This window comes from Trachemys scripta, chromosome 9 (assembly GCF_013100865.1).
Source record: "Trachemys scripta elegans isolate TJP31775 chromosome 9, CAS_Tse_1.0, whole genome shotgun sequence".
NCBI lineage: Eukaryota > Metazoa > Chordata > Testudines > Emydidae > Trachemys > Trachemys scripta.
Genome location: NC_048306.1, coordinates 76,972,909 through 77,044,997, shown reverse-complemented (window position 1 = coordinate 77,044,997; position 72,089 = coordinate 76,972,909). Strand labels below are relative to the sequence as shown.

At 42.1% G+C, this 72,089-nt stretch overlaps 1 protein-coding gene and 1 long non-coding RNA gene across 3 annotated transcripts; one reads left to right on the top strand and one right to left on the bottom strand.

Annotated features, from left to right (window-relative positions):
- Positions 1 to 12,197: 12,197 nt before the first annotated feature.
- On the bottom strand, positions 12,198 to 52,140 carry TSC22D2 (TSC22 domain family member 2). 2 transcript variants are annotated; one of them, XM_034781560.1, is made up of 3 exons: positions 50,162 to 52,140; positions 15,264 to 15,315; positions 12,198 to 13,905 (listed from the first exon to the last, which is right to left on the bottom strand). In XM_034781560.1, exons 1-3 carry the CDS (start codon positions 52,114 to 52,116, stop codon positions 13,645 to 13,647), a joined length of 2,268 nt encoding a protein of 755 aa, XP_034637451.1. In that variant the 5' UTR covers positions 52,117 to 52,140; the 3' UTR covers positions 12,198 to 13,644. The 2 variants fall into 2 exon arrangements, with proteins under 2 accessions (XP_034637451.1, XP_034637450.1); XM_034781559.1 differs by lacking the exon at positions 15,264 to 15,315 and adding an exon at positions 15,135 to 15,186.
- An 892-nt stretch (positions 52,141 to 53,032) lies between these two features.
- On the top strand, positions 53,033 to 61,715 carry LOC117882780. Its single transcript, XR_004647102.1, has 3 exons — positions 53,033 to 53,224; positions 61,262 to 61,378; positions 61,656 to 61,715. It is a non-coding gene; the product is annotated as an uncharacterized LOC117882780 (long non-coding RNA).
- Positions 61,716 to 72,089: the final 10,374 nt, after the last annotated feature.

Below are 72,089 nucleotides of genomic sequence, written 5' to 3'. Positions count from 1 at the left end.
AACAGATGGCTGCTTGTGCATTTGATGGAGTTGCAAACTTCTCTGGAAGACAAGGTGGAGTACAAGCTTGCTCAGAGAAAAGTGTAACCCTAATCTCTCCTATACACACTGCAGAGGCCATCTACTCCAACTAGTTTCTTAAATGTCCTAGGCTAATCTGATGCATTCTGTTTTAAGCTTTCTGCCAGCAGGTGGAGACAAATTACTAGCAAGTCACTTCCTCACCCTATCAGCAAAAGTCTAAATAGCATATCTCTGTGAGAAAGGAAAGGGATACAGAAAGGGACTGACTAACCCAGTTCAGATGTGGACTCCCTCTAGTCCCATTGTTGAGTCACACAGACAATTTTTAAAATCAGGAGTATCTAAAATTATATAGACCTTAATCCAGAGGTACTAGTCATAGACAGTTTCTCTGAAAAGCAGGCCATTTTATCTAGATCCCTCAAAATGGATTTATTCTTATTATTTATGTGTATTATCATCGCACCTAGGAGACCTAGGGTACATCTATACTTACCTCTGGGTCCGGTGGTAAGCAATCGATCTTCTGGGATCGATCCCGGAAGTGCTCGCCGTCGACGCCGGTACTCCTGCTCGGCGAGAGGAGTACGCGGAGTCGACGGGGGAGCCTGCCTGCCGTGTGTGGACCCGCAGTAAGTTCCAATTAAGATAGTTCGACTTCAGCTACATGAATAACATAGCTGAAGTTGCGTATCTTAGTTTGAAGTGGGGGGTTAGTGTGGACCAGCCCTAAGTCATGGACCAGGACCTCATGATACCCAATTTTATACATCCAACTTTGCATCATTTGTTCTTAACCTTTCAGTTTATATATCTGTCTGACCTAGGGGTTCTGTACTGGTTCTCTTCACTGTGATATCTGAGCATCACCCAGATCAGGAAAATGGCATAGCAAAGTCCTTACAGCTATACACCGGGGATAATAATACTGACCAACCTTGGAAGTAGTTAATGCTTTAAAAGTTCTACTTAAGTACTACAGTTTACCAGAATGCTCATCAAATTTTCTAGTTTCTAGGGAAATAGAGGTTACTTACCTGTAACTGGAGGTTCTTCAAGATGTGTGATCTCTATCTGTGTTCCACATAATGGTACACATGTGCACTATGCAGGGCTGGATTAACTTGTTGTGGGCACGGCGTCAAACATATTTGTGGGCCCCCATGGGGAATGAAGGGGCCAGGGGCAAGAGCACAGCGGGCAGAGTGGATTTGATTTAAATCATGATTTAAATCACTAGTCAGGAAGACTCAATTTAATCATGGATTTCTACATAAAAGTGCGTTCTTGTTGGTTCTTATAACCTTAATACATATTCTTCACAAGTCAGAGATAGATGTAGGTTTCATTTTTAGAAGGTACACAATATACATTTTTAAACAGTGATTTATTTTGAAAACTTTTCAGATGAGTTTTACAGTAATATCAGAAAATGAATGATTGTTTCGTTATTTCATTTACCAAAGATAATTGAAGCAGTATGTTACCTCTGGAGACACAAATCCACAGTTTGAGAACTGCAAAACTAAGCATCGCTGATGGTATCTTCTAGACTGAGCACTGAGTCCCATTGGGTAGATAGAAAGATTAACCTAAATTAGGGTTACCATATTTCCATAAGCAAAAAAGAGGACACTGGGGGGGGGGAGGAGCCCTGCTCTAGCCCCTCCCCTGCCCCACCCCCATCCACTCCCTCCCACTTCCCCCTGATTGCCTCCCTCAGAACCCCCAACACCCCCTGCTCCTTGTCCCCTGACTGCCCCCTCCTGGGACCCCTGCCACTAACTGCCCCCTAGGACTTCACCGCTTATCTAAGCCGCCCTGCTTCTTGTCCCCTGACTGCCCCCTCCTGAGAACGCCCTATGACCCTACCTGTCCCCTGACTGCCCTGACCCTTATCCACACCCCCACCCCATATTCACACCCCCGCCCCCAGACAGACCCCTGGGGACTCCCATGCCCTATCCAACTGCTCCCCGCCCCCGACAGGACCCCCAGAACTCCTGACCCATCCAACCCCTCTGCTACCTGCCTGCCTCGACCCCTCTCCACACCCCTGCCCCCTGACAGCCCCCCCAGAACCCCAGACCCATCTAACCCCCCCCACTCCCTGTCCCTGACTGTCCCAACCCCTCTCCACACCCTTGCCCCCCTGACAGCCCCCCCCCCAAACTCCCGACCCATCCAACCCCCCCCTCCCTGTCCCCTGACCAGGGCCAGCTTTAAAGAGCCCAGGAATCGGGCTGCGCTCCGGCCGGGGTTGCGGGGCTTGGGGCCGGGCTGGAGGTGCTTGGCTGGTGCTGTTGGGGCCCGAGCCGGGCCGGGGGTGCTGGGGCCCGAGCCAGGCCGGGTCCGGGCTGGGGGTGCTGGGGCCCGAGCCAGGCCGGGTCTGGGCTGGGGGTGCTGGGGCCCGAGCCGGGCCGGCCCTGCTGGGGCCCGAGCTGAGCCGAGCCGGGCCGGGTCCGGGCTGGGGGTGCTGGGGCCCGAGCTGGGCCGGAGCCGCTGGGGCAGCCGGGCGCCGCTCGGCCTGGGCCAGAGGGAGCCGCTCAGCCAAGGCTGCGCCTCCCCGGAGCTCTCCTCCTCGCGCCCCCCCCCCCCGCCCCAGCTTACCTGCTGCTGCCTCCCGCTTGCCCCTGCTTCTTTTCAGACTTTCCGTGAAGATCTGATTGGCGGGAAGCAGGGGAGGGGGAGGAGCAGGGGGCGGAGTGTTCAGGGGAAGGGAGGAGGGGGAAGACAGCTGCGGGCCGAACAGCTTGGTAAGGCTGCAGGGGATGGGGGGAGAAGGGGTTTTGGGTGCCCAGCGGCGCTTGGCCGCCGCTTTTCTATCTATAAATAGCCGACCGGGGGAAAATCCCGGACATTTTTAGATTTTTAAAAATCCCCCCCGGACGGCTATTTATAGACCGAAAAGCCGGACATGTCCGGGGAAATCCGAACATATGGTAGCCCTACCTAAATAATCTATACAGAAGCCTGTGGAACCCCATAAGATTGGGTCCCTAATCCATGAACTATTAGAACTCATTTACAAAACTTTTCTTAAACGTTACATGAATATATTGCCTCATACTATAGAATTAGAATTTATAATCCCTATTCCATGATGAGATAATGTATCTTAATTAAAACTGTGTTTAGATAGGTTTTTTTCCTCAAAAATCTGATTTAAATAAAAAAATCTGATTTTTTAATTATTTTTAAAAGTCATTGATTTTTATCCACCCTGATAGTGGGGCATGGTGGAGGGGAAGGATTGATCCCCAGCTGGAGCAAGGCAGGGGCTAGGGGCAAGATAAGCACAGTGAGGAATGGGGGGAGGATTAGTCCCTGCTGACTGGAGCAAGGCAGGGCTGGAGGCAAAAGCACAGTGGTGTGGGAGCTAGGGTTGGTCCCTGGAGCAAGGGAGGAGCCAGGGGTAAACTGCAAGCACAGCAGGGCTGGGGAGGGGGTAAACAGGATCCCCACTGCCCCTGCCCACATAGAGTGGGTACCTACCTTCTCCCTGGTTCTAGCCCATTCTCTTCGTCTCTCTCTTCACTGAGCTGAGGGTGCACTGAGCACAGGGCTGGGGGTGCAGGGTCTGGGAGGGAGTTAGGGTGTAGGAGCAGGCTGGGGGTTGGGATGCAGAGTCGTCTGGCCAGGAGCTAAAGGGAGGGTGGGGGCTCAGGGTTGGGCCAGGAGGTTGGGGTGTGGAGCGCTTACCTGGGGCAGCTCCTGTTTGGTGCGAGGAGTGCATTTGGGAATGTGGGGGGTGGGGGTGCAGGAGCTCCCTTTTGGTGCTCAGGGTGGGGGTGCTATGGTAGCAAAAAGTCTAGGTGTCTTGCTAATTGCTTTTGTTCTTTGCAGATAAAAGTCCAGAGAATGAAGACTTCTCTCCTCATCAGAAGCATGTGGTTTTGGAAAAATATTGGTAAGTGAATGGTTTGACTCAGGTGAAACTCTGAAATTACTTTTGGGATGAATTCTGGGTGGGAATTCAGTTGTTGTGGGATGAATGAAGATAGTGTGGTTGTCGATAGGGAGATGGAAAGCTCTGATTGTTGCTAAGTGAACCCATAGGGAACTAACAGAGAGACCAGATGTTTTAAGGGTAACTAGATATTCTAGAATAGCAGGGATCCCACTGAACTCTGGCGATGTCATGCCCAAGAGGAGAAACACTTCTGGCAGTGGTCCCAGGTTGGGGTGCCTGAAGGTGCCATTGGGGAACTCTTTCTATGGCTCTGTGGTGGAGAAGGGAATCCACTTTTTGATGCAGAATTTCCCTGAGAGATTGGTCCCTGAAAAGGAAGAGGGAAGGGGGTTTGTGGGTAGGGATTGACAGAAACTCAATCAGATAGATATAAGGAATAATTTTCAGTTCCCATTTGTCTGTTGTTAAAACCCTCCAGTGGAGCCGAAGCAACCTTCAAAAAACTGAAGGGCAGGATCATGTGGCATCAGTAAACAGACGCCGTGGAAGATCTTCTTCCATAGGAGGTTGAGCTGTTTGGCACCCTTGTCTGAAGGTGTAGTTTTGGGGTACTGAAGACTGGAGTGCTTTTAGTGGCTGCTTGATCCACCAGAGAGTTGGGTGGTGGGTGAGAGAATAGAAACTCTGCTCCTTTAGATGGAACAAGCTAGCACGTCTCGGCCCTCTTTGTGATGGGGGCACAAGAAGTAGGAGTGTGCGAGACTGTGTCCTCATTGATCAGGAGGGCCACTCACCTGGGACCCTAGGGTTGCAAGATGTCCAGCAAACTATGTTAAGACTCCTGATCCTCTTCAAGTTGTATCTGCTGACTGGGACATTAAAAGTGAAGTTGGCGGCGCAGCAGGGGCCTGGGACTAAGGCAGGCTTCCTGCCTGCCCTAGCTCCACATGGCTCCCGGAAGCAGCTGCCAGGTCCTTGTGGCCCGTAGGCGCATTAGTGGCCAGGGAGGCTCCGCGCACTGCCCCTGCCCCTAGTGCCAGTTCCACAGCTCCCATTGGCTGGGAACTGTGACCAATGGGAGCTGTGGGGGCGGCACCTGCAGCTGTGAGGGCAGCATGCGGAGACTCCCTGGCTGCCCATGCACCTAGGGGCTGCAGGGACCTGGCGGCCACTTCCCGAGAGCCGTGGTAAGCATCGCTGGGACCCCAACCCCCTCCTGCATCCCAACCCCTTGCCCTGCCCAGAGTCCCCTCCTGCACCCAAACTCCTTCATAGAGCCCACACACCCCTAACAGCCTGCCACAGCCCTAAGCCCCCTCCTTCACGCCAAACCCCTCATCCCTGGCTCTACCCCAGAATCCTCACTCCCAGCCCCCCCCGCACCCTAACCCCCCACCTGGAGGCCCCTTCACCCCAAATCCCTCATCCACAGCCCCACCCCAGAGCCTACACCCCCAGCTGGAGCCCACACCCCCTCCTGCACTCTGAACTCCTCTCCTTCACTCCAAACCCTTAATCCCCGGCCCCATCCCGGAGCCCGCACCCCAAGCTGGAGCCCTCATGTCCCCCCTGCACCTCAACCCCCTCCCCAGCCTAGAGCTCCCTCCTGCACCACAAACCCCTCATCCCCAGGCCCACCCCATAGCCCACAACCCCAGCCGGAGCCCACACACCCTCACGCATTCTGAACCCCTCAACCCCAGCCCAGAGCCCTCTCCCACACCCCCGGCCCTACCCCGGAGCCCTCACCCCCATCCAGAGCCCTCATCCACCCACAGCCCCCTCCCACACCCCAACCCTTTGCCCCAGCCCGGTGAAAGTGAAGGAGGGAGAGGGGATGGAGCGAGCAGCGGTGGGGCCTCGGAGAAGGGGCGTGACAGTGGTGTTCGGTTTTGTGTGATTAGAAAGTTGGCAACCCTATCACTGATTAGGATAGTCCAGTGTCCAGGACCATTAAATCCATGGTTTTTCAGATGACATTGCCAAGAAGCTTGCCAATTATTGTCAGTTTTCTAATGTTGGACTAAATCCACCAGAATAAGTTCGTATCGGTCAATGAAATGCTAACTACTAGTTACAGCATTTAGTCACTCCTAACCTAGGCCGGATGACCCAGTGTTGTAGGGTTCCCTTTCCTACTAGTATTCGCCTGAACCATCTAGTCTCTCTTACTTCAAGGACATTAGCTGGAACATTATTTTCTGAGTAATCACTTTGAAACACTCAGGCTAAACTCACGGGTCTGCCAACAAACATGGCTGGGCTGATGGCCAAAAGGAGGAATTACAAACCAGAAAACTCTTAAAGCCTTCTTGTTATCCATACACAGAATAAGGAATCTCCCCCTCCCGCATGAGAAGCACAACTGAGAAGCGGACTAAATTAACATTACTTTAAATAACAGTTCTAAACAGAGAAGCAACTGTGCAAAAATGGTGCTTTCTTATTGAACAGATCTGCTTCCTGTGTGTGTTTTCAAGGTCAGGTCTGATGGCTTTAATGACTAACAAGTTTTCACAGCTCTTTACTCCTGTTAGCCCAGCAGAATCAATACAGCTGAGACAGAGAAACAGAAGCTAATCCAGCTCTTGCATCATCAACAAAATTGTTAACAAAGTTCCAATTGCAGGGCCAAATGCTGCCCTCAGTTACACCTGTGCAACCCCATTGACTTTGGCATATAGAATCTTTCTTACAGGTGATGATGCCTGAACCAGAAAGTTCCCTGTTTGACTTTCAGATCCCAATTGCAGGGCTGGCAATTAGGGGACAAAATACAAAACGCCCTATGTTTTTATTAGAAAACTACTCGAAGCTATGAAATACAATAAATATAGGCTTCCATAATGTCATTTTTATAACAAATTTTCAGAAAAGACCCACACTTACTATTTTAATTTTGTTTAGTACAAAATTAGTATAGCAAATATTAACTACAAAGTAGACTCCTCACACAGTGGGTCAGAGTACAACTACATTGCCCTATACTCCTAAACAAAAACAAACAAACAAACAAACAGAGATGAGCTCTGCACTATCCCCGGAAGGCTGACAAATTTGGGCTTAGTTAGACTAGTGGGAAATGAGTTCTACAGTCCAAAGCCTTCCATTCAAGATGCCTGGACATTCAAATCTTAGGACTATGAGCTAGAGCGTATCAGGGGACATGCATTGACACAGTACTGACTTAAAGAGAGCTCAGGTAGCTAGGACTCAAACCACATAGGATTTCAAAGATCAATATGAATGCCTTTCATTGCACCCTGAAACAAATGAAAGTCACATATTCTATGGAGCCACTAGTGTAATGTGCTCCCTGACAGGGCCAATCGGGGGGTGGGGAAGGGCAGGAGGGCCATTTGGCCTGGGCCTCAAGCTCAAAAGGGGCCTCAAATTTAGACACTTGTTAATTTGTTGGCATTTTATAAGTTTCGCAACTTGTTTTTATGCGCATCCCTATCGGACCAAAATGTGACACACACTCTCAGCTTAGAGCTGCAAATTTAAGCAAATAAGAAATGTGATTTGGTAAAAAGACATAATTTGTTTGTTAACTGATATAGATGTTGTCATATTAAAGAGTTAAAAATGTTCATAAACATTAATAAAAATATATCGGTTGTGATGGCACAAGGTTAGACTGTGATGAATGTGTCCTCTCAGATCAGCTGATTATAAAACAAACCACTACTAGTGGCTGGTGCTGGATCAAGTGTGTGTTGAAAGGTAGAGAATTGTTACATTTTAGTGCCTCATTTTGTTTTCATGTGTTGTCATTTTTTAATTTTTATTATGGCTACGGGCCTCAAAAGCTGGAAGTGGCCTGGGCCTATCTGGCCCTCTGAGAGGGCCTGCTCTCTGTGACTAAATCTACTAAGATGGGGCCATCTCTACCCACAGCAGCTGAATCTTCCAAGCTGTCTTCAAGGGTTGAATGTATTAGAGTAATCCAACCTGGAGACCTCAGTTACAGAAATAACTGCAGGGAGTTCTGGATCTCAGAGAAATGGTCACCATTATGCCAAGAATCAATGGAAAAAGGCACTTTTGGCTACTGACCCAACTGAGTCTCCAAGACCAATCAGGAATCCCCAAAACACATTGTCCTGGGGGCTGGCCCTTTCAGGGGAGTCAGGCAGCAGACTACCTGTGACGTGCTCCTTTAAGGGAGAACAAGCCAACTCAGACCCATTTGGAAGTAATTAAATCCCTTGCTGGCTGGTTAGCTTCTGATTAACTAATAAGCCTGGAACAGCTGGGGTGGGTCAGAGAGAGGAAACTCCTGAGATAAGGCCCCAGGAGAGCTCACCAGAGCAAGGGACTTGGAAGGTATGTTTTGAAAGACAGGAAACACCCAAATGGAGGCAGGAAGCACCTACTGTGACACACTTGGCCAGAAGAGGATGATATAGGGCAGCTACACCCTATGACATCCATAAACTGCCAGCTTCACTGGAAAAGGGTGAGTACACCCTCTCAGTCAAAACAGTAGCCAGCATCTGCCAACCAACCACTACACCAGACTGAGCCAAAGCAAGTTCACTTTCATCCAAATCTGTATTTTGAAGACTACTGCCCTCAACACACAATATTTCATTTTGATCGAGGTAGTTTTGCTTGGGCCAAGTTGGAGCAATGCACACTGGGATTTACAATCTCCATGGCTTGTACCTACTTGATGATCCAGATGTCTTGCTACTTAGATGAAATATTTGACACATGCAAATGAAACCTGCTCAAAGTAAAATTCAAACAACTGTTTGCTTGTTTTTTGCTAGACTCAAGGATTAGCAGAATTTCAGACCATGGAAGGTTTTGAAAATTTTTAGTTGTACCAAAAGTGTTCAGCACAATGACTGGAACAAAAGACAAGGAAAGCTACTTGATGATCTTTTTTTCCTTATTCACCAATGTCCAAACATTTTGTATAGCACTGAGATTCAATACTCACCCTCAGTATATTTTGCTATTTATTTTCTCATATAATTTAAATCCAACCCCAAAGCACATACATCTGTATAGCCAAGATGTTGCTCTTTTTATTATAAGCAGTCTTTTTTTCTTGGGGAAAAAATGCTGGTATGGAAGAATTTTATTTCGATAAAAGAATCATTGGAAGACTTCAGCTGACAGAAAAAGAAATGACCAGAACATAAAGGGCCCATTTACAATTCCCATGTTTTCCTAGTCTCATCTCAAACTTCAGCCTTGTGCTTTCTGCCATGAGTTGGCCCTTTTCTTGAACACACAATCTTTTTTGGGGAAAAAAAAAGTGTCAAAAACCAAATTGGCTGACCTAGCCACTAGCAGGGAGCAGCTGGCATTGCTGTCCTGTGCGTATTTACAGTGCCAGCCAGACCCCTGATGTTCTAGGGGTTTTGTTTTCTTTGTTATACACTATAATGCGATACAAACAGTCTGCAGTAGTTGACTGCCTTAACTGGTGCTTTTGCATATAAAACAACAAAGAAGAGGCTTTGGAACAGTGGGGAGCTGGCTGACAGTGACTACATAAAGAATAACAGCCCCAGCTACAACCTGACAGTGACAAGATCAGTTAATCAACCAGTAGAGCTTGCTTTATTTATTTTAAAAAGGCTCCCACTCAAATCTTCTTTAAAAATCATTTGTGGATTTTTCAGGTTGAAGTATCATCCTTGGGAGAGTTTCATGCCTATTCTCTCATTGTCTGTCTCCTTCTATCCCACATCACTGTCTTCAGCACCAGCAGAGGGCCATGTTTGTGACCACATAGCATAGTGCCTCCTCCAGGAAGCAGCAGCAATTTGGAAAATTATGACTACTTGGTCTTCCTGTTTCACTAACTTCTTGGGCTCCTGCCAGTTCAAGGAAGTGCTGATGTTGGTGAAGAGGCAGAACCCAATATTGAAAGCATTTAAAAAAAATAATAATCCAGAGGTGGAGGGGAAAAAAAAGCATTCCCTGAACACCGTAGGACCTGACTTATTCTCCCTTCTCATAATTGCTTTCATATACAAATCAATGTGTAGAAGGGCGGTATCCATTCAATAAGTTTTAAAAAGCTCAATCCAGTCACTGAATGGAAATGGAAAGATTGAATAGATGGACAGGAAATGTTCCCTCAACCTATCAGAATGTAATTACACTTTGTAGAGAAGATTGTCATCACATTATAGTTTGGATTAGAAAATGAACAAAGTTGTTACTTTGGGTAAAAGTAATAAAAAAAACGTTTGTGTATGGTGGTAGTGTAACTCAGGCCTGTTTGATGTGGCACTTTGTCCCCCATAGCGGCGGCTAGACCAGCAAGATATTGATGACCCTGCTACAGCTTTGGTTAAGACAGATGTGTCTTTTAGCTCATGCAGTAGCAGCTCAGGCATTAAGCTCCAGAAGTCTGAGGTTTGATCCTGGCCAATAATGACCAGAATCTGTCAGTATTACAGTAGCACCAATATATATTTAAGGTTAAGACGAGTAAGAAATTCATGTATGAAAAAGTATAAGTGCCCTAAAATCCACAAGTTTACTTAAATTGTGTTGAAAATCGCTGTATCTCAAGGGGATCAAGGTGGGGTTAGTGCTTAAAATGTAAGGACACTTGATGAGGGGATTCCCATATTCAAACAAAAAAAGTTTCATAACATTTTATGCACATACCTGGGGCTCAAACTATGAGGAACCAAGTCAAACTGGTATCTCCCACTTGGGATTGGTCTCAGCCAGTGTCTGGCATCCACAGCAATTTGAGGAACCATTAAAAATGTTATTTGAGGTGGATCTACTATATAGCACAAAGCCAGTTGTGTGTGGCTCAAAAGCGTGTCTCTCTAACCAACAGAAGTTGGTTCAATAAAAAGGTATTACCTCACCCACCTTGTTAAGCCAAAGAGAAAGGCATTTGCACATGCACAGCAGGACTGGGTGTCTTTCTAGTCAGAACATTTTCAGGCAGCCCAAGTGGGTGGCTTAAAATAAAAAGTGGTTATTGAATGTGAATTGCACCTAAATACTGTGAATTAGGAGTCGCGCCCCTGCCCTTGACAACTGAAGAAATGTATGTTGTGCATATTAGTTGCTCTGCGTGGGTATACTCAGGCGCTCCTGAAGGTTTTGTCCTCAAAGAAGTTTCTGGTTTAAGAGTTGACATTTCAAAGTGCTCTAAAATTCACATGCATACTCAGATTTTATTTTAATGAAGTATGTCAAGGAAAGTGCATTAAATAGAGGGAATATGAAAGACTCCAAGTAAACAGCATGCAATGTGTTTAGTTTTAATCACATAGCATGCTCCTCACCCTTTTCCTTAACAATCAGCACAATAAAAGAAAGGCCAACTGCTGCAACTCTCACCAGCAGCATGATCAAAAAGGGTTGCTGGGCATTAAAATACACTCATCACAGAGAGCCCTATTCTACGGACTGGCTTAAGGCCCACATTGACTATATATTGTGCCAGTATACAGTAACTTGTTTGTAATGAAAAACTTTCAGCTTTCTACAATTCATTGCAGTGTACACTTAGTTTCACCTCTCAGAGTGCTAAAGCTTCTGTAAAAAGGAAGTCCAAATCAAGTGTCAGACAATAGAAAAGTATTAGTCAGATGGTCCTTTTTAAAAGTTGCAAACCTCAGTGATATTCCTCCTCGAAACTGTTACAGAAGATAATCAAGCACTGAAAACATAATTAAGAACACTCATCCCTGTTAAAATGGAAATCCCGGTGTAACTTTAATCATGGTGGCATTACTACCTCATTGTAACATTGCTGTGCCACATATGGGGCTGGGGTCGAGTTAATGATACACGTTGGGGTCATTTTGGTCAAGGTGTTCCTCAGATACAATCAGAGAGAGAGAGAGAGAGAGAGAGAGAGAGAGAGAGAGAGAGAGAGAGTTTGTCTCTCTCTCTCTCTCTCTCTCTCTAAACAAATACATATTCTGTATCATCTGAAATGATGGAGTGCTAGGATGTCAGAGAGAGGCATCCCTCAAAGAGGGCAGAATTAAGATTGTGAGGCAGGGCTAGCATGTACCATAGCTATTTCCTTATTTACCAAGGTTTAAGTATAGGTGCACTCAACCTTCTGGAAGGATACAAGATGCTGTCAACTGTAACTAGGGCAAATATTAAGTTACTATTTAAATTTTAAGAATAGTATCTAAGTCTATTACTAGTTATTGCTTACTAACAACAAGGTGTAACTTCAATTATGTTAAGAAAAACTGTTATTCATTCAATCTAAGATTACATTTTGAACACATCTACAATCAAAGAGTTCAACAAAACTGCAGTTTAATTTCAGAAAATGTGTTAAAATATATATATTTATACATCAATTTCTGACACACTATGTGTTAGTATACACAAATGATGGTCTCTCTTGAAACTATTTATGAAATGTACATTTTTTTAATTTAAATACTCAATATACACTGCACTTAATCTGCATGTTGCATTTATTAAATACATTAAAATCTGCAATGTAACAAAACGTTTTCTCATACGAAATTCAAAACACCATTTTAAATGAACAAAAGATGGCTCACTTCATTTTTTTAAACAACTAGTGCATAGTACACTAGCGCAGCTCCACCAACACCAGCTGTTCGTTCTTTTTTTATTTGACATTGTTCACAGACTATTACATATTACAATAAGAGTGCTGGATAAAAACATGAGGTACGAAAGTGGTTCAAAGATTATAGGTCATGCAGATCATGCTAGACAGCAAAGAAAATTGTGAATGAGAAAAAACACTAAATAAAAATACATAAAGAATGTGCATTATAAAATAAAAAAACTCAATTACACAGCTTTGCTTCTTTGGTTACAAAGTAGGTTGAACAATTTCACAGCTTTTTATTCCCACCCCAAAAAAAAAAAAATCATACGAAATGTCAAAAAGCAGAGGAATCATGGCAATTTCTCTCTATTAGAAAGTAGAAACAGAAATGAGCAAAGTTTTCTTCATCAAAATAGCCCATCAATTATTTATTATATCACAATAACTGGTGACTACCTGTACAGATGCACTATGGTCTTCATACTTACACTCTATACAAAATGTACATTCAAGCTGGGTCTTGACTACCGTCAATAAATACCAAAGGTAAATTGCCATTAGTGTTAGAAATATGCCAGGATTCTTTTGTTCAATTATTGCCTAAACATTTTATCTATTAAACGCAATCCCGTCTATCAATTTTTACTGATACTTACATTTATTAAAAAAAAATTAAAAAAAAAGTTCTGTGACATTGTTCATGTACATTATGAAAATAGCAGCCCTGTAATAAATAAAACAAATAAATGAAACTAATATAGGCAAATGTTACTTATACTGAAAGAACAGTGGCTCTTAAGATGAATTGTTACTTCTTACATGAGATAGCAAGGCTCAAAGTAATCCATGGGTAATGGAAACCTTGGAGAGCCATCAAAGCTCTTAAAGACCCCACTCATGCGCACCAAATAAATGCATACTCTTTGCATTAACTCCTTCTACCATTTCCCTTGTGCACTGATGACATAACTGGACACCAACTGCGCTGTATGACATCTCAAAGTGAGGGAAAGCTCTTGTAGAATGATTGTCTAATACTGAAAAGGCCAAAACACACAACTGAAGCATGGCTACTTGCTTTCATATAAAGTGGAAAGAACACCAGTGGCACACAAGGACAGATTGCTTTCAGTTTTTTCTTAATGAGGAAAGAAAAGCTTTACGCTGAGGAAACATTCGGCTGCTGTGGAGGTTGCGTTGGCTGAGGAGGCTGTGCTATCACTGTTTGCAGTTGTGAAGTGCTACTAGGATTGGCCTGTTGAGTTGAGAGTTGGGATAACTGATCATTGTTTGAAAGAGATTTTAACAGTGCATTTTCTCGTTCAAGTAAAGAGTTTCTTTCAATTAATTCTTTTATTTGTTCCTTCAGGACTTCCACTTCTTCTCTGACTGCATACATCAAATGGCTTTTCACCAGATCCTGTGAACAGTAAGTCAGTAGTTACACAAACTGAAACAGCAGAGTTTACAATACAACTCCGTCCTGCTCGGTCTTAAAAGGTTAGTATGATTTCACTTATTCCATTAAAGTTCATCTGGTGCCCAGTAACACTTAAAAAAAAAAAAAATCACATGAACAAGTTAATGTTTAAGAGCAAATAATCTAGCACCTGAGGAAGTTGCTGCAAAACGTCTCCAATCTGAAAGGCCCTAAAACACTGCATGCTAAATAGCTTCTACTGCACAATGGAGTAGGCATAGGCACTTCCATTTGCATTAAAACTAAGATCTTTTCTACTCCACAGGAATTATGAAAATTTTACAGTAATCTGAATATAAATGGAGCTTTTTGAATGGCCTTCTATTTACGTATGTATTTTAATGCCCCCCCCCAAAAAACAAACAAACAAAAAAAACCCCACTTCATAATAAAAACAGGCAGCAGGCGGTGTTCTAGGTTTTGGCCTCATGAGAGGCACACATTAACTGCACAGAATATAGCTTTTTGCAACTAGCATCTTGTAGATTATTTTCAACTTGAAAGTCTGAACATGAATACTATAAATACACATGCATTTAGTTTTGCAGGATGGCATGTACTGGGGAGCCAAGTAGTCCAGTGATGAGGCAACTGGTCTTATTGCTAGGAATACATACAAGGGGGACAATGTGATTAGACGATAATTGAAAAATGGTGTTCTGGGAGTGGATGATAGGATCCTGCTGCACAGCATACAAGAACCAGAAAAACTCAGACTGGGAGGAGGTGGCAGAGTTGGATTTCAATTTTGTTTAATTAAATATTAAGTAACAAATTTTTTTTAAAAGTGTGCTATGTCTTCTGTGTCTTACATGTAATCCAAGTTTTTATGTTAAATCCTTTCAAAATGTTTAAAAAAACTCTTGTGTACCAACACCAAGGGTAGGAAGCTCTTTGGATCTAACATAAAACTAATCCTGATCTGTTGCCATTCCATAATCTAGGAAAATCCACTCTTCATATGATGGAATGGAAGAATCAGACCTAATCGAGGGGAGGAGAACAGACATTACATCTGCAATTCTGGCTAATGATATTCAATTTTATTCTAGCTATCTTCCAGATAATGCAGATTACATGTTTGAATAAAAATGAACATAGCTTGAAAGATTTCATCTAATTCATTAACTGCTTGTCCTATTCGAGATAGGAATCTGTTTTCTACTTACCATTGCCTGTTCTATTTTGTTGTCAATGGCTACAACACTTGCACCAGACGCACTGTAAAAAAAAAAAAAAAAAAAAAAAAAAAAAAAAAAAAAAAAAAANTCTCGAATAGGAATCTGTTTTCTACTTACCATTGCCTGTTCTATTTTGTTGTCAATGGCTACAACACTTGCACTAGACGCACTGTAAAAAAAAAAAAAAAAAAAAAAAAAAAAAAAAAAAAAAAAAAAAAAAAAGAAAGAAAATTCAGTGGATATTAGATTACTCTTACTTGACTAAACATTGAACCCATTTGTACATACAAATCTTGCAAGTAATAGATTGCTGAGAGACTGACCTTTAACAAAGGTACATGTGTCATAAGATAAACTCTTAAGAGGCTTTAAAAATTCCATAATACATCACATCCTCTGTGAAAGTTCTCCTTAACTGTCTGGAACAATTAGAGCTCTGAAATATATATATATTGCCACTCCCCATTCAAGCTTCTTCAGTTTACCAACTACAGTAATGGCTATGTTAACTGGCTCTGTACCAACCTGAAAGTTCTATAAACTGGCATTTCTAATCTTCGTAGAAAGTCCAGTTTATAGTCCGGTTGGCACGGGGCCGGCAGACTCTCTATCTGGCTCTGCCTGGCTCCCCGGAAGCAGTGACATGTCCCTGCTGCTCCTAGGCGGAGGAATAGCCACATGGGGTTTGGGAGGGGCTTTGGAGTGCCGGATCTGGGCGGTGCTCACCTCGGGCAGCTCCCCGCAAGCAGCGACCTGTCCCTACTGTTTCTAGGCAGAGGCGCGGCTAGGCTGCTCTGCATGCTGCCTCCACCTGCAGGTGCTGCCCCCGCAGCTCCCGCTGACCGTGGTTCTCGGCCAATGGGAGCTGTGGAGCCAGCGCTTGGGGTGGGGCAGGGGCAGTGTGCAGAGTTGCCTAGCCGCACCTCCGCCTGGGAACAGCAGGGACAGGTCACTGCTTGCGGGGAGCCGCCTGAGGCGAGTGCCCCCTGGATCCGGCACCTCGAAACCCCTCCCGCGCCCAACCCCCTGCCCCCTCCCACACCCAAACTCCTTCCCAGAGCCTGTGCCCCACATACCCTCCCATGCCTAAACTCCCTCCCTCTTAGTTAACTGGAATTTTTCCCCATACACCCCCCCCCATATACCAGATAAAGTTTTTACTGTATAAAACATAACCCCCATAATCCATGCCTTTGGACACCTAAAATTACCAGCCATTATATACCTTAATCTAGTTCAGTTAAGGTTTAATTTCCCTTCCTCATTATCCACACTCTCACTTAGAGAAACAAAAGGTTATGTAATATGTTAGCAAATATGCAGACTTGCTACATCATACACCAATATGAAATGTTTTGACACACACAAAACCAACAACCTTGTAGTAGTATTTGTCCTCAGCATTTACTTACTAATTATATAGCTCCTCTACTGGCAGCTAATCAGGAGTGTTCCTATGGCTTTGCAGTAGTGCGCCAGTAATCAATGAGAGCATTAAAAAAAAAAAAAAATACACTCAAAATTCAGGAATCCCACAACTGTGTTCATTTGCTCCCAGGAAACTCTGGATGCCCCATCCAATAAGGTAACTAGAATCCTATTGTAGGCCATTAAATTAGTCCCATTTAGGTGCTTACTGGTATGGGACATGTTTCTCCAATGCCAAGTGCTAATGCAGAGTGTTTTAGCAAATCAGGTTTCAGACCATCAGCACAAGATGGCAAAATGCCTCAATGCATTTTAGGAACAGAGTTTTGCAGACTTTTAAGATGACAATATTTATGCTTTCAGACAGTCTAATAAAAAAAACAACCCATTTTAATATGAATTTAACAACAAAATTTTTTCAGTGTCTTGCTAACTTTCAAGCTTCCTCGAGTTATAAGGGTACTGTAAATTTCCTTCCTCAAAATGGTCACCAAAGCTAGCTTCCTTTTTCTTCTAGCATTCCGATTCAGATATATATCCCTATTCTGTAACTAGCTAAGATAGTTTAACATGTTAGCCTACCACAAAAATCATTTTAAAAAAGTGACAGCCCTTCAAGTGTCATCATTAATCTCAAATAATGAACTAGTACGCATCCAAAATGCAACTTCTTAAGGAGAGAAAAACCATAACCAATAAACTTATTTTAAAAGGTGGGGGTTTTTTTGGGGGGGGGGGAGGAAGAAGTAGAAAGTAAACAGTTTATTTTTATGTTTTGCTTTCACAGAGGAAACAGTTTGTAGCATGATTATATGCATTTTGAACATAATATTAAGTGTAATTCTAAACAGTAAGAATGAAATCTTCATTTTGGATTTGAAGTTTAAACAGTCCTGTAGTATTAATCTGTTTCAGTAAGACAGCTTTAACTATCAGGGTGCAGGGTCTGCCTGTGCAGTCATTTGCAGAATTAGGACCCTTGAAATTAGAATTTAACCTCAACAGCCAGGACTAGGACTGAACCAGTATGCTGTGCGGTAAAGTACAGCAGCACATCTCTGAAGCAACTATCTTGAAATGAAAACCTCAGTTTTCATTTAAAAATTAGATTAAGCCACTAGATGTTATGGCTGAGAAGAAACTCCCCAAACGTGAACTGAGTACAAGTAACAAGGATGACTAGAGCACCACCTTTTCTGTCCTCACATTGACGTCTATCAGTATTTAATATATTAATTTTGGAGAATATCTCTGGGCAGTCTACCATTTAGAATGAGTAGATCTGCCTGCTTTTTTAATTACATCAATATTCTGGTTAGAAGATTCTGTGAATGAAGGTTTGCTAAACCCACGTGAAGTACACTGAACTCACTTGAGCAACACAGTTAAATGTCATTTCATTGCCTAAAGTTTTTAGAAGTGACAAATCAGATTGGCAAAGAGTTTTTATTTTAGAGGGGAGTGTGGAGGACAGAAGAATGTCAGGGTTAGAAGATTACAGAAAACACAACAAACTTTAGATAGGACTCCAGCACCGAGTGTAATGGTTCAAGCATAGCAATATTTCTTTTGTCCATTTAAAAAAAAGAAATAAAGCTGTCTTAGAGGCTAATAGAATTCTGATTAAAAATATATCAAGTCTCTAAGTTGTTAATAAAAGATTTATTTATTTTAAAAGACAGGTAGATTCTTTACAACTAAAGACACTTGATCCAGCTCTTACTGAATCCAATAGGAAAATTCCCACTGGACTTCAACAGAATCAAGATTGCCGCCCCCCCCCCCCCATCCTTTAGGGCCATCTGACAACCTACAACCGCTTTCCCTATATTTCCACTCTCCCTTGTTGCCACCCTTCAAAATGGAAAGGATTCCAGTCTGAGTCAGTTAGCTGGGACTCCATTCTTCCCTCTAAAAAGCCACAGCAAGACAGGCACATATATACATTTAGTTCCCTCTCATTTTTAGTCCGTTACTAGAAAAAGAGGAAAAACCCCATTGAACTGAGAATCCCTTAGAGGCTGGGAGTTACAGCTATTCCAACAGCTATCTGTGATGCTGTTAAAAGCACAACAAGCCAGAAGTGAATCATTACAGAAAAGAGGATTTTTTTAAAAAGGTAACTGGAGTTTGCTTATTTTTCTAATGTCAATTTACAGGGAGAATTATAATGCAACACTCCTCCCCCCCCTTAAATTATTCTTAGGCTATGTCTACACTATGTGCCCTGTAGTGACACAGCTGTGCTGCTACAGCTATGCCGCTAAAAGGTGCGCAGTGTAGCTGCTCTTTGATGGCAGGAGAGAGCTGTGCTGCCGAGTTCGCCACGCTGACCAAACAGGAAATGAAATTCAAAAGTTCCCGGGGCTTTTCCTGTGAACCTGGCTAGTGCATGGGAGTTCAAAGTGCTGTCCTGAGTGGTCACAATGGAGCACTCTGGGATAGCTACCGGAGGCCAATACCATCGATTTGCATCTGCACTACCCCAAATTCAACCCAGCAAGGTCGATTTTAGCACTACTCCCCTCGTCCGCAAATGGAGTAGCCTCCGGGAGCCATCAGCAAATGGAGTAGCCTCTGGGAGCTATCCCAGAATGCTTCCTTGTGACCGCTCTGGACAACACTCAACTCTGATGCACTTGCCAGGTAGGCAGTAAAAGCCCCGGGAACTTTTGAATTTCATTTCCTGTTTGGCCACTGTGACGAACTCATCAGCACAGGTGACCATCAGGACAGTCCACCATCACAGGCGACCATGCAGAATCCAAAGGCACAAAATGAGCTCCGACTAGCTACAGGAATAAAGGGAAACAAGAAGACTTTTTAATCAATACATTAGAAGCAAGAGGAAGACCAAGGACAGGGTAGGCCCACTGCTCAGTGAGGAGGAAGAAACAGTAACAGAAAACTTGGAAATGGCAGAGATGCTTAACGACTTCTTTGTTTTGGTCTTCACCGAGAAGTCTGAAGGAATGCCTAACATAGTGCATGCTAATGGGAAGGGGGTGGGTTTGGAAGATAAAATAAAAAAAGGAACAAGTTAAAAATCACTTTGTAATGTTAGATGCCTGCAAGTCACCAGGGCATGATGAAATGCATCCTAGAATACTCAAGGAGCTAATAGAGGAGGTATCTGAGCCTCTAGCTATTATCTTTGGAAAATCATGGGAGACGGGAGAGATTCCAAAAGACTGGAAAAGGGCAAATATAGTGCCCATCTATAAAAAGGGAAATAAAAACAACCCAGGAAACTACAGACCAGTTAGTTTAACTTCTGTGCCAGGGAAGATAATGGAGCAAGTAATTAAGGAAATCATCTGCAAACCCTTGGAAGGTGGTAAGGTGATAGGGAATAGCCAGTATGGATTTGTAAAGAACAAATCGTGTCAAACCAATCTGATAGCTTTCTTTGATAGGATAACGAGTCTTGTGGATAAGGGAGAAGCTGTGGATGTGGTATACCTAGACTTTAGTAAGGCATTTGATAAGTCTTGCATGATATTCTTATAGATAAACTAAGCAAATACAACTTAGATGGGGCTACTATAAGGTGGGTGCATAACTGGCTGGATAACCATACTCAGAGAGTAGTTATTAATGGTTCCCAATCCTGCTGGAAAGGTATAACAAGTGGGGTTCCGCAGGGGTCTGTTTTGGGACCGGCTCTGTTCAATATCTTCAATACTGGCATAGAAAGTACGCTTATTAAGTTTGCAGATTATACCAAACTGGGAGGGATTGCAACTGCTTTGGAGGATAGGGTCATAATTCAAAATGATCTGGACAAATTGGAGAAATGGTCTGATGTAAACAGGATGAAGTTTAACAAAGACAAATGTCAAGTGCTCCACTTAGGAAGGAACAATCAGTTTCACAATACAGAATGGGAAGAGACTGTCTAGGAAGGAGTACGGCAGAAAGGGATCTAGGGGTTATAGTGGACCACAAGCTAAATATGAGTCAGTGTGATGCTGTTGCAAAAAAAAGCAAACGTGATTCTGGGATGCATTAACAGGTGTGTTGTGAGCAAGACATGAGAAGTCATTTTTCCGCTCTACTCTGCGCTGGTTAGGCCTCAACTGGAGTATTGTGTCCAGTTCTGGGTACCACATTTCAAGAAAGATATGGAGAAATTGGAGACGGTCCAGAGAAGAGCAACAAGAATGATTAAAGGTCTTGAGAACATGACCTATGAAGGAAGGCTGAAAGACTTGGGTTTGTTTAGTTTGGAAAAGAGAAGACTGAGAGGGGACATGATAGCAGTTTTCAGGTATCTAAAAGGGTGTCATAAGGAGGAGGGAGAAAACTTGTTCACCTTAGCCTCTAAGGATAGAACAAGCAGCAATGGGCTTAAACTGCAGCAAGGGAGTTAGGAACTTTTTCCTAATGTTCAACCTAACTGTCAGGGTGGTTAAACACTGGAATAAATTGCCTAGGGAAGTTGTAGAATCTTCATCTCTGGAGATATTTAAGAGTAGGTTAGATAAAAGTCTATCAAGGATGGCCTAGACCGGGGTCGGCAACCTGCGGCATATGTACCAAAGACGGCACGTGAGCAGATTTTTAATGGCACGCTGCTGCCTGCCGCCTGCCAGGGTCCCGGCCCCACTCAGTGCCCCCGCCCACCGCTCTCTCCTGCGGGGGCAGGAGGCAGAAGCTTGGTCCTGCGTGCCGGCAGTCAAGCTCCCCCCTCCCCCGAGCGTGGTGCCTTTCTGAGCCTCCTCCTCCCCCGATCAGCTGATGGCCCTTGTGAGGGGGAGGGGGAGCAGAGCTGCAGCGTGCTCGCTGCTCCAGGGAGGAGGCAGAGAAGAGGTGGGGACGGATGGACGGGGCCCTGGAGAAAGGTGTGTGTGTGGGGGGGGGGGGGGGGGGGGAAATGGGGGCATGGGCCCTGGAAAAAGGTGTGTGGGGGGAAATCGGGGCATAATCCCTTCAGCCCCCTGCCGTGAGCTGCTCATGGCAGGGAGCCCCCCACACCCCCAACCCTCTGCCCTGACCCCTGCACCCCCCCAGCCCTCTGCCCTGACCCCTGCACCCCCCAAACATACCCAGCCATCCCACATCCTGACTCCTGCACCCCCTCACACACCTCCAGCCCCCGTTCTGACTCCTGCACCCCCCACCCCATGCCCTGACTCGTGCCCCCTCACATCCCCACCCTAAGCACCAAACGGGAGCTCCTGCACCCCCCCACATTCCCACCTGCACCCCCAGTCTGGGGTCCCGGCCGCTGGCCCTGCTCAGCCCGCTGCCAGTCTGGGGTCCCGGCTGCCAGCCCCTTGCCAGCCGGGGTCCCGCAGGCCCCGCTCAGCCTGCTGCCGAACTAGGTGAATGGAACCCCAGGCTGGCAGCAGGCTGAGTGGGCCGGCGGCGTAAGATCAGCATTTTAATTTAATTAAGCTTCTTAAATATTTTGAAAACTTTGTTTACTTTACATACAACAATAGTTTAGTTATATAATATAGACTTCTAGAGAGAGACCTAAAAAATGCATTACTGGCACGCGAAACCTTAAGTTAAAGTGAATAAGTGAAGACTCGGCACACCACTTCGGAAAGGTTGCCGACCCCTGGTCTAGACAGTATTTGGTCCTGCCATGAGGCTGGGGACTGGACTCAATGACCTCTCGAGGTCCCTTCCAATCCTAGAATCTATGAAGTTTCCAAGCTCTTAAGTAGACACAAGACTGTATGTGCGTGCGCAAACACTGCACAAACTGTAGTTGTACCTCTGCCCAATCTATTAATCCAAATACTATTTGGATTTTTTTTCCCTGGGAAGAGTTCACACTTAAATGCCTTAGTAACCACAAACCCTATCCACATTACAATGCATAACTGATACATTTAGAAAAATCCTAGTTTCATTGCTGCAATTATTTGTTTTCTCTGTTTTAAAAAGCATGGGGTTAGATGGAAGTATGACACAGGTAAGTTAATATACGGCATAAAATATCAACAAGCTTCTACAATATTGTCAAAAGGTACACTCTGATGGACAAAGTAGTACTATACCCAATGCATGCTATGCTTTTATTTGGAAAGGAAAGTCACAGAACTAGCATCTTTGAGAGCATAATGACTACCAGCAAGTGTTATCTGTAGTAAAGTACTTTAAGTGCATGTTTACAGTTAATGAAATAGCATATCTTACTAGAGATTAAATAGTTAAAAGATATTGTTCAAATGAATAAGAAGTTGAAGTAAAGATGATAAGTAAGAAAGTGTCAAAAAAAAAAAAAAGCAGGCGTTGAGAGAATGGAATTGGAGTGGATGGTTAAAGGCATTCTACCTTCAGCAGCATCCTGAAAGATGTTTAGGTATCCATTATAATATCAGAGACTTCCTGCTTATTTAAATTTAACCTTGTCAAAGTGGATTAAATCATCACCATAATGAAAGTACCAATTAATCATAAATGAACTGCGATATTTTTAGAAACATTCCACACTTGTTACCCTCTGGACTGAATTTTTTTATGATTATTGTTCTCAGTGAAAAGTGATACTCTGGGAAAGTTTGTTAGCAATCAGTAGTTTGAAGTTTGGACATAAAAATGGTTCATGGTTTAAGAAATTCAGTTTTATGTTCATAAAGTAGTGTTTAGTTTTAAAAGGTTACATAATGCTCAATAAAGTACATACACTAAGCCAAGTTGAAAGTTATGAATTGCTTCACTTCCAAGGATTTAAATCTCAGCCATATTGCTATGTATCAATTTTCTTTCACATTTAAATAAGGTTGCAAATCTCAGTGATTTGATGAAGTAAACCAACTTCAAGCTTCACTTTTTAAAGTAAGTTTAAGTTACAGAAGACATGCCCTACATAAGAGGTATTGATTAGCTATAAAGTCTATTTCCTCAGGAACTAGATGACAACTGCAAATCAGTGGCCAAGGGGAAAAAATCCCCACCACATGGATTTAAGTATTTTCTTACCCCTTTCTTGGTATTTCTTGTGAAATAACATCTGTGAAAGTGAGAATAATGTTCACATGTCTTTGGGCTTGTTAACCCTCCCACCACTACCACAGCTTTGCCTGTCCCTAGAAGATAAAGCAAGATTTCCTTATGGAAGAGAAGATAAGAAAAGCTGCTCTGAGGTTAGTAGGGAATATTGTTGGATTTACTGTAATGGATGGTTCCTTTAGAACCAGTGTCAAGGTGCCAGTAGCTCTCCAGAGGAAGGTGGAGACCTGTCACCAAAACAGTGTAGATAAACAACTCTCTGACCTCACCCAAACACACAGTGCATTTAGGCAACTGTGCAACGTTGGGTGAAATGGAGGGATCTTAAAAAAAAAAAAAAAAAAAAAAGTTAAGTTATTCAGCTCTTCTGAAGTCAAATCACTGTTTTGATTACAGTTTACAGGAGTAGCTAGGCCTATCTGTGTGAAGTTACCACTTTCCTTTGGGATCCACAATAGATTCTAGATCTGATCCTGACCTTAAGGTCTTGTATACACAGAAAATTGACCGGCATAGCCACAGTGGAATAATTATTCCACTACAGCTATGGCTATCAGTTTCCCCATGAAGACAAATCCTTGGTCATTAAGGACACTTCTGTGGTGCCATTTAATCATAGAAATCAAGATAAGTTTCTATTGGGGTAACACTCCACAACAACAGTAGACCAATACCAAAAAGTTATGGTTTTGGAGGGGTAGCATACTTAAATTATCTTAATAGCTAAACTAACAAGATGTACTGATAGCTCACTAGGAAATAGTAAGTTTTAGTTAGAGCTATTGAAAATCAACTATGTTTATGTTTTGGGAACCTTCTGGTAAACAACATAAGAGGAAGGATGATCCAGTGGTTAAGGTATTAGCCTGGGACTCAAGAGAGACAGGTTCAATTCCCTGTTCTGCAATAGACTTCCAATATAACCTAGGGCAAGTCACTTAGGGGCAGATTTTGAGAAGAATTTAGCACCCGGTAATTCCATTGAGAATAAGTGAATGCAAAACTGGCCATTAGTCTCTTTGGGCAACAAAATGGCAGATGAAATTCAATGTTGATAAATGCAAAGTAATGCACACTGGAAAACATAATCCCAACTATACATATAAAATGAGGGGGTCTAAATTAGCAGTTACCACTCAAGAAAGATCTTGAGTCATTGTGGATAGTTCTCTGAAAACATCCAGTCAATGTGCAGCGGCAGTCAAAGAAGCAAACAGAATTGTTAGGAATCATTAAGAAAGGGATAGATAAGACAGAAAATGTATTGCCTCTATATAAATCCATGGTACGCCCACATCTTAAAATACTGCGTGTAGATGTGGTTGCCCCATCTCAAAAACAAAAAACAAACAAACAAACAAAAACATTGGAATTAGAAAATATTCAGAAAAAGGACAACAAAAATGTCTAGGGGTATGGAATGGCTTCAGTATGAGGAGAGATTAATAAGACTGGGACTTTTCAACTTGGAAAAGACAACTAAGGGGGGGGGATATGATATGATTGAGGTCTACTCCTTCTCATAACAGAAGAACTAGGGGTCACCAAATGAAATTAATAGGCAGCAGGTTTAAAAACAACAAAAGGAAGTATTTCTTCACACAATGCACAGTCAACCTGTGGAACTCCTTGCCAGAGGATGTTGTGAAGGCCAAGTCTATAACAGGGTTCAAAAAAGAATTAGATAAATTCATGGCGTATAGGTCCATCAATGGCTATTAGCCAGGATGGGCAAGGATGATGTCTCTAACCTCTGTTTGCCAGAGGCTGTGAATGAGTGACAGGGAATGGATCACTTGATGATTACTTATATTCATTCCCTCTGAGACACCTGGCATTGGCCATTGTTGGAAGACAGGATTGAGGGCTAGATGGACCTTTGGTCTGACCCAGTACGGGCATTATGTTCTTAGGTTCACAAAGAAACTTGGGCATAGTAATGCTAAGCATCACCATGCCGGACTTTTTAGGTGCCTAGAAAATTATTGGAATTCACAAAGCCAGAATTAGGTACCTAAGCTCCCTATGCTATAAGTGGGGAGAGAGGGGCACCTCAGAATGGGATTCACAAAAGCCAGCACACGAGACCAGTCCTTGCCTAAGCTAGCCAACGGAAGATGCTAAACAGAGGCCTGTGTGCTAAGCCCTGTCTCTCGCTCTCAGAGATACAGTAGAACCTCAGAGTTATGAACACCTCGGGAATGGAGATTGTTCGTATCGCTGAACAAAACGTTATTTTTTTCAAAAGTTTACAACTGAACATTGACTTAATACAGCTTTGAAACTTTACTAAGCCACATTTTTCTTCTGCACTTTTTTTTTTTTTTTTTAAATATCAGGGGGTAGCCGTGTTAGTCTGTATCTACAAAAATAACAAGGAGTTTGGTGGTACCTTAAAGACTAACAGATTTATTTGGGCATAAGCTTTCATGGGTAAAAACCTCACTTTTTAGTAGTTTATGTTTAACACAGTACCATAGTCTATTTGCTCAACCCCCCCACCCCGTCTCTTCTGCTGCCTGATTGCGTACTTCTGGTTCTAAATGAGGTGTGCGGTTGACTGGTCAGTTCGAAACTCTGAGGTTCTATTTTAAGTGCTTAAATCTGGGCTGCAGGGAGGCACCTCTCTCTGTTTGGGATTCTCAGATGCAAACCTCTTCTGGCATAGGCACCTAAGCTGTTTTAGCAAGAAGCTGGTGGGAGGTGAGCAGTGGCTTTATGATTAAATAGAGACTGATTCTGGGATTTAGGCTTCTAAAGTGGCAGTTAGAGGGCCTAAGACATTTTGTGAATCTAGCCCTTTGTGCCTCACTTTCCCCATCTGTGAAATGCGGATAACTGTACTTCATCTCAGAGGAGTTGTTAGGATAAATACTTTTTAAGCTTTGGAGGTGTGCAAATAGAAGAAGCCATATAAGTACCCGAGAGTCCTGTGGCACCTTCTAGACTGAGATGTATTGGAGCATAAGCTTTCGTGGGTTTGTCAGTTTACATGCGTCTGATGAAGTGGGTATTCACCCACGAAAGCTTATGCTGCAATACATCTGTTAGTCTAGAAGGTGCCACAGGACTCTGTTGCTTTTTAAAGATCCAGACTAACACGGCTACCCCTCTGATACATAAGTACCTGAGACAGCTTAAACAAAAAAATCCCTAGATTTGTTCTAAGATCATTTACAATGTCAGGCTCACTTTCCCCAATAGGCAACTGCTATTTAGGATGCAGATGCTCTCCTTTCTATTACACCGGAGAGGGAGCCTTGTTACAGGAAGTGGAGGCAACCCGCTCAACAGGAAGATACAGGAGTCTTTTCTTCCATTTCCCCACCTCTTTCACATAGTCATAGCTAGTTCACATAAAGCACTTTGAAAATGCCGATTTTCAAAGCACCATACTAGCAATTATCATAATAGTCAGGGGAGAGTAGGGTGACCAGACAGCAAGTGTGAAAAATCAGGACAGGGGATGGGAGTAATAGGACCCTATATAAGAAAAAGACCCAAAAATCGGGACTGTCCCTATAAAAATCAGGACATCTGGTCACCCTATGGGAGAGATTTCTCTTCATTTTATAGATGGGGAAGCTGAGAAAGAGGTTGAGACTGGGCCCCCAAAAGGGAGACACACTGCAAATCAACAGCAGAGCTCAGATTTAACACCAAGTTCTTGACTCCCATTGTAATGCTCAAATTACCAGACCAGTATATTGTTTAAGTATAAGACCCAGTTAGAATCAAAATGAATTTGGACAAAATATCTGCTGCTCCAATCACTACATTAACAACATCAAGTGAAAGTATGGAATATTTACATCCAATTATTTATCTGTTTTATGGTATTGCCTAAGAGCCACTTGTGCTAGATGCTGTACAACCGTGAACAAAGATTGTAAGCTCTTTGGGGGAGGGACAATCAAAGTATAGGACACGATAACGGGGAATACAGGCAGAAACGAAGAGCACAAGAGAACAGTGACCTGATATTGATCAGCACACCAGCTGCCTACCAGTTGCCAAGTTTGTTTTTTTAAATAGATATCATGGCAAAAGAGAATTTAAGAAAGGACCTGAAGGAGAACGAGATTCAGCCACAAGAGTAATAGTCTACACATTCTTTAAAGGCTTATAAACTATTTTAGAAGGACCTCCAAAATGTGGTTTTATGTTGCGCTAGAGTTGTATGCAAAAGAAAAATGTGGGTTATGTGTGGCCTACAGTCTATTTTAAGGCTTACTGAATTTTTATTTTTTGCACTCTCTAGGAGCTAACTCTCTCTCAGTTTTAGTGAAGCATTTAATTTGAAGAAGTCACATCATATCCCCCTACTGTGCAGTACATGTGTGGGGCAAGAATGTCATTATGTGTACTTTACATGAGAGAAGAAACCACATCTCAGGCAGTAGTTTATTTAACTCAGCAGTCACCAGGCTGCTTTGTTGTAAGAACAAGCTATTCCCAGGTAGATTTCTTGGAATTGCTACAGAATCCTCACGTAACTTCAATTCCAAGACAGTTAAACCCGAGTTTGAAAAGAATCCCCCAATTATTGATAATGACAAGAGGGATGCGGAGAAGAGGACACACTATTTTCTGGTCCTCTTCCCCCCCCCCCCCCCCCACAAAAGTGTCTGATTCTCCCAGTCCCATAAGGGAAGTTTGTCCTTTTCCTAGATGTCATCTGGTAGTCAAGAGTCTCAGAGTGGAATACATAGTTTGTTTAGATTAATCCCTCACATGTATCAGTCCACTAGATTTACAGAGAAAGGGGTGAAGAGAGACATTCAGAGACATCACATGGGATGAAGTTTAGGAGCTCTTTGTCGGTATAAACAAATCCTAACCTGTTTTATTTGTACTGTGATGCTTTGACACATGAAACTTGACCGAAATTCATGATGGAAACACTGCCAGTCTCTCTCCAATGCCTTTCCTCCATCTACGGTCCAGCAAAGCTCAGGACACATCTAGACTGGTTTTGGCACTATCCCTGCTCTCCTCCCTCTAGGATTTTTTGACCAGTTCCTGGCCCATCCTAAGTCTCCTTTGTTCTGCTTTGACTGCACAAAGGGAGGTGAGGATGCACATGGGAACCTGGCTAGTTTTCAGCCAGGGTAGCAATAATGTAAACAATAACTGTTTCAGAGCAATAAATCCAGCTAGGATCTTATGGCTATCACCATTAATACTTAAAGAAAAGCCACTATTCAAGTCAGAGGCATTTGTTCCCCTTTACGTCTTTTAAATAATCTTGTATTATTAAAGAGGAAAAACTCATGGGGCCAGTAGTGCACCTAGCAACACCTGTTTCAATGGTAAGCAGGAAAAACAACATTTGCAGACTTCCCCAGGGAAGCCTCAATAATGACTCATTGCTTTCAAGCAACCAAGTACAAAAAAAAAAGTCACTTATAGCCAGCCTCCTGCCATGCAAGGTTAGGTTGTGATGAAAGTCTAGGTTTCTTCTAATCTTTTATTTTAGTCTCTTTGCATTTGAATATCACCTCACTATATTTTGTTAGCTCTTGCAGCAATTTATGTTCAGCTTTATTGATTCAATATTCCCAAGAGATGGTTAGCTACAGGAGAATATAAATCCTATTAATTAGTGGTGGAGGGGGGAGTTGTAAGGCAAGATTAAACAATGTTCTGACAACACTGAAGAAATTCTCACATTAAAGAAAGAGTTAAGAAAGCCACAGGTGGCTCCCTATCATGGCTAGACCAAGGTTGCAAAATTGATTTCTTCTTCCACAAATTAAGTTTCTTAAAAGGAAAAGAAACATTTAATTTTTTTGTACAGTGATCAGATCATTGAAGTCTGATAAAGTCAGCTATTTAGGGCTTGAATTTCCCCCGCATCAGAGTTCCACTTTATATAAGGGAGATGGACCATCAGGGAGCTGATTATGGGTCCCTGATTCTGTGCCTGCCAGCCCCAGCATAATTTACTTCTGGGAGAATTCTACACCAAAAAGTTAAAAATTCTGTGAATATTTTAAAAATATGCAAAATTCTGCATATTTTCAAAACACAATATAATCACATCAGTCTCATTTTGGTGATTCATTTCAAAATACCTGCCAGTGCCAGCAAGTATGTCTGTAACAATACAGACACTGCCCCCTCCGAAAAAAAGATTCAGGATTTTTTTTTTTTTTTTTTGGACAGATTCCTTACTAGGCATACTAATACAGAACTTTTGAGTAATTCATTTCAACTACAATACAGAAATGTATTTCCTGCACCCCAAAGAAGCAGTGCAAAGGCTTGGGGGAGTCAGGGATAATGGAAGAGCTGAGGGAGCAGGAAGGAGCCTGGGAGTGAAGCTGGATGTTTGTTGGGTGTGAGTGGGAGAAGTTTCTTTGGGGTTGGGGGGGACTGTTAGAGAGTTGGTGAGCCTCCCCCATGCAGACCCTGGCTGATCCCGAGCCTCTCCCATTCAATCAGGCACATCTGCCCCCCTCCCACATATGGCCTTGGAGCCTCCCTCCCCCCATATTGCCCTGGCTCAATGCTGTCACCCCACTAGCTCGAGTATGTGCTTGTGTGTCCCCCGCCTCCATTAACCCTTCTGAACCCAGTCTGACACACAGCCCCAGCTGCCTCATGTGCCCCACTCTGCCTCCTAACCTGGCTCCATGGGCAGGCTGCTGTGATGAACACAGCAGGCTGCTAGCTGTTATTGCCTGTCAGCTAGCTGTTCTGGTGTCACAGTAGCCTCTGGTGGGCCAAAGGTGGAACTGCAGCACTTCTTGGGCAGAAAGTATTTGCTGCAGGGCAGGACAGGGGAGAGAAGGGGAATTCTGCACCAGACATGAATTCTGCTCATGCGCAGTGGTGCAGAATTCCCCCAGGAGTAATAACTTATGTCTCCAAGACAATATGCTTAAGGGACATTACACCAATCAGAATACTGGGCACGAGAGTTGTCGCCACTAGCTTCACAGAAGCGCTAAGTTCTCTGTCCACCAAGGGAATTCTTTGTTGCCCACCTAAGGTCAGAATCCAACCACTTTGCATGTTAAACAGAACTAAGAACATGACCCTTAAAGAAAGAAAGAAAAAAAAAATCATCAGTGGAGATTCAAGCCAATAAGTTCGGAAGTTGAACTTCTGACAGGTTAGTGACTTTTGGCATTCAGGGTTGGCAAACTGCTACTGTGCATGTGCTCTTGCCATTACTTTCAGCAGTAGTATTAAAATCTAAAACCTCCATAAAACCTACACACCAAGGTAACAAATCAAGATAAAATGCCTGCTACATTTCATTTTAAATCGTTTGCTTGTACTAGAAAAAAGCAACACACAAAATCAGCGAAGACATCCTTACCAAAAAAAAAAAAAAAAAAAAAAAAAAAAGTTTGCACAGCTGTGTCTTCAGGACTGAAAACAGGAATTTATAAAGGAAACCATTTACATTTTCCCAGCATTAAAGTAGTAGTAACAGTATAGTTTTACCTTTTCTTGGTATAGTCATTTATGTTTCCAGGATGCAGGTTTTGAACATCCATGGTAAGACTTTGTACATTGACATTTGCAATACCCATACTACTTAGCTTAATGACTAAATATAAAATCCAAAACTAGAAGATTATAAATTTATAATCTACCAGTATTTATATATAATATCTTACTCATAAGAGTGACAAATAATAAAGTAACTGAAAGCTAGAAAAAATATTTCAACTGGACTAATGGTCTGTGCACAATATGTATGTGAGAGGATAACCTTTTCAGGCCCCAAAACCCATTTTTTGATATGTTTAAATAAAGGAAGTATTTTGGACCTAAACATTGCCACTTTTTTACAAATGCAAGAAAGGGATTTGTACCTAAAAGTGTCACATTAAATAAAAATACAGAGTTACAGTAGAAGTACTGAAGTTTGAAATAAGACTATTCATGTTAATAAAATTGTGTAATGAAATAGTAACAGGCATTTTGGCCAATGTGATTTTAGCCCTAGAAACCACACACACTTAGAGTAGCCAGACCGCACACTAGTCAACCCTAACTTCAAAGCCCTCATCAACAGGACACATGAGTTAAGTGCCATTTCATATTTACTAGGTGATATCACAGTAGTATGTTTTCTGCTTTCTTTTTAAACCATGCAGTAGTATCTTCACTGTTTCTCTGTGTGAAAACAGAGCAATGAGTGCATTGGTGTTATTCAGTGCTATGCTCTGTAGTGTACAAATGTTGCCAAGCAAACTTTAAAGAATCCAATGAAGCTTTGTGCAAGTTTTGAAGAGATTGTTTCAATAAGTCAAGTGCAAACAAGACAGAATGATGAACTGCTCATCAACATTCAACAAGTGAACACAATTTATACTCCACAGACCTGGTGAAGCAGAGATTCTGGGACAGGCCAATGCACCACAAATGCACCTTAAATTATATGTAATTAATATCTATCAATCTTTCTTACCAGGACTTCAATCTAATGTCTACAAAACCTTAAAGTCAATTAATAATGTGAAAAAGCAAATCTGTTTGCTGCTGTTAATGAACTGGTAATATATCTTTGACAAGCCATATCCATAAAACAAAATTGAGTTTACTGCAGTTTCTCACCATGGGTTCAACAGTGACTGGATACAAAAGAGGACCAAGTAGAACATCTCTTCATTTATAGGAATGAAGTTTGTTTCCCCATCAGGGTGACTTAACTTGAATTGAACAAGTGAAACAGTTACTTGGCTTGATTCATTTGTTTTTAACTGCCCATAAATAAAATCCTTACATTTTCCCCTCAATGCAAGTGCATATGTTTAAACAGGACATTTTAATAAACTTACCAAAAAATTAGGGCCTTTAAAATGTCATTCCCAAAACCTCATCCTTTAAAAAAACAAAAGGAATTTTAGGTATTTGCATTAGATTTAGACATCCATATTGTTGTTTTAATACGGATGAGCTACTAGCAATTGCTCTGCATTTAAATCCTTTCAATTTAGGTAGTATATTTCAGATATACACAGGAGAAGGAAGAGGGAAAAAAAGCTTGTATGGTGATGTTTTCAATTCTGTAAAGTTTAAGAAGATTAACATCTGAGCGACTGAACTGCCTTTGGATTTCTTTGATGTACTAGTCTATCCAATAAGCATCTTGATTTCAAAGGCACTAAATGAAGAAAATGAACACATTATGTAAATGATGAGACACTGCATGGTGCAAAGCTGTTCATGCATGTATACATTCAATACTTAAGTTCGATTCACATAACTTGTTCAAATGGAATGCTTGATAGAAAGCAGTTGAAGGATTCCTATGATACTCAAGAATCAAATGGAAAGGACAGAACGGACACATAGCAACTCAGACAAATATGAAGAATGTTCAGCTTTTCATACTCCATCTTTTTCTCTTGTTCCGGATGCTAAACAGAGCAGACATTTAAAATACATCCCCTCTGGGCATAGCTTATTAAGTGTCCAAGGTGTGAATTTTGAGTTTCATTTGCTAAACTTCACGATCATGGTTCAATAGTTGAGAAACACTATCTTGTCCCAGTGGTCGAGTGCAGTATACCATGAAGGAGATGCAGATTCAGAACTAATCTGTTTCTCAACATATAATCGAGACTATTCCGAGTTGCTTCTGCCAGAGCATATATGGTGCAACAAAAATCCACTAAATAGGTCCCATGTTATGGTGATAATACAAAACCACCATATTGGTGTGCTATATGTACAATTTTGAATACCTATATCCAAAGATGTGCATGTTTACAAAAGCTAAAGTACACTAAAACAGCATTCAAAATCCCTACTCCCCGATTCCCTCCATAGAAGTGCTACTTCACCTTAAACTCAAGGATTTTACATGGACATCTGAACTTTAGGCTGATTATATATGAATGGGAGGCCAGAAAGGGTAAGTTGAAGACTAAATTTTATGATCAGCAAATCCAACAAACCCTCTCATTCAGGTTTTTTTTTTTTTTTAAACAAACACCACACGCACACACACACACACACACACACACACACACAAAACAAACCAGTATCTCCACATCTTTGCATGCCACACCATTCTAATTCCAGACTTCAGGATGACAGAAGGAATTAGATTCCACGTTTAACAGTCAGAAAGGGAAAATTGCCTCTGTTAGCAAGGCAGTATATAACCCTAACATTAGTATCAGATACCAAAGAACTATGTTAAGAATTTTGAAGTCACTTAACAAGCACTCAAAAATTCAGGTTGCCTGTGCAACCTTAATTTAGCCCTCTTGTGAATATGTACAACAGTCTTTAAAATCATATATTCTCCCTTTCCCTCACAAGACTCATGACTCAGTGCACAGAATGGATGGTGATCACTGAATGGGTAACTATTTAATATATTTTTTTTTAATTCTCAATGACTCCAAACCTCACTTTACAGCACACCATTTAAAACCTGCACTGAATATATAATTAGCATTCTTATGGGCTTCTCTCATGCTCATCTCCATAGTATCTAAGTATTTCACTAACGTTAATGAATTTATCTTTACAAAGCCTCTATCAGGTAAAGTTGTGGGGTTTTTTTTTTTTGTTTGTTTTTGAACAAATGGGAAGAGAGGCACAAATATTAAGGCTGAAGTTGGAAGTGTCTACTCATTCTGAATGCTCAGTTGAAGATGCCCAGGGCCTGATTTTTTCAGAGTATTTTGAATTGTATATGTTCAGTGCACAGGTCCAATTGACTTCAGCTGCATTTCTGAGTGCTCAGCTCTACTGCAAATTGGACTCCAAGATTTTCAACTGAGCACCCAGAATATGAAGAAAAAAAGAGTTAGTGGCTACTTGGGAAAAGCCTGGTTTAAGTGACTTGCCCAACATCATATAGAAGGACTGTGGGAGAGGCAGGGCTAGAATCCGATGTTCCAGAGTGGCATTCAACTGACCTAACCATGAGAAACATCCTGTCTCTTCCTGCTGTCCCCTGCCTCATTCACTACACACTTTCCATCTTCTGCAGCAAACGAGGAAGGAGTCCTACAGGGAACAGCCTCATTCAGGACACAACCCTGATTCATTCCCTGAGCACTGCCTGTCTTGTGCACTGAATGAGGCAGGGGGCCTGTGGAAAAAAATAGTATGTGGTCATGTAACTGAAGATCATAATTCATATGCAAAATGAGAAAGGAGTACAGGCACCCTTAATTCTGACATTTCCTAACTTTTGAGTGCTTGATTTGGCAGCCTTAATACCGTTTTAATGTAGATTTTTGGATGCCATTTCCTAAGCTTTTAAAAAACTAAAAACCAAGAAGTTCCACTATGTGGAATCAGACTGATACCCACCCACCCACCCCCCGGAAACCTTAAGACCCACTGCACAGAGCTCTGCCAGTTAACAGCAATAGTAAGGTGCAATCCTGTGCAGACCAACCTCTAAAGGGGAATGAGACATCCTTTGCCAGTGGATTTCAGAGTTATTTGCTAACAGCAGAGGAATGTTGGGACTCAAATCCTGGGTTCTTTCTGGAAAAGCATGCTCTAGCAGTTAGACCCTGTCACTTCATCTTCCTTAGCCTGCCCCTTCCACTAGCATGTCCCTACCAGCTGTCCCATCCGTCTCCTCATATCCTCCCCTACTGCCTATTCCAGAGACTGTCCCTGTTCCCTTGCTCCTATCCTCCCACCTGCTGCCCTAGTCCTTCTACACATTTAAGCATGTTATGCCATTTCCTCCTCCATGCTGCCTTGACACTAGCAGTGGGGACACAGAGTAGCCCTGCTTTCAAGCTCTAATGCCCAGCATCACAATGGCTCCTGGCAGCCAGCTAGTCCCTCTTCTGAGGAACAGGCAGAAGAGTGAGATAGAGACTTCAGCCTCTCATATCTTCCATATGGAGCTTTTCTAAGCTAAGTAGAGCAGATGAAAACAGGAATCAGAGTACAGAGTATTTTGAGACCCTAAAAATGTTGACAAAAATGTCTTTTTTTAAAAAAAAGTCACCTTAGATATGCAGCCCAAAATGTCTCCATGGTTTTGCAAAAGCCACCAAGAAGGGGACTACTGTAGCAGGCCATACATTAAGAGCATGGTACAGAACATCGGATGAGATTGGCGGGGAAAACTTGGCATTGGAACCGGGGTGGGGCAAACAATTAAACTGACTAAGAAAGTGAAGGGCCAAGACAGAAACACTATCTAGAGACTAAAACAGGTTTTTAATTAACAAGACATCCTGGTTTCTGCATTCACTATCAGTGAATATATAGTCAGAGACCCAAGTGTCAGTGACTGGAGAAAAGAACAGTGCCTAAGTACATTTCTACAGCTCCTGAGAAGCCTGACTGAATCAGAGGTTTTTAAAATCACGCTCCAAACATAAAACCAAGTCAGGGAGTTTCTCCTATGGTAGTGGGGAACCAGAGGCAGAGAGGATTTAGTAGCATGCTCTGTTGCAGTTTAGCAGCAAAATTTACTAAGGCACTGGCTAAGGTCGCTGTGTCTGAAAGCACTGTCTACACTGCACTTTCGTCAGTAAAACATTTGTTGGTTAGAGGTGTGTAACAAAAAAAAAAAAAAAAAAAAACCACCACCACCCCCGCCCCCCCCTCCTACCCCGACCAACAAGTTTTACTGACAAAAAGCACTGGTATGAACAGCGTTCGTTGGTCACAAAGCAAGTGGCCTATGCTAGAGGGAAGATGCTTCTAGTCAACACCTGCTAGCTATGGTCAAGACCATGGAGCACTGAGGAAGATACCTGGAAGCTGTTCTCTCCACCTTCCCTTCTCACAATTCAATGACAGCTTTGCATAGAGTTGAAAAGTATCAGCAACATGCTTCTCTTAGAATCTTGGGGGAGGGGCGCCTTTGCTCAACCTGAGCAGAGAGAGGGTCATTGATAAGAGGTTCACACCTGTGGGGAAAAAAGGTGGTTGGAAGGAAAGAAAGAGGGCCATAACTTGCATAAAAAACAAGGATGGAGGGAAACAAAAGGTGACAAGGAAAGCATAACATGGATCGGCTGCAATGACCAAGTGAGAGGGGAGGTAGAAACAGCACTGGACTCAAAAACAGCACCAGAGTTAATCCTGTCAATGGAGGAGACAGGCCAGCTGATCAAATTCGCTGTAAAGTATTCAGAGGTATCATTTCATAGAGTAGAAACTTTTACTACAGGTGTAGAATTCCTTGGAACAGTACTCTAAATCTTCCTGATGGGAGCAGGGGTTGGTGGAACATCAGTGTAGGTTCCCTTCAAGGGTTCTATCCAAGGACTTGTCTACCCATTTAATCAGGTTTTTTTTTTTTTTTTTTTTTTTTTTTTTACACAGACAGATATTAATCCCCAGCATAAAAGGTGTGTGTGTTGGTATAGCTAATTTCCCTGGATTTCTTGAAATAAGCTATTCAATAGAAGCACTCCCTGTACAACTACAACCTCTATAAGGAGTTCATTGATTTAATTATATCTGTTTGTCTAGATTCTTTAGGTACCAGGAACCTATACGAACAGATTTGCCAATAAGGAGTCAATATTAGGCTGCAGAACAGCACTGAAATGTAACCCCTTTTGTAAACCAGTTGTTTTCAATGCAGTTGCCTGTAACATGTTCTGCTGATGCTACAATGCACTTGCCATGGAGATGGGGAATTTTACTTAGCCTTTCCCTAAATATATATGGCACAAGAAGCTTTTCTAAAGTAGTTCAGAGGACATTGTAAAAAAAATTAATCTACCCTGGTATATAGCCTCTCTCTCCTGAACCTACCATACTAAAAGAGTCTACAGGATTCCACATGAGAACAGATTAAGTATTTATGCAACACCTTTCTTTAACTTAAGTAGGGAAGATATCAAATCACAATTGTATGTAAAATAAATCAACTTCTGTGCACACAAGATAAAACTGTCATTTGATTCCTACAGCAACCTAGAGGATTTACTTGGAGTATTTACTTAAAAAAAAAAAAAAAAAGCCCCATACATACTACAGTTCCTGGTCATTATTGGCCAGCATGTGTCATTTATTACCCCTAGGAGTTTGGAATTTGACCTGAAAGCTGCTCTATTAAAAGTTGTTCATCCAACAAGTATCGTGTTCTCATATTCAAACATATGCATCCTAAAAAGTCTCTCTCATACACACGTTATGACAAAACCACCTTAAACTGGGAAAATATAGTAGCTTAATGTACCTATCAAGCATCAGGGGGTAGCAGTGTTAGTCTATCTACAAAAACAACAAGGAGTCTGGTGGCACCTTAAAGACTAACGGATTTATTTGGGCATAAGCTTTCATGGGTAAAAATTCAGTTGCACCTGAAGAAGTGAGGTTTTTACCCATGAAAGCTTATGCCCAAATAAATCCGTTAGTCTTTAAGGTGCCACCAGACTCCTTGTTGTTAATGTATCTATGCCATTTTTTAATAGATGCTTCAAAGATACAAACAATGAAATTTTTAAATTCCAGATTTTAGATACCATTTGTATAGCATGAGCTATCATAGCTTAAGTTTTGAGATAGTCTTGTTTGCATAGGGGAGACAGAAAAGAGCTTGAAGTGCATTAAAAAGGTGCTAAAAACCCTCTTCCTCAGGAAGTGATTTTAAACAGAGTCACCTACTTCCAATCCTGAATGCATGTATTTGCAGATATCAAAACCTGCTACTATTAAATATGAAACTTATGGTTTATAACCACAACACATGTATTTCACAAGCTTCATCTATTTTTAAATTGATAACCTATAAAAGAACACAGGGCTTTTTAAAGGCATTTTAGACAAATTGCAAGTATATTGGAAAGCACTTTCCAGTCTTCTTCTGCTATATTCAAGGTAGGTTAGTTTTGGTCTGTTCAAGAAAAAAGAACTAACTTGACAGGAAGAGCTACCCCACAGGAAAAACTAACCCACGAACTGACATAACAAAATGGGTGCTTAATGAACAGGTCTGAACTACTATCACCAAGTGTATTAGACTGTTGAGCCATGCAATATAAAAAAGAAGCGGGGGGGGGGAGAGACAAGAGAAGGAGAGAGGTTAAGGGGTGCAGCAGTAGAAAAAGAGGAAGCCATTTGACTTGGAGAATACCAAGTCCCCCTTTTAAAAATCCAACTTTCCCCATTAGAGGTCAAATATAATACTGGGATGGTGTCCAGTGTGAAGTAGTATATCCCTGAGACCACAGCCCAAGTAAAAAACATTAAAAGAGCAAATATAAAGTCCCAGAGGTTTTTGGTCCTGATGTACTGCAAACAGAAATACCGAGCCCCCAGATCACATTACTCTGGTAGGTATGCATCCTGATCTCATTTACAAGAACTGCAGCTCATTTAGGAGGATCTGTTGAGGCTGAACTGAGGGCGGGAATAAGTTTGGAAGACTGAAGCAGAGGAAGGTACAAGATGAGAGTCTTAGGGTATGTCTACACAGCAATAAAAACTGCAACACTGAGTCTCAGAGCCCAGGTCAACTGAAGAGCTCTGTGTAGCTCAAAAGCATGTCTCACCAGCAGAAGATTGTTCAATAAAAAGATATTACCTCACCCAACATCTCTCTTCTTAAAGGAATGACAATTATTTAAACAATAAGCTGAATTCACCAGCAAGAATAGCTTGCAATTATTCAGGTGAGTAGCCGTGGGCGGAGAAGACCACCCTTGTAACATAAGGCGTTCAGGTGGCACACTGGGGCCCCCTGGATTAGCTCCTACACCAACTACATTATACAAGCACTTGTTCATGGGTCAGCTAAGATTACTAGGAAATTTGGGATGACAGAAGTAAGTTTACTAGCTTAATATCTGAGCTCTTTTTCAAGTCAATATTTCATTCTCTCTCTATTTATTTGGTTCACTGACTGCAATGTGAAACTTACTTTCTTTTTGAAAGTTCCAAACTTATTAAACGGTAGAACATACTGCAAAGAGGGTAAATGGGAGGGGCTAGAGGAGAAAGCTGAACAGGACTGAAGGAACAAATGCAGATTTAATAAAGTTCCAAAACACAAAATCCAGGTATTTCCACTTTTCATTAGGAGCAGTCAGTTACATATCCTATTAAACCAGGACCTTAAACCCATCCTGCTCTGAGTACTTGCCTTGGAACACCAAACTTGAGTTCAGACTCTTGCAAACTTCATATTCTTATATCAGTGTTCCATTTTAGTATGACCATTCATCAAACTAGGCCATGATCAGCAAGAGTTTTGCAACTAAGTTTACTGGGAGCAGAACGGAGCTCTTAAAGTTCTCCATACAAGAGGATGGTACTGTTTTTGAAGAAGTTTCAACTGGAAAAAATTATTTTGCTTTGTAAATTAGTGACAAAAACTCAGTTCTGATATGGATCAAACCATAAAAAAAACCCCAATAATTCAAAACTAAGCTTGATATTTAAAAGTCAACTTACACCTCCTATTTTTCTAGGGACAAAGTGTCTCCCCCATTAGCAGTGGTAGTGGAGCAGTAGTGGCTGCCTGCATGCTCCTCTCAACTGTCTTAGAAAGAGGTGAAAGGGAAGCACCTTGACTGGATAAAAGGGGCTTCATTCAGAGAACTGGAGAAGGAAATAGGCAAGGGGCAGGATGAACTCTAATGCTAGGCGCTCTAGGTGTTTAATGTATAGGAAGCTGGCTCTATTCCCCAAGGGCCCTGTTGCTTCCCATTGCACCCCACAATCAGAATTGAGCTACCTAGACAATTCTAGTCACCTCCTAGTAGCATTTAATTCTGTTTTTGATGGAAATTGTATAGCCCTACCAGCAGCCTGTACCTTTCTCCTGGATCTCAAAGCAAGGTGCTGGAGAAGAAACAAGTTTTCATCCTGAGAAGGGAATTACATAGCCTCTAAGAGGGGATTAAAATCAAACAAAAACAAACAAACAAACAATCTGGCTCATGTGTGCAGCATGAGGAAGTTCAGTGAAAGACAGCTTTGCTGCCTTCCAGTTTGGCTCCCTGAGATGCTGGCATCAGCTCTTCCATTTCCCTTATCTATTTTGGGGTTGATCACTTATTTCAACTCTCAACATTTATCAACTTCCAATGGGGGAAATGGGGGAGGGAGTAAAGAAGAGAAGCTTCTAAAAATGGGGAAGGGACCCTTTGAGACCAAGACAGGCTAAATCACCATTAAAAATAATCATGTCAGCCTTTGTCTATTACTCCACAGATACGCACTTTTCCAGATGGAGGACGACATTCAAGGATATAATTACGGAAGAATAAGCTGGGAAAATCCATCTGTCTCATATTAAGCTAAAAATCATTTGTGGCAAATACTGCAGCAGCGCTGTTTACACCAGAATCTAAGAAGTTCTCCTTCAGGAGGGGAAACAATCCTGCTTATGTGCATTACATGCCAAAGGAGACAACTATCCCTTTTGCTTTCACCTCCACCCCCAAAAAATTCTGCACACAATACTGATAAGTAGGATAAAATATTCTGGCTTGCATGTGAGCTTTAATTGTATCTAAGCCTGAAGATTTGTTTTGGTTACAGAATGGATGCAGGAAGTCAACAAGACCAGATAAACTGTCCCAGTACATAGCTCTGCTAATTCCTACCATCACTAGATTGATAGAGCTGGATTGAAATAGTATCTACTAAGAGCAAAGTTAAAATTCATTGCCTTTTATTCCTATGGCTACAATGTATAGATAGATGTAGGCCTCAGACTATCAACTGGCTGTAGAAAGGCCATTAAAAAAAAAAAAGAAAAACCCACACAGGCAAATTTGTTATTAGTTGAATTCCATTAAGCGTCTGAGAACCCTGAACGAGAAGTCTTGCCACTTGACAAAGTGGGGGAATGTCAGTCAACTGCCATTTGTAACAATCCTTCACTGGAGTTCTCACTTCTACCTCTTATACCTGGTCCACACTAACCCCCCACTTCGAACTAAGGTACACAAATTCAGCTACGTTAATAACGTAGCTGAATTCGAAGTACCTTAGTTCGAACTTACCGTGGGTCCAGACGCAGCAGGCAGGCTCCCCCGTCGATGCCGTGTACTCCTCTCGCCAAACTGGAGTACCGGTGTCGACGGCGAGCACTTCCGGGATCGATCCCAGAAGATCAATTGCTTACCTCCGGGTCCGGCGGTAAGTGTAGACCTACCCTTAGAATACTTCAAACATACTGCAAATGGTAAGAAGTGCAAAGTACTTGCTTTTATATCTGAAGGAAAACAAAAACCAAACCAAAAACACAAAACACAAGGGACGGGCATTTTGAAATGGTTTACTTAAGCCAACTGTTGGCTATCTACCTCCGTTTGCCAATTTGAAAGGGTAAGAGTTTAAACATAATTTTGCTGTAAACTTCTACACCTGGTGGTTCAATGTCTTCTCATGTCAATATACAAAAAAAAAAAAAAGCACTCATTTGTAAACAGAGGGTAGTAAGTATAGCCCAAGGTTACATCAGTAACAGGAGGTACAAAAAAAAATACATATGTAACTTGAAAATTAATTACTACAATTCTTAGAATATTTGATTTGTGTTTCAGTAATGTGGGATTTAGGACTTCAAACCCACTGACCTATACTAAAAGGATAGCAGCCATAATGGCTGCTGCAGTCAAAACCTTGAATCAACAAAAGGTACGAAGAGCTGGCATTAAAGGTATTTATAAGTGCATTGTGCAAGTTATGGAAAGCAATTTAAATAAACTAATCTATTGAAAGGGAATCATTTTTCAATTACAGGAGTGAGGGAAATTTACTGGACTATCCAAATAGCCAATAAATCCAGATTTGGCCTTATTCTTTTTAATTCTCACTGAAAGAAGTTGAGCTGTTAGTTTTCTGCTGAAGTTCATATTGAGGCAACAGGAAAATACTTAGATTTAATTGGTTATTCCTCTTTTTGCTCTACTAATTTAGTCCTCAGTTAACATTAAAAGTGGGAAGAACAACAACAAAATCAGGACTTCGAGCTTCCATTTTGTTTACTATCTTGCTTGTGCAAAAGCATGCAACAACTCATGCAGTAGTTGATAAATGCTGCATAAACTGCTTTTGTACAAAGCTATGTGAAAACAATTAATATTTATTCAAATAAATTATGTTTTGCACATGAATAAAGATGTAAGCGTTGCATATTTTTTGCAAGAGTTATAGCAAATGAATTTACCTGCAGAGGTGTTCGTAGGGTTAACATTAGAGACTATTAGGAGAAAATCAAATTTCAACTTGTATTAGCATAGCTAGTATAACAAGAGCAGCACTGTGCTCCACCTACTGTCAAGTTGTCCACATTTCTTAAGAGGCAACCAGAACTTAACACACAGTACCTTATGCAGATAAAGATCAGATTGTGGACTACTGTTTTTCCATTCCACCCTCCTCCCCTCATTTCTTCCTGAGGCTGGGGAGACAGGACTTGTGTTTCTGCTGGACTGCATCTGTGCTTCAATTCACAACCATTACTGTGAAGAATGTGAGCTTCTCTCTGATAGTTTGGTGCCACAATATACAGTAGGAGGTACAATCCTCCATCATTTATCAGTTTAACATCTCATCTCCTCCTCAGTTATACTTGCAATATGAAAGTGTTCTCACATCAAGGAGTAATGACAGAATTGATGCAATTAGTTCACAGTAACATCAGAGACTTGAGTGGTGAATTCCTTCCCAATATCTATTAAGGGAAAATATGGAATTCCCTTGACAAACAACAATTAGACTGTTGGTGGCTGTTCGCAACACTGTCTTTCATACAGCGATAGAAAGATGAGCGAACAGCCAGGCTTATTGGCCTACTGTTAGGTTGGCATAGTTGATATACATAGCAAAGCGTACCATTCCTTCAACAAACTATCCTATTTCTGAGCTCATGAAGCATACAGATTTGATGGAAGTGGAAGTTCTCTTCTTACGCCAAAGAACTTTTATAGAACAGGGAGTGAAAAATGCAGCCTTACACTGCACCTCAACAGTTATCACGCTAAACTTGGGAGAACCATCTCTGGGGATAAGAACAGTTCACTCTTAATAACTGAAAGAAGTTACCTCTCTTCATAACTGTCAGCTAGGGTGCCAACTGCAGTAGTTTGTCATCACGATTTATCCAACACAACTACAAACTGGTCACACTTTATAGCGCTTGCACGATGCTTACTGCAAAGTAAGTGTGCACACACACACTCCCTTTTAAAGATCAGTTTTCTATTAATTTGGAAGAGATCCATAAAATTTCTTATAGCTAATGCTTGCTGATGTATACATTAAGCATAGACAATTCTGATATGCTGACAAATAGCAAAAAATATAGTTATTCAGTTTCGTGAATGCCAAGATTGGAAATTGGCATCAACTGAAAGTTTACAGATATTCAGAACATAAATGAAAGATTGAAAAAACCCATCACATTTAGTAGGGAACATCAAATTGTTTCTCTTCACTACAATGGCACCTGTGGTCACAAAAGATTCTACAGTACTTTTCATAAAAATGAAACTCAGCATCTGGGCTAAACTCCAATTCTGGTAGTTGGATTCTGGCTGCCTACATTCTCCAGTCAGTCATTTTTTTAATTATATATCTTCACTTCCTCTCCTAAAAACATTTTAGCATTACTTCTGCAAACAGATTATGTGGAACAGTTGCCACATTAGAGAGAATAAGGAAAGAAATAGCTAATGTAGCTATCTATGGAGTACTGTAGAACCTATTGGGATGAAAGAGGCTTGATAAATCTACCGCATTTGATCAGAAGAATCCAGAAGGGAAAGCCAGAAAAAAAAAAAAAAAAAAAAAAAAAAAAAAAAAAAGAGCATCTTTTAGAGACACCATCAATAACAAAATTTTTATTTTTTTGCCTGTTATAGCTAAAACACTTCAGAGAGAAGTTTAAAATAGGATTTGTTTATTCATTTGACAGCACCTTTGTCCATTTTCCCCACTGCTCAAGATACCCTCATAAAATAAAGGAGCAAAGACTCATTACAAAGTGTATATGAATTATAAAGAGTTCTCAGGACACTTCAAACACTATGCCCTGGAAAACTGAGACTTAACATTAGCTAATTTTAGAAAGTATTCAGGTCCACAATTTCCTTTTAAAAGTATTTGTAAATTATTACTGCATTTCATCTTTGAAGGAAATGTTAATGAAAGTTACTTTTAACTGGTTGTATAATTTTTTTTTAAATCAATTTATTCATTGCTGCTGACCTCATACAATTTAAAATAAAGCTGTGTTAGCATCTGTATGTCATTTGGTATGGCTGATTTTTGTTCACTGAGTTTTATTTTAACTGTGCTTTTCAAAATATGTTTTCATCATGGAGACAGAAGAAGGAACACTGATCTACTTGAAGACATTCATGGCTTGAAACAGGATTTGCCCATGTTTGGGTTTTGCGTACACCTACAGATATTCCTTCAGCTCTACTTAAGTGAGATCCTCTGATTTGAGAGACTGAAAACATTAAGCTCTGCAGCTGTGGACAAGTCTTAGTAGACTTAAGAACAAAGTGAAAAGAGGGACAGTATTCAACAACAGCACAATTCAAACACTGTCATTTGTATCTATTTGCATAAGCCTTTATTTTTCTTTTGGAATAGAGCATATAATATGCACCTTGAGTAATACATAAAGAGACCCTTATCAAAGTAATGTTAATGCCCATGCAAGGTTTTGTTCTTGAATTATGAATGAGGCCTCAAGAGCTCAGTTTTACTAATTATAATACTTTATTAGCAACAATTAGCACGCTATACAAATAAGCCATTTAACTAAATAGAGAGATATACTCCATGAAGAGGTCCTTACAATCAGGTTTTCAACAGTCTAGCTGCTGTAGCTGACAGTTCACAATTGCAGCCATTCATTAGAGTTCCTGGAATATAGCCTGTGCAGTTCACATTGGTCAGCTATCTCTGGAAAATGATCTGTACTCTGCTCCTTTTCCAACATGCCTGGTAATATTTTGCCCCAGAAGTCTGCCAAACATGTAGGTGGTTTGAACAAGCTCTCTCAGTAATGTATTCTTTTAACAGTGGCAACATATTTTTTCAAGTGCCAAAACACAGTCTTAAGCTAGCATGTATGTTTGGACCCAACAGACAGTTTCACTATATGAGTATCCACCTTTTCACACCTCTACAAAAACAAGACCGTATATTTCAGAAGTCTAGTGAAATACTCCAATTTAATTAGATTTTATTAAGATCTGCAACTCCATTTCACCAAGAACTTTAAGTTGTACTATTTTTAAAAATTAAGCATGAAAGACAAGCTAGAATTTTTTCTTAGTTTGACACTTACCATTTTTCTTCATTTCCCCAATATATGTGGTAATTTCAACACTTAGATCTATCCTACTGACTAAATGTAGTATTTCCTCCATCCTCAAATATTGTTGCATTTTATTCAGTCCACTGACTTAATTTGGAGAAGGGAACCAAAACTGTTTGTTATGCAAGTTATGAAAAGTATCTGCAGCCTAAAGCATTTTCCCCTCTTTGTAAAAGCATCTGCTAAAATCAGTAAGATTTTTTTTTTTTAAATCTTTGTTGCATACCAACATTTCTCTATCCCTCACTCCTGACATTTGAGATTTACTGACTAATCATTTCCTCATTATTCACTGGGTCAACAATAGGACTAGATACAATAGTTTTATTCAAAAATCTTGTAAAAGAAAGGAACAACTTAAGTAAGGGTTACCAAAAATCAGATCCAAACTACAGTCTGCTTGCCACCTTACAAGAAACATTTTAGATCTGGTTACTGATGGACTATATACACAATACACCTTAAAACAAAAGTTTCACACTGTCTGCACAGATGCTACCTAACTCTGCATACATCTTATGCAAACTGAAGTTTGTACGAATCCTAGCCTTCCCATTTTATTACTCACTACATTTAAATATGTAACAGCTTACAAAATAAATAGAAACCTTGCATATGCAGAGCTACGTATGAACCGTTGAAAGACCACCATTTGAGATTCTTTTTAAAAGTTACCTATATAATGAGTTCATTCTTTTGTCAAACTACAAGTGCTATAATTTAATCAGAGGTATCAAACATCCAACCATTTGATGTATTTACATGAACCATAATGATCAGATATGAAAATTAAATGTTCATTTTTAGACACTTCTAGCCCTTATGGTTGCAAAGAAAAATCCTTCAAATATGTGCCAAATGTAAACTAACAGTGTTAGCTTCCTGAGTCTGCAGGCAGCCTAAAACAAAGATTCAAAGTGTAAACTCTAAAACCTCTATTAATTTCAATCACACTGTCAACTCTAAGCCCAGTGATGACATTTCACTGTCAAACTATTTCACTGCTGATCATTTTAGCAGTAAAATGGGTGCAAGTGAGCCCACAGGAGGTTGGAATTTAAGTTGTTGAAAAGGAAAAAACTGAACCAAGAACATGGAGGAAAACAGTAAAACTGGAAAGAAACAGAGAAAGGAAGAAGAAAAATAGTAGCGGTCCTGAAAGTGAACATGGTTTTCCTACCAAGTGATAATGAATGCAACAATACGGTACTGAACAAATAGCTAATCATTTACTACACAAGGGCCATTCATATTTTCCCCTGGACTTTTTCTGTAGTGTGATGGAAGCTGGCTGTCCTAAATTTATGGTTTAGCCCATGTACCATGATTTAAATGGAAATTTGGCCCCCTCCACTGAACAACTGACACCAATGTTAGACTATATATCACCCCAAGCCTAATTCTCTCTGCTATGCAGTCTCCACTGTAGTTCATTGTGCTATACTGAGGTAACTGAAAGCAGATTTTGGCCCTCCAACATTTAAACTTTACATTTAAAAAAAATCTGCGTTGTTACAAAAAGACTGCTAGGAAAAAAAAAAAGGGGGTCCATCTGTGTCTAGCTTGCTGACTGTTCTAGGCGACCTGCAAATAGGGTTAAGAATCACAAGGAATGCTCCAATGGCAAGGATAAAGGCATTCGAGATATAGTTTACCTCTTTTAGGTCCCCTGAATTCAGTCTTCTCCTGTTAATATTCCCCCAACATACACAATGCTTGTGTATGTACATTCATGGAAGCCCACTGAAGCACGGAACTGGCCTACTTGGGACAAGAGTGAACTGTATTCAGTTAGGCACCCTGTCAACTTCAAATCTTGTCAATTACAAAAATGGAAGTAATTCCAGGTATTATACACAACTTCCACCCCCCACTTCCTCAGCAACTTCTTCCTTCCCTCCTCCCATTAATATTTTCCTAGTTTAAAAAAAGTTTCTCTTCTGTATTGCTGCATGAAAGACCCACACAAACAGGGAAAGCATCTGCACAGGAGAAACAATAACATTATCTGTACAAAGAGTGCTGTGAAACAAAGAGCAAACAAGTCATTTTCAGTTATGGCAGTCTTATGTTATTTGCACAGACACAAATGTGATCTAAGTTGACTGTATCTTTAGGTGCTTTCTGCAGTGAACTGCACAAGATTTTGAAAGTTATTTAATTTCTTAGGCCTCAATCATGCAAACTGTCCTATATGGACTGACTCCTGCACAGAGCCCCACTGAAATCTCCACCTGTGCATAACAGCTTGAAGGAATGGGGTCTTTGTTTATAAGGTTCAAAAAGGCTGAGAGCTTTAAACACCCATGCAATGAAGTACATCCAGTACTTTACCCTCACTAAAAGCTAGCCTCATATCCATAGGTTAGCGCAATGTCATGGACACAGAATATACTTTCATGTCACACCAAGCAGAAATACATGACTGAGAAGTATAGGTACCTTAAGAGAAACACACAAATTGGGGGTACTCAGCATAGAAACTAATAACACAGGAAAAGAGGATGTTTAGAATAGAACTCACTTCCTAGTTCTTATTTGCAGATTTACTTCTAGATGGGAATAATTAAAAAAGTTTCTGAACACAAAGTATTTCTCCCTTAAAAACAAAACCTTTTCAAAAAGGTACTGATAACAAGATGGTACTATTGCAATGAAGAAGTGAGGTTCTTACCCACAAAAACTTATGCTCCCAATACTTTTGTTAGTCTTAAAGGTGCCACAGGACCCTCTGTTGCTTATTGCAATGAAGACAGTCAAGCATTCCTACTGACATTCCCAAAGTTAGGACATGATGGCAAGGAGGCTGATGAAGCAGAAAAGGCATCCTCTAAGATTTCACTATAGCAAGAGTGCTAAGGGAATATCCACAACAAATGTGATGTCTTTTGGAAGTCTGGAAACTATTTTGAGCTTTATGAAAGTCACTGAAGTGACCTATAATAAAGTTCATCTTTTAAGGTAACAGACTCCCAAAGATCTGATAAATGTTAGTGTTCATAAACAGTCAGCAGTTTATAGTTTTGATAATGGCTATACGAATTTGTTCTACTGGTCACCAAACCCCCAAGCCCGTTATACTGTGATTTACACAGTATCTCAGACTGTGCATATGATAAGGAGTGTTCAGATTTAATAACTATTTTGCACCAGAATATTTCAGTGAATCTCCTCCCCTTTAAAAACAAACAAACCTGGAAGTCAGTGTTTTGGATTAAGCTCTTCTGGGTTTTAAAGTTACACCTTGTAGGAGAGCTACTGAAATTATGCTCTACCTTCCCCCACATGAGAGCAAGTTTTTACTAGTACTACTCTGCACAAGCCAGATTTTTACATTTCAAAGCTTGGTACTTCTTTCTAGATGTGTGAACTGTTACATGACATGTCTTTGAATGAGAATATTTTTCATTTTGAAAAGGTTATTCTGGTTCCCTAAAGAACGATAGGAACATTTCATCATACACATTTCTGTCTTCTTGTTCATAATAATCTCAACTGTAACAATGTATTTAGCTCCCTTTACAACACAAGGTTACCCCACCAAGATCATTTTCAACCCTTAGCACACTCCTTTCCCTGGAAGTCTCCTTCAAATTCAGGCATATTTGATTAGCTTAGGCCACAGAACTTTACCCATCCAGCAAAAGCTACAAGATATACTTAAAAGAAAAAAAGAAAAAAAAAAAGATGTACTTTAAGGAATCTTAAAAGTCCATCTACATTAGAGGAAAAAAAACAAAACAAAACCCACTTTGCAACTCATACAAATCGATTGATAGTATGCTCTCACTGTACCCTTTACTAAAGTTGATAAAATCTGACAGTTCCAGTCAATATTACCTAACAAAATAATTCTCCATTAATAATGAAGTTACAGGTGTACTGAGAGGATAAGAATTCCCTAAGAATGGCTATGCTAAAAGTAGAGGGAGGGTCACTTTTGTTCAACTCACTGGACCACTATATAAAATAAATTCAAAAAGCTTGAATTACGTTAATACACATTTCTAATTTATACTGCTATTGAACTTGATTTTTTATGATCTTTGCAATCAAGGAATTTGGTTAATGCTAATTCTCTTCAAATTAACCAAGACAAAACACATTGGTTGCTCTCTGGAGCACTGTGGTTTTGTTTCTCTCTATTAAGCCATTTTCCCTCACCTATTAGCAGTTGAGTTTTGAAATGCATTCAGAGAGATGGGCCGGGGGGGGGGGGGGGGGGGAAAGGGGGGGCGGGACCCGAAGAGAAGACTATTTTCTCATATTATATATATTTGTTACCTGCCAACTATATGTAAGAGAGCAAGTAGTTACATGAATTTTTAAACAGTTATAATAAAATGGTTCATACCTGTCTTCATCACCATCAACAGGAATAGATATGCCAAATACAGAGCTGGCAAGACTGTTCATAGGAGTAGTTGCAGGTAAGTGAAGAGGATTTGTGAGAGTGTCTGGAATGGGAGGCTTCACAAGAGGCTTACTTTCAGCAATGAGAGAAAGTGGTGGCTGAGGTAGGGGTTCTGATTTTCTTCTAGTATCATCAATCTGGCCTACTAAAGGTTGAGTCTGACTCTGAAACTGTCCAAGGTTGGATTGTGGCAGATTTGTAAGTACATTAGTTGTGCCTTGCATTAGTGAAAGTCCAACATGTTGTTGGACAACACCGGTACTCCTACTGACAGGTGTATGGCTGGTCAGCTGTGACTGAACTAAAGTAACAGGGACATTTGGCATAGTAACAGAAGTGGTAGACACACTAGGCACACTTGTACCGGGCACAACTGCAGGCACGTTCTGAACTCCAGAGACTATAGCATGAGGAGCACCAGGCATTCCAGACACTTGACTACTTCCACCCATTTGATGCTGAGTAATGGATTTCTGTTGTACAACCCCTGTATGTCCAATGCTTTGCTGCACCACACCTCCCGGCTGCGGTATGACAGTCTGACTAGATGGAGTCTGGCCACTCTGCATCAATCCTGATCCCTGTCCCACTGCTTCACTAGGCTGTGGTGAAACTCCCATCATTGGTGCTCCAACAGGTGAAGGATTCTGGCCAGCCACCTGGCCCACAGGAAGGCTGGAAGCCCCAGTACTTGGAACAGAGCTTGTAGTAGCTTGTTGAATAGTTCCTTGACTCTGCATAACTGTCATGTGTTGCATGTATTCTGTCTGGCCAGAAGCTTGTGTTGGCAGTAGATGCACTGGTGGAACTTGGGGCTGAGGATAAGCAAATTGCTGAGGTTGAGTCACTGGTACATTTGCTTGCTGTACCTGCTGCTGTGACATGGGCATGCTCGGTTGGGCTACTGTTACATTCGGAGGTGGCATACCCTTCCCGTTAGGTCCCCCCTGTACAACACTTTGTGCATTTACCTGTGACTGGGTTTGCTGCGGCAGCACCACAGTCTGCTGACTCGTTACTGTAGCCCCAGAATACATCGGCTGAGCAGTACTTTGAGGAATGGCCCCGCCTATGGGCTGCTGCAGCTGCCCAATGACAAAATTAGGTTGCTGTAAAGAGGGCTGGTTCATTTTCTCCGTCTGGAGCAGCTGTGACACAGCAGTAAGGGAGCTGTCAGCTAGGGACTCTGGGCCCTGTGCCGATGCTGGCACCGCCGACATTACCATGGAGCCCCCCGTGGCACCCAAGCCACTATCTCTTTCCTGAGCAGCCTGCTCAAAGGTGCTGCTATGTCTAATGCAATCCCCAGTCCTGGCCAGGACGCCACTACTGTCCGAGTCCCGGTCGTAAAATTCCATACACGTCCATCGTCCCCGCCTATAGGGCTCCCCCGTACCGTGGTCCAGCTTGATCACCCTGAAGCGTGAACTGCATGCGGCCGCAGTCGTCTGAGACATGGTCCCTGGAGCGGAAGCCTGCGCACTGCTGCCTCCTGCCGCCGCGGAGGGGATTTGGACAGCAGTTACTTGGGGCACCGCGGTGCTTTTGGGCATGGCCCCCCCGTTAGCTGCAGCCGGCGGAGGCGCAGCCGCGGCCCCCGCTGCCGCAGCCGCAAGCTGCCCATCCAGGAGAAGGTTAGGGGAGACAGCACCGGGAGTTTCGGCGTCACCCACGTTGTTGAGAGTCTCCTCGGAAGAACTCCTTTCGCAGACATCCTCCGGGCCGTAGTCCGTGGCCCGTGACACATCGAAGATCTCGGAGGAGACATCCTCGGTGCGGGACTCGTCTGGGTCGTCCAGGCTCTCCGTGTCCTCGGTGATGCTGCTGGCCACCTGGGCCGTGGTCACGCTGGTGATCTGGAAGCAGCTCTTCTTCTTGGCCGGCATCTTGGACATGGTGCCTCCTTGGGGAGGGAGTTCTGCCAGCAAGGGTGAAGCTGTCTGCACCCCGGCGAGAAGGCAGAGTCCGAGCCCGTCCGAGGGAGAGGCGAAGGTTGTCACGATCAATTAGCCGAGACCCGGACGCTATTATACATCCTCTGGCTTCCTCCTCAAGCGTCTGGATCAGCCACGGAGCCCCAAGCTCATCGGGCACCACACCGGGCTGGTGGTCGGCTCGGCTCCTCCTCTTCCTCCCCCTTCAGCAGAGCTCCGGGCCCCTCAGCAAGCCTCCTCCCTCTCGCCGGACAGAGGATTGTGGTTACCGGGCTCCGGGCCTCCTCTTGAAGCCAAGCGGCCTCCTCGGCCTCGCAGTGCGGCCGCAGTGGTAGTACCAGGCGAAGCTCTTCAGCAGGCTTCCTGCTCCTTGCAGCGCGGCCGGGGTGGCGGCGTCCGGCAGCCCGGGGCTCCTGGGCGGGCGAGCAGGCCGCTCGTGTGAGAGCCAGTCAGTCCCTGAGCGAAGAGGAACCACGGCAGTGGCGGCCGGGTGAGGCCAGGCCCCCTGGCTCCCCCGCCCGCCCCGTCTCTTGTAGTCTCTACCTGGAGATCAGCACCAGGCGCATCTTGGTGGGAACGAGCCCGCTCGCAGCGACCCCAGATAGTCCCAGAGGCGACAGCCGAGACACCCCCTCCGAGGCTCCGCAAAGCGACGGGAGCGGCAAGGGAGCAACCCCCGGCCCGCAGGCGGGGCGGGGTATCGAGCAGCGTCGGGCCCAGCCCCCACTCGGTGCGCTCCGCACTCAGACACCGAGGGAGCTCAAATTCAAACTGCTCACTCCCCTCTCTCAAGATGGGGCTCAAATTGTACGCAATGCATTGTGGGAAGAGCGACGACACTCACTCCCCTCTCCCAATCCAGCACCGTGCTGACATCAACACCTTAGACCCGCCCCCTGCCCACGCACTGACGGACATTCGTTCCCAGGCAGAGCTGGGTGGAGCCAGGGCTGGGCTACCACGTAGGGGTGAAAACTCCTCCTCAGAGCGTCGTATTAACCGTTTGGAATGTTCCATCGGCTGGCGTCCCCCGCCCGCCCCGGTGTGGTACCGCCCTGAGGTGAAAGGGGTGAGCGCCCGCCTGCATGTTCAGGGTTGTGTGTTCGGGGGGGCTACGTCCCTTCCCCAAGTGGGCCCGGGTTTAGTACGGGGATCTGCTCCCTCCACCCCCCCCCGGAACCCCGGGTTCAGTCCTGGGGATTTGCTCCCGCCCTCCCCCCGATGGAGCCCCGGGTTCAGTACCGGGATCTGCTCCCTCCGCCCCCCGCGGGACACGGATTCAGTACGGGCTACGCCCCCTCCCCCCACGGGGCCCAGTGTTCAGTAGGGAGCTATGGCCCTTCCCCCCACGGGCCTCGGGGGCTGTACAGCGGATACTCCCTCTCCCCCTCCGGGACCTGGGCAGAAGTACGGGGGATACGCCCCCTTCCCCCGCGAGGCCCCGGGGGCAGTACGGCGACACGCCCCATTTTCTCTCCCCCCACGGGGCCTCGGGAGGGGAGCGGTACGGGGGATACGCCCCCTCGCCACACGGAGCCCCGGGGGCAGTACGGAGATACGCCGCCACCTTCCCTCTCCCCATATGGGGCCTCTGGAGCGGTACGGGGATACGCCCCCCACCGCAACGCCGGGTTGAGTACGGAGATACGCCACTTCCCACCACCGGGCAGTAGGCGGAGACGCCCCGCTCCCCTCCTGCCCACAGGGTCCCCATTTCATTATGGGGCTAGGACCCCGTGTTTAATATGGGGGTGCTCCCTTTCTCTGCAGGGCCCCATGTTCAGTACGGGGATACCCCCATTCCCCTGCCAGACCTCCTGTTCAATATGGGACTGTGTCCCCCCATTACCCCATGTAAAGTTGAGGGATATGGTCTGCCTCCCAGAGGGCCCAGGGCCCTGTGTACAAGCTAGGGAGACATCCACTACTCCTCGCAGGTCCTTGTGTTGAATATTGGAGTGTGTGCTCCTTCCACATTATAGACCCCATGTTCAGTATGGGGATACTCCCTTTGCCCCCATAGCAACCCGCAGTTCAATAAGCAGATGTGCCACCCCATCTACTCCTTCATGATCAATACAGGGATATGCCCCCCTTCACAGGGACCATATTTAGGCACCTGAAGATAAGCAGAATTATTTTCTGAAGTGCTGATTTCAGAGTACCCACAAATTCTGTAAAAGTCCATGGAAGCTCCATGTTCTCAGCACCTTTAAAAATCAGGTATCAGAGGGGTAGCCGTGTTAGTCTGTTTTTATGGTTTCAAAATTGTGTATAAGTTTTGACAGTTGGGGGTCTTTCGTGAGATTAATTAATTAAGTAAATTTCTGGGGCTGGATCCTTAATACAGAAATGCAGCCTGCAGAAACTACAAGTCACAACATGCATTGCTTCATACTGATTCTAGCAGCTCGGCCGCAGTTGAATGCTAGAAATCTGCAGTCCTTCTGAGACGCTAAGTGGTGCTCAGAATGAGGGCATGTCTACACTGGCAGAGTTACAATGCCGGCAGTTACAGCGCTGCTCAGAGAGCGCTGAAGGGAAACCGCTGTTATGTTTTCATACTGTCAGCTGCCTGCGCAATAGCGTGTTCACACTTGTGGCACTTGCAGCAGTATTCGAAGCGGTGCACTCTGGGCAGCTATCCCACAGCGCATCTCTTTCTCTTCTGCCGCTAAGACTTGTGGGAAGGTGTAGAGGGTCGCAGGGCATCCTGGGTCTTGTCCCAATGACCCGTGATGCATTGTTTCGCATCCCAGAAATCCCCGGGCTTCCATCCGCATTTGGCGCCACAGTTTGTGTACTGTGCCCCCCGCCTCTTCGGGCTGCAGGAATGGATCCCGAGCTGTTGACCAGTATGCTGTTCGCTCTGACCAACAAGTCATGAGTGGCAGCGGAGTTATTCCTTAAACTACAAAGGCAAGAGGAGTCTGACATTGATCTTGCCACGCATAGTAGCTACGACACGAGATTGCTTGTGGCATTCACGGAAGTGCTGACCACAGTGAAACGCTGCTTTTGGGCTTGGGAAACAAGCACTGAGTGGTGGAATCACATCGTGATGCACGTCTGGGATGACGAGCAGTGGCTGCAGAACTTTTGGATGAGGAAGGCCACATTCATGGGACTGTATGATGAGCTTGCCCCAGCCCTGTGGTGCAAGGACACGAGAATGAGAACAGAGCTGCATTTGGAGAAGCGTGTGGCGATTGCACTGTGGAAGCTAGCTACTCCAGACTGCTACCGATGGGTCGCTAAGCAGTTCGGAGTGGGAAAGTCTACCATTGGACTTGTGTTGATGGAAGTGTGCAGGGCCATTAATCGTATCCTGCTCCGAAAGACCATGACTCGGGGCAACGTGCATGACATTGTAGATGGCTTTGCAGAAATGGGCTTCCCTAACTGCGGAAGGGTGATAGATGGCATGCATATTCCAGTTCTGGCACCAGACCACCTAGCCACTGAGTACATTAATCGCAAGGAATATTTCTTAATTGTTCTCCAGATGCTTGTGGATCACCATGGGCGTTTCACAGACATTAACGCAGGCTGGTCCAGAAAGGTGCATGAGTAGAAGATTATAGTAGGGGAAGCTGAAATGCCCATTGTGATCCTGGGAGACCCCGCCTACCCCTTAATTCCGTGGCTTATGAAGCCATACATGGGGCAACTTGACAGTAGCAAGGAGCGGTTCAACAACAGGCTGAGCAAGTGCAGAATGACTATTGAGTGTGCTTTTGGCCATTTAAAATCCCGCTGGTGCTGCCTCTATGGGAAGCTGGACCTGGCCGATGACAATATTCCTATGCTTATAGCCATGTGCTGTACGCTTCATAATATTTGTGAAGGGAAGGGTGAAAACTTCACTCAGAGCTGGACCGCAGAGTTCGAACAGTCAGAGACCAGGGCTATAAGAAGGGCACAGCACGACGCCATAAGGATCAGGAATGCCTTGAGGCAGCAATTTGAAGCTGAAAGCCACTAATATTTGTTGATATGCTCGGGAGTGCAGTGCTTGTAATGCTAGGAGGTGATTGGTGCAGAAGATGCAATATGTGGTTTAACATAATTGTATGTTGTTTTGCAGTGCTCTTTTTGCTTTCAAGTAATAGAATAAAGATTGCTTTCAAACACAATTATTTTATTAAAAGACAACAGCCGAAGGAGAGAGTCAAACAAAAAAAACCACATCAGCTGTGAGGGGGTGGGGAAAGGGAAGGTCCCAGGAGGAGGAGGGGTCCCAGGATGGCTAAAGGTTTGTGTATGTCCAGGGATCATATCCAGTCTTCTCCTTTGGAGTACAATGCAGTGGGTATGGTATTTCAACAGGGCCAAACTGCAGAGGGATGGGTTTTGAGTGCAGTGGGTAGTGGGAGTCTGCAGTGCTGGACTGTGGGGGGGCGGGAAGGAGTGGAATGACACGGATATAGACTGGAGCCAGGAGGTTGATAAGAGTGTGTTGACGGTGTTGGGGGGGGGGTGCATGGGAAAGAGTTTTGCGACAGCGGCTGCAGAAGGATGGGCGTGAAGCTGCTCGGTTTGAAGAACTAGTATCGCTTGGAGCGTATCTGCTTGGCTCTCCATAACCTTTAAGAGCCACTCCATGGCTTCATTCTGGCGTACCTCGTTCTCCTTTTGGTCCCTCTTCTTGCTGTCCCGCCACTCCTTCAATTTCTGTTTCTCGGCAGCGGAGTGCATCATAACATCACGCAGAAAGTCCTCTTTAGTTCTTGGCCACTTTCTAATTCTGCGCAGCCATTCAGCTGCCAATAACAAAGAGGGAGGCTGGGCTCCCAAGGTCATCTCTGTGAAGTTTAAATGTAACATTTTACAGAAGCAGGATTGTTTGCAACACAGAGAACACTGATTCAATGATTTAAAACACAGCCAGTACTCACACACCTAACGCTAACCAGGCAAGCACAAATGAGCCACAAGACCCCCAAAATGGTGAGTAGCCAAAATGGTGAGTAGCCGCAGGGGTAGGGTAAATCACTCTTCCTGGACTCTGCTGTATACTGGGCACATGGCTTTTGGAGAGAGCCAGCACTGTAGGGTGGGGCCTGATAATCATTCCTGTCCCCACACTTTCCACAGGATGTGATCATTATGGAAGCTATCTCGCTGCTGAGGGTGAGCACGGTCTTCTCCAAGCCTGCATCTTCCGCCCTGGCCCCTATGCGGCTTGCCTGTGTGCAGCAATGGTCGTCCCCACATCGTGACGGCACACCGGCGTGGGAAAGTTACTGTTAATGGGGCAAGAAACAAAGCAGTTCTGCTGAAGAACCTGCAGCAGTGGATTGCCCAGTATCTCCACAAGAGTTTCCTGGAGAGGGAGTCAATCAACAGCCTGTTCTGCTGCTCAGACTAGGCATGTGATGGGAGACAAGCCTGCAACCCTCCTGCCCCCAGCAACTCACTTCAGCAATTCCCAAAATCAAAGCCACTTACCAGGTGCCTCCTCTCCTGTTTGTGCTTCACCAAGATCTGACAGTTGTGACTGGCAAGCCTCCTCTGGGGTAGAAAAGAGCTCCTGGCTGCATGCATCTCTGACCTCCGAGTCATCCTCTGCCTCTGGGTTCCCCTCCCACTCCACATCTTTGTCCAAGATTTCCTCCTCCTGGCTTGGTCCACTTTCAACTGGCATGCGAGCCACTGAAGTATCCACAGTGGTCTTCGCAGTGGAGGTGGGGTTGCCACCAAGTATCATGTCCAGCTCTTTGTAAAACCGGCAGCTCTTGGGCGCAGCGCTGGAGTGGTGGTTTTCCTCCCACGCCTTGGTGGTAGGCGTTCTGCAGCTCCTTCGCTTTCACCCGGCAGTGTGTCCTGGTCATGGCGTCTTTCTGTCATGCATCGTGAAATCTGTGCATAGGTGTCATAATTCCTACAGCTGGAGCACTGGACAGCCGCCTCTCCCCAAATGCTGATGAGGTCCACCCGCTCGTCATTACTCCAAGTGGGGGATCACGTGGTGCGTGGAGCAGGCAAGGCCACCTGGAAAGATGTGCTGAGACCACTGTACACATCACCGAGCAAACAGGAAGGGGACTTTCAAATTTCCAAAGGAATTTATGGGGTGGAGATGACAGTTGGTCACCTGAGGGCAGGGCAATAGAGTTCAAACCGATGACCAGAGAGGCATTGTGCGACACCTCCTGGAGGCCATTTGCGGCACTGTAATCGACCACGGTGTCTACACTGGCACCGTAGTGCTATAGCCCCGGAACAGAAAGCGGTACGTCTCTTGTTATGGTGGTTTTTTTACAGCGCTACAACTGCACAGTTTCTGTGCACTAAGTGGCTTGGCAGTGTGTACACCTCGGGAGTTACAGCACAGAAAACTGCTTTACTGCGCAGAATCTTGCCAGTGTAGACAAGGCCTGAGACAGAGCATTTTATGTTGTCTGTCATCTTGTTGGGTGGCACCTTTGTGTTAAAGACGAGAGCACCTACATAAGACCATACCTCTATGTTAAAAACAAGATGGGTCCAGTTCAGCCTATCCTCTTTGGGATGATTTTTAAAGCTGCTTTTGATTATTGACTTCGGTAGGATTTGTGGATGCTCAACATTTCTGAAAATCAAACCACTTGTATTTAGGTTCCTAATTATGGATTTAGAAGCCTAACTTCAGGGACCCAGATTTGAACATTTGGGGCACTCTTCCAAACGTGTTGCTCATTTGGGGTGATGTACCCTCATTTTTGATTAAGGAAGTTTTAAAAGTATTTTCCTCTGATGATAATGTTTCAGTGAGACATTTCATTCATGAGTTCCCTATTCATGATATTTTTAAATCTCCTTCATTCAGACTGTTAAATATTGTCAGCTCCTTGAATATCATAGAATATGTTCCTGGATGCCAAAATCCAGTCACATTTGTGCTATTTCGGTACTCTTGCTTCAAGATTAAATCAAGAAGTACAAAGGAAACCACAGAAAACAAAATATTTAGCTGAACTTTTCTGAAAATGTTAAAAAGTTCAATTTGAATTTTTTACAAAGGTTTAAATATAGGGTAGACTGATTTAAATCAAAGTGATTTACATCATCAGTTTTAATCATGATTTAAAAAAGCAAGCAGGAAACCTTGATTTAAATAATCAATTTTAATCATGTTTTGCATTTGGAGTTTTTAGTTATTTTTCTAAAGAAAGCTTTGATTCTGGTATTTGGTAACAATTCAAATATCTGGATTTGCAATTCTGCACTGTCTGGTACTTCTTTTTGATAACCAGGAGGATACAGTAAATCAAAAACAGTTATTTGAGCAATTATATACAGTAGAACCTCAGAGTTACGAATACCTTGGGAATGGAGGTTGTTCGTAACTCTAAACAAAACATTATGGTTGTTCTTTCAAAAGTGGGCAACTGAACATTGACTTAATGTAGCTTTGAAACTTTAATATGCAGAAGAAAAAATACATTAAAAAATCGGATTTTGAGGAAAAAAATTATCTAAAGATAAGAACATAAGAGTGGCCGTATTGGCTTAGACCAAAGGTCCATCCAGCCCAGTATCCTGTCTACCGACCGTGGCCAATGCCAGGTGCCCCAGAGGGAGTGAACCTACCAGGTAATGATCAAGTGATCTCTCTCCTGCCGTCCATCACCACCCTTTGACAAACCATTCCTTATCCATCCTGGCTAATAGCCATTAATGGACTTAACCTCCATGATTTTATCCAGTTCTCTTTTAAGCCCTGTTATAGTCCTAGCCTTCACAACCTCCTCAGGCAAGGAGTTCCACAAGTTGACTGTGCGCTGTGTGAAGAAGAATTTCCTTTTATTTGTTTTAAACCTGCTGCTCATTAATTTCATTTGGTGGCCCCTAATTCTTATATTATGGGAACAAGTAAATAACTTTTCCTTATTCACTTTCTCCACCTCACTCATGATTTTATATTCCTCTTATCATATCCTCCCTTAGTCTCCTCTTTTCCAAGCTGAAAAGTCCTAGCCTCTTTAATCTCTCCTCATATGGGACCCATTCCAAACCCCTAATCATTTTAGTTGCCCTTCTCTGAACCTTTTCTTTTTCTTTTTAATTAAGATAGATACATTATAGCTCAAAGTTATCTCATCACGGAATAGGGATTATAAATTCTAATTCTATAGTATGAGACAATATATTCATGTAATGTTTAAGAAAATTTTGTAAATAAGTTCCAGTAGTTCATGGATTAGAGACCCAATTTTATGGGGTTCCAGCGGCTTCTGTATACATTATTTAGGTCAGTGTGGTTCTCAAAGCCGGTCCACCGCTTGTTCGGGAAAGCCCCTGCCGGGCCGGGCCAGTTTGTTTACCTACTGCGTCCGCAGGTTCACCCGATCGCGGCTCCCACTGAGGTTCACCACTCCAAGACAATGGGGGCTGCAGGAAGCGGCGCGGGCCGACGGACTTGCTGGCTGCCCTTCTCGCAGCCCCCATTGGCCTGGAGCGGCGAACCACGGCCAGTGGGAGCCACAATCGGCCGAACCTGCAGACACAGCAGGTAAACAAACTGGCCCGGCCCAGCAGGGGCTTTCCCTGAACAAGCAGCGGACCGGCTTTGAGAACCACTGATTTAGGTTAATCTTTCTATCCAATATCTACCAAATGGGACTCAGTCTAGAAGATACCATCAGAGATGCTTATTTTTGCAGTTCTCAGACTGTGAATTTGTGCAAAAATGCACAATGTTTTTAAGTAATGTTTTTAAATAAATAAATAATATATAGAGGGGAGAAATAACAGACCTCAACTCTATTGTCCCTCTGCAAATTTGTGTACACAGAGTCATTCCCTTACCTCTCTCTAAAAGTGCAAAGTTTCAAAAAGTTCAATGAATAGAAGATTGTTGGGGGTGGAATAGATCTGGACCAGGAGAAGAAGTCTGGAGATAAATGTGAAAAGGGAGGGACAGGCAGCAGAAACAAAAGTGAAACTGTTTGAGCAGCATATTCCAGAAGTCTTGTGGTCTTTCTGAGTGTAGCCTACATTGATTTGAGATCTACCATGCTATTCTCTCACTAGAAGGGAAAACTTATAATGGCAGCAGGCTGTAAAAGAGACGCAGTTTGGGAATATTTTAATGAAGTTCCTCTACCTGTGGGTAAAACAGGCATGCATGCAAAATGCAAACAGTGCAACAAAGAAATGCAAGGCCTGGTTGCCCGAATAAAACTACATCATGAGAAGTGATATGAAAGGAACATGTTTGAACATGCAGGATCTTCAGGTTGGTAAACTTTTTTATTTCATACTTCTTTCTTAAGGACTACCTGTCTTCTTTCTGGATTATTATTGAATTATCATGTTTGAGCAAAAAATATAGTTGTTATTCTATGATACTATCATTTTAGATACAGTTGTGATAAAAAATAAATAGCTGAAATAGGCAGATCTTCCTTTTACAATTTCACCTTTAAAGTAGTACTGAGTGTCAGTGAATGCAATGAATAATACTAAATGAGCAGTATGGTAATAATAATTAAACATTGACTTATTTTGTTTAGGAGAATCCATCCTCAACATACAGGATGAGGACTATCCACCTTCAATATCACCATCATTTTCTATAGTTTCAGAGTTATCTACCAATGACAGTGTTTCAGTCACATCATGTATTTCACATAGCCACAGTATATCACCTGTATCAAAAAGAAAAAAAAAATCTCCATCATCCAGAAACAACCAGAGATAAATTGTGATAAGAACCAGCAGATTACAAAAAAAGGAAATTGATGAAAAAATTGCCCAGTTTGTTTATGCAACAAACTCTCCTTTCTGTATGATTGAGAACCCACAGTTCAATAACATGGTTCAATCATTAAGACCGGGATACAGTCCACCCAACAGAGCAGATGTCGCAGGCAAATTGCTGGATAAAGTGTATGAAAGAGAAATTGAGCAGTGTGCAAAAGATCTAGAGGGTGAAATTGTTAACCTGAGTCTTGATGGGTGGAGCAGTGTCCACAATGATCCTGTTGTACGTGCTTGTGTGACAACAGAAGAAGGGAATGTCTTCCTTACAGAAACAATTGATACATCAGGAAATGCACACAGCTATAACAAACTGTGAAAAAATATTCAAATGTCTGGTATGCAGCTTGATCACAGACAATGCTGCAAATGTATCCAAGATGAGAAGAAATTATTTAGAAGAGAGTCCCAAGCTAATAACATATGGTTGCAGTGCTCATTTGATGCACCTCCTAGCCAAAGACTTCAGTGTTCCAGAAATAAAGGCTAATGTTAGAATTGCAAAATACTTCCATAACAACCACTTTGCAGCAGCTGCTCTGAAGAAATTGGGAGGAACCAAGCTAACTCTCCCACAAGACATGCGATGGAACTCAGTAGTGGACTGTTTTGAGTACTATATCAAGAACTGGCCTAATCTGATGACAGTTTGTGAACAAAATAATGAAAAAATAGATGGCACGGTCACAGCCGAAGTTCTCAACATTGGGCTTAAGAGAAATGTTGAACTCATGCTGAGTACCCTGCAGCCTATTTCTGTAGCCTTGAACAAAATGCAGGGAAATGGCTGTTTTATTACTGACACTGTTGAAATTTGGAAGGAACTGACTGAGATCTTAAAAAGAGAAATATGCAATGAAAGAGTTAAATTAAACAACCATTAAAAAAACAAATGGGACAAGCACTATCTCCAGCTCATTTTCTTGCAAATAGTCTCAATACTTGGTACCAGGGTCAAACCTTAACTGCTGAAGAAGAGGAGTTGGCTATAACATGGACATCCAGCAATCATCTCTCCATAATGCCAACTATAATAAACTTTCAGAGTTACAGATGACCCATTCAAGAAATATATGTTTGCTGATGATGTTTTAAAGAAAGTCACACCAGTGAACTGGTGGAAGTCACTTAAGCACTTGGATTCAGAGACTATTGAAGTGATAGTCTCACTTTTAACAGCAGTAGCTTCTTCTGCCAGTGTAGAAATAATATTTTCTTCCTTTGGACTAATTCGTTCCAAATTGAGAAATCGTTTGGGACCTGAAAAAGCAGGAAAGCTTGTTTTTCTTTTCCAGATTATGAACAAACAGGAAAATGAAGTTGAAGACGACTGAGTTAGCTGCAGAAGCCAATATTTTAAGTTTCTCATGTTGACTTGTCTGACATAGTCGATTTAATTTTTTTTTTTAATATTTCATTTAACTATTTTAGTTATAAGCAATTTTAACAAAAACAAACCTGATTTTAAAAAACTTGAATGTTTAACTAAATTAAACAAATCATATGCTTGTTTTCTTAAAATATTCTATGTTTGCTGTTGAAGAAAAAAATCCAGAATACATAACATTGTTGTTTTAGTTAAATAAAACAATTTAAATGTCTGTCTGGTGATGTCCTCCTCCTAATACAGCATGGCAAGAAAATCCTCCAAATATTAATTATTAACCTGTTGAATTGGATGTAGTTCACCTGTCAATGACTTCATAAATATCTGCTTCAGTTACCTTTGGTAAATGAAAAAACCAAACAATCATTCATTTTCTGATACAGCTGTAAAGCTAATCTGAAAAGTTTTCAAAATAAATCACTTTTAAAATGTATAGTGTGTACCTTCTAAAAATGAAACCTACATCTATCTCTGACTTGGGAAGAATATGTATTAAGGTTATAACAACCAACAAGAACTCACTTTTATGTAGAAATCCATGATTAAATAGAATCTTCCTGACTAGTGATTTAAATCATGATTTAAATCAAATCCCCCCTGTCAGAAACACACTACAGGGCTCCCATTCAAGGCTCTGGGGGCCCTTGACATATGTTTAAAAGCCTCATATATAATAGGATTTTACAATATCTAGACAGATTAAGGCATCAGCACTTCTGCTTCCCCCCACCCAGCCAAATTTCAACTAATCACTGTCCAGCAGACCAAAATGACTAATCATGTGTACCACATTTTCTGGTCAGTCAGAACTTACAATGTTTCAGCCCTTTGAATAAATGGGCTTTGCAACATGTCCATCAACAAATTTGAGCTGGGGAGAGTAATCTAAGGAAAAGGGGTCATCAATCCAAAAAAAGTTTCCATTTTCATCTGAGGGAAAACCAGCTTGATCACATTGCAGATCTCAATTGTGGTACAGTGGCATGTGGAGAGAGGCAGTTTCCCAGGCAGGTTACAGGTCATTTGGGGCTTCATAAGTCAAAAGCAACATGATGGGGTGATATTCTTCTCTCTACTACCATTCAGAAAGTGAACAGAATAGTTTAGGTGATGCTCCATTAGCAGGACAAGGTTTGAACTGGTAGAATCAAAATGTTCCATAACATTTGGAAAAGAGAGTTTGGGTATGGCCAGCACTCCTAATTGAAGAAAAGAACTGCTCTCAAGGAATCCCTCTGAAGGTAAAGATTTAGGGTCTTCACTAGCAACATTAAAGCGCTGCCACGGCAGCGTTTTAACATGGCTGTGTAGTTGTGGCACCACAAGATATTTTTTTACACCCCTGAAAGCGAGAAAGTTGCAGTTGTGTAAAGTGGCAGTGTAGAGAAGGTCTTAATAAGGGGGAAGGGATAGCTCAGTGGTTTGAGCATTGGCCTGCTAAACCCAGGGTTGTGAGTTCAATCCTTGAGGGATTTACCCCACTTAGGGATCTGGGGTAAAATCAGTACTTGGTCCTGCTAGTGAAGGCAGGGGTTGGACTCAATGACCTTTCAAGGTCCCTTCCAGTTCTAGGAGATAGGATATCTCCATTAATTTAATATTTACTCAAAACTTTGCAACCTAAATACTAGGCCTGACTACATATGAATGTTATTCTGGTAGGGAAGGGTGTGAATTGAAAGCAGAATAACTATTCCTGAATATCTCCATGAGTAAAAAAGCTGAGGGAATGGGATGTACTGCTTTTCATGGCAGTGAGGTAAATTTACATAGCTGGAATACACGGTAGTGTGTTACAAGGTTTTATTGGCATATGTTTGAAGTTGACTTTAGAAGTAGCAAAGTGATGAGTAAATTAGCTTGAATAAATTCTAAAAAAACCCTTTATACTGCAGCACTCCATCATGGATTTTGTATATGCCAAATATTATGCATAAAAATATTTGAGTGTTAAAAAATTAATTAATGCTACTTTTTCATATTGCTTTACCTGTAAAGCCAGGTGATTGTGGGTCCAAATGCAAAAATCTCAGGAAGAGACTAAATTATGTTTAATGTATATAATTCAGGATCTTCTAAAATGACCAGTGTCATCTTCTTGAGACATCAGTTGCAGTATTAAAGCCTGATATTTCATGTTCTAAGAGGTATAGAAACAAAAGCATTATACCACTGCCAAAATAGATTCTTGACTTTCTAATGCTACAAAGTACCCACTTCAAGCCCCGGTGGGTCATGAGACACTGAACTTTGAAGCTGTCACTGGTCCAGGACTAATTACTGCTTGTCCTGCAAGTCGGCTCAGTGTTATTTGGGGAGGAGGATGAAATTCCTTATTTGATGGGGAATGGATGAAGAAGGGAACATTTATTTGACAAGCTAGTTTTTTTTTTTTTTTTTTTTAATGGCAGCTATTTGAAACTACTTGGATGTTTTGAATATTAGAAGTAGTCACAACAGTGGTGGATTAGAAAGCAGAGGGAAAGTCAAGTAGCTAAACATGTTTCATAACGTTATTTATCATATGGCTCTGCAGTTTATAACATGGATACCAAGGAGGTCAGAAGGAAATTTGTTGATTTTTTTCAGGTTAGCTTGAGAGCTCTCCTCAATGAAAGGTATTAGGGTTTGAGGTTGTTTATAGGCAGTCAGGGTAATGAGCAGTGTGGAATAGTTCTTCACATCTTTATTTAGCATATCCTAAGGCAGAGTAAAAGCCTTTTAGGCATAGAAGTGAAATAGGCTCACAGAGCTTCTTATGTCACTGTTAGTTGGGCTTTGAGTGTGGCTTGTGCCAACTGGTCTGTTTGGCACAGGACATCTATGAACGATGGTGACCTTTGAAGGAAGTTTCAGGTAGGGGGCATGTAGTGGCCAGTATGTCAGTGATTAAGGATAGGAAGTTGTACAGATCTGAAATCACTTTGGTACACTGTGGCACATTTAAAAAATATTCAGATTGCAGGCATTTGAGCATTTTTCTCACATATAACCCTGGCCAGTTATGGTAAAACGCTTCTGATTAACAATAAATCTTATGGGGTAATAGTGCTCATAAGAACAATGTCCTAATCCGCAAGACAGATAAGTATTACATTTACAAATGGATACCAGAACACAAGAATGAGACAATATAACGAATGCTCTGAAATGAGTTAGACTGCTTGCAGTATCTTTTCCTTAGTGTATGCAGGTGGCAGGTGACTAGGATGCATCCCCAAATTTGGTCTGCTAGTTAGATCATTAGCTTCCCTGGCTTGGACTGGTAGTGATGTGGAATACAAAGTGAACACTTGTCCATGCCATCCGCTTGCAGAGTAAGGTTTTGTATTCATCATGGGTCAGGATGGCATAATCTGGCTTTAAATAAGTTATTTGAATCTATCAAAAATTGGTATCTTTGAAGTTGTCTCTATTCTACAAAAATATAAAATTTCTCAGTTAACTACATTTGTTCATTATTATCATTATTTACATAATATGGTATTTGTACCTGTTACTTCACAGATAAATAACATGCTAAACAAAAAACCAGAGTCCCTGCCCCAAAAAGCTAACAATCTAAAGGCACAAATGGATACAGTTATAGCTAGCAAAGTGTGGTGTGGAAGTTAATGCTGATGAGTCTAATGGAATAGACGGGCTCTTAGAAACGATTGGAAGGAGAAAAGGAATCCATAAATTTATAAGTTAGTTGGAGTTCACTGTTACCAGATGGGACAACATTGTTCAACATTAACTATTGCACAGTAGGCTTCCAGATTGGGAGAACAGATTTTTTCCCCCCCCAACACATTATTTCAGAATAGAAAATTCTTTTTCTTTCTTGTAATTTTGATGTCATTATTATAACACTGGTATAGCGCATAGTTTAACATATGTGAGTACTTGTTTGCAGAGTAGAGCTGGCTTTTGGTTTATATAGGCTTGAAATTTAAAGTATCAAAGATGTATTCCTGCCCTTGTACCCAATAATACTTACACACCAGAACATCCAACTCATTTCTCACTGGCACTGCATAAAATATATTGGCATTTAGTGTTAGGAAATCCCAAATCCTGGATTGAAAGAGTTAATCACTAACCACTCCATTCATGAATAGTGTTTACACAGGGATTTTGATGTAACTTGAAACGACCGTGTAATGAGCCACTTTCAAGCAAGCTATAGTTAATGAGTGTTCATCAGCATGGGTTATTTGACTGAAATTTTGTGTAGCCCAAGGGAGGGGGAGGGGAACTTGATAAGGGATGGAAAACTAGGGGAAGGATGAGGAACCAGAATGAACAAGACACACTGATTCATTAACAAAACAGAAAGGTTTCTAAAAAGTCAAGTATAAAAGTTGCTTCAGCCCCAGGGTAGGTTGGCTGAAACATACACAAATAACCCATACAATGGCCTTGGCAGTGTTACAGGGATAATATTTTTGCAAGGTTGAACTATTACTGAACAATGTTCTAGTATATTGGGCACAAGCATACTGGTACTTTTATTCAATGTCAAGCAAATATGTATTCCTTTTTTGTTTTGAACAAAAATATCTGCCAGGGTCAGTGAAAAGAACATCCCACATAACTCATGTTTGAGTTCTTTTATGTGTACCCAACATATCGATGTAGTACAGAACCCTCTGCCTATGCTGCATATGCCCAGGTATGTTGTTGTGGAATCCCTCTACAAGGCTTCAGTATCAGTGAATTATTAGTGACTTTCTGCACCAGTACTTCTTCCTCTTGAGTACTGAAAGTACTTTTCTGTATTTTAACAGATGCAGATCTCATTCATTGCTTTCATGCAGACAAGTATATCTAACAACTGAGGAGGCTGAGACAGCAAAAGTGCCACCATCAGTGTAGCAAGACTACAGTGAAGCAATTCACCAGTAATATACCATGAAGACAGCCTGCTTCCCTCTGTTGAGGACTAGTAAAAGTTGTTTCAGTTAATTAATACAGTGCTAAAGTATTGTTTGTTTACTAATATGTTAATATATTAATACTAATATATTAAGGTGCCTAATAGTAACATTTATGACTAGCTAGCGGTTTTCAAGACAGTGTTTTACAACATATCAAAGAGAATCAGGCTGTCACATTTTTTCCCCAAAATGCAATGGACTGATACATAGGACTGCAGGGTTCATTTTTGTGGCTTTAGGATGATAACTGAGGAAGATCAATAGTGTGGGAAGGCAGCATGGTCTGTAGGCTACTGGACTGAGAATCAGTGGAAGTAGGATTTCACCTCTGGTTTCTAGGCCCAGCACTGCTATTAATTGGCAGTGTGACCTTGGACAAATCACTTCCCCCTATATGTCTCTCTTACTCTTCCCACCATTTGTCTGGTCTCTTCAGACAGTAGCTCTTTAGGGCAGGGACTATCTTTTACTACTTGTTTGAACAGGCTAGAACAATGGACCCGCAATTTCAGTTGGGCAAAATAACAGAAAATTGATAAGCAACTTATTTGTATTACATTTGAGCATAATTTTGGGAGTTAATAAAAGGCAGCTTCCATATATATGAATTTAGCTATATCACTGTGATATTTTGAGGGTGTCCTTTCTTGCAGATGAGTTCTGTATCAAGATCTTAAGCAAAGAGCTGAAAATGAAAACCAAGCAGCTATAGCAGAATGTCTTTCCTTCCAATGGACAAATATACATGTTCCAATTTATTAAACTAAGGGTGCAAGAAATGTGAAAATTCTTGCCAAATACTTGTTGTGTTTTCCTTGATTGAAAATACAACAGGTATTTGTTGTGGAGCCAGTAATTTAGAGTTGGAGTAAAAGTTCACACAAGGATGAGATGCTGTGGTGGTCTAAATATCATATTGTATGAGTCAGCTTAAATTTTAAACAGCAAAATAAAGGATTAGAATATGTAGGAGAAGAAAATGAATTACAGGCTACAGATTGTTTAGAGGTGGGGGCAGAAAACAGAACAAAGCAATTTAAAAAAATGGAATTAGTTACTTGAATGGCTAGTTTGGATTTTTGCATTTATAAAGACCACACTAGTATAAAGAGAACCAGCCAATAGCAGCTGGTGTGTTGATTTTCAGGCTTTGCTGAAAATCTCACGTGTCTTAGGGTACATCTACACTACAGCGGGGAGTCGATTTAAGATACGCAAATTCAGCTACGTGAATAGCGTAGCTGAATTCGACGTATTGCAGCCGACTTACTCCGTTGTGAGGACGGCGGCAAAATCGACTTCTGCCGCTTTTTGTCGGCGGCGCTTACTACCACCTCTGCTGGTGGAGTTAGAGCGCCGATTCGGGGATCGATTGTCGCGTCCCGACGGGACACGATAAATCGATCCCCGAGAGGTCGATTTCTACCCGCCGATTCAGGCGGGTAGTATAGACCAGACCTTAAGCATGCCACTTTCCCTTTACATGACCCTGACAAAATTGTTCTAATTGTCTTTGTGATGTTCTTGTTTTCTTTGTAGAAATAGGCATTCAATAAAGAAACTCCCAAACAATGTGAAAAGAATTATGCTCAACAACAAAACAACAGATGGAAACATTCATGCATATGGAAACGTATACTTAAAGTGCAAATGGGAAAGAGTAAATGTTATGAGGTCTCATCTACTGTTCTGATTCTGACTCAACTAAAGTCAGTAGCAAAACTCATTAAATTTCAATGGGAGCTGTGTTTTTCTTAAACAAGGCATGTCAACCTCTATCTGGAACATTTGTACAGATAAGTGAACAAGTCTTTAGTTTAATATGCTCTTCTATGTGCTTGTTTCTTTATACTTACCCCATATTATTTTGTGCTGCTTCTGTTCCAGCTGTTTGACTGTAAGCTCTCTGGGGCAGGATGTTTTTTCTCTGTTCAGCACACTCTGTTGGAAAGCATTGTACACATCTAAGGCGCTATATAAATGATTAAGACAAATAGTAGCATGATGTGTACCAATTTCATAAATACTGATGTTTCAGCAGTATGTTTTGTAATAGCCTAGTAATTTTTAATTATTTTTGGGCTGTATGAGCCCGTCTGTTTTTTATCTGTTTGGTTTGGCTGCTCTCATTTACATAATTGTCTCATTAGGGCATAGACTTCAGAGTCTGCCAGAATTCATACAATGTGAATAAATGTTTTGTTTTCCACTTCATCTTGAACCATATGCAATTTTAGAGGCAGAAGAACCTAAATTAGTACAGAAGAAAAGTCAAATCTGAGCAGTAAGTCCCAGTATGATTTTGCCTTATGTTATTGATGCTGGGCAGATTTTTACTTAGGAGGAGATTATAACAAGTTTTGGGAATACAGCCTCTAATAATTCCCATAATACTGTACCCTGGCTCCAATTGAGGTCAGTGGCAAAATTCCAGTTGACTTCAGCAGGAGCAGGATGAGATCCTTTGTTAATTAGCTACCTGTATATACTGTATATCAGGTGGCCAGGCGATTTGTTGTCTCAGCACATCTCTGAGAAGCCTCTGCTTCAGATTTAAAGTCTGGAAGTGAAATAGAACTGTGCTTCCCTACCAGATCCTCCAGGGAAGGGGGACAGTGGCACTACACCTATCCCACCCCTGAGTGCAGCCATTCTAGCACAGCATTCTGTGGGTGTAGGGGTTGTAAATTTCAAAATCTGTCTTGGAATTTGGGAACTTGTTCTGGTTAACCAGATTAAGTTATACCAACATGGGGTCTCTTGGTCACATTACATCAAAATCTCACATTTCTGCTACTATGTGTACTGATGCCCACAGTGGAGTTCCTACTTGAGTCTTCAAATTTAATTTTGAATGTTATTCGTGGAACAGAGTTAGTTTCAGTCTAAAGTATTTAAACATCAGCAAATAAAACAGTGTTACCTGTCTTTTCTGTTGGGTCCATTTGTCAGAACATCTAACAACTTTTAAGATCAGAATATTTATTTAAAAAATTGGAAAGCAGTAAAAGTTTAAGGACGCAGCTAAAGATTAATGAATTTTAAGGGTTTTTTCATTTTGATTAATAAATATCTCAGTTTACAGCATATTTGGCATTCCAATCTTGTGATCAAATGGAATCCAGTTCAGATTTTGTTTAACTGGTGTTAAAAGAACAATACAGTTTCAGATATTTTTCATAGAGATCAGTGACATATTCATTTTCACATGTAAATGTTCCAAGTTAATATTGATTTAAAGTATATTGAAGCTATAATGACAAGAGCTAAGAAAATCAATTATTTCTGGTAGATTTTATAGATTTTACAAATTCCTCAGTTTGGGAGCAATGTATTATGATGGAAGATCTCACCAATTCACAGCAGGATAATTTCTGATATCTGTGTGTTGCTCCCTGACGCTAATTATTCTTTTCATTTCTTTGCACCATAAGTACTAACTTCATTCTGTACTATGAATTGTTATCAATTATTATTCATATTTTCCACAAGTTGATTTGATTACATTCATTCCTCAGAGTTTGTAAGTAAAAGAAATGGTCAGGGTAGTTTGTTTGTTTGTTTTTAAATTAATATAGGATGTCATCAGAGCAAAAAGAAAATTTTCACTAGTCTCTGTTAACTAGTCAGGTAGTTAAATAACCTAGGGCCTGATCTTGCAAACCTTTACATATACCTGAGTAAATCATTGAAATCAATGGTTTGCACAACTGAGTTCCTAGATTGTAGGTCCTTGCATAACTTTTGGAGCATAATAATAAGTTTAGATGGCAGTGTGGAAGAGAAGTGTTGTTTGCTTTAAATGTCAGAGGATAGTAGGATAATGGTGGCATAATTATAATTTTTAAAAAATCTTTAGAAATCACCTTTAATTGTCC

Coding starts and splice junctions, on each gene's coding strand:
- TSC22D2 (XM_034781560.1), bottom strand. CDS start 52,116: ATGTCCAAGATGCCGGCCAAGAAGAAGAGCTGCTTCCAGATCACCAGC. Junction 15,316..50,161: donor GTTGATGGTGATGAAGACAG/GTATGAACCATT, acceptor TTTTTTTTACAG/TGCGTCTAGTGCAAGTGTTG. Junction 13,906..15,263: donor ACAAAATAGAACAGGCAATG/GTAAGTAGAAAA, acceptor TACTGTTCACAG/GATCTGGTGAAAAGCCATTT.